The sequence below is a fragment of the Malus sylvestris genome, chromosome 15 (genome assembly GCF_916048215.2).
Source record: "Malus sylvestris chromosome 15, drMalSylv7.2, whole genome shotgun sequence".
NCBI classification, from domain to species: domain Eukaryota; kingdom Viridiplantae; phylum Streptophyta; class Magnoliopsida; order Rosales; family Rosaceae; genus Malus; species Malus sylvestris.
This window is the reverse complement of record NC_062274.1, coordinates 30,751,408-30,823,496: the sequence shown is the minus strand read 5'-3', so window position 1 is coordinate 30,823,496 and position 72,089 is coordinate 30,751,408. Positions and strand designations below refer to the sequence as shown.

Genomic DNA, 72,089 nt, shown 5'->3' with positions numbered 1-72,089 from the left:
ATCACACAAAAAATCTGTTAAATTAACTATTAAGTGATGACATAACAACAATGGGTTCCACAATATATGTGCCACGTGGATAAATAAATAAATAAAAGTCAACATATCCCTTTTTTTTTTTAAAAAAAAAGGTTAAATAATGTTATTTTAAAACTTAAAAAAAAAAACAAAAAAGAAAAACTCATCCGAGAAAAATTTGTGTGGGGCTCAACTTGCCACTAGACTTTGCTGAGTGGTACTACAATCCAGTTAAAACTTGCCATGTAGTAAGTTTTGAATATAATACTATTTTATCAATTCTTTTATTTTATTTTTTTTATAATTATCTTTTCTACTAACTAAGAATAAATTAATTAGGAATCATTTACTACTAATTCATATGCACCATGAAAATCATATCCCACTGGTAAGCCGAGCCCCAGAAGATATTAAAAGTTTAATTAGAGCTCTACATAGTCCTGAAAATCATCCCTGTAGTATATTGCACAAGAAAATCAGAAAAAAATGAAATCAAAATATAAAAAGAGAACTCAAATCCTACTGCAAAAGTTCTTCTCGTGTTCAGCAGCATATGTATAGGTGTGCATGTATGTTTCTTTTCCTTTCTTCATAAGAATATAAAAGGTCAGCAAAAGGTGTTGAAGCAATATTAGAAAATATAAAAAATAACAATATAATTCTAATGATAATAATCATAAAGAAAATCACAACATTAATAGTATACAAAATTCATATAAACAACTAGGGAGAAAGTTAGAAATACTGACAAACTTGGAAATTGAGGCTTGCATAAATGTAATGTCTTAAGGACATAATTTCGCCCATACTCTTGTGCTTGTAGTTCGATAGGCGTCCGTCTCCCAGAATTCAATAATCTATAATCCGAAGTCAAATCACTTCAATCTTCAGACTCTAGCGAACTTTTTATATTTCGTTCTCTCAAGACACGACTCGAAAGACAAACGAAGAATGAGAGAAATCCTATTTCTCAAGAGTAAGAATTAACTTTAATTTTCTATACTTAATGATAATGGTTTCATGAGTTTATATAGAACTCAAGTACTTCTTGTTAAAGAGATGTAACTTTTCATTCATAAATATACATCATTTGACAAGGGAATGCACCTAAATAACATAACCTTTCTAAGAAATATGGTTAACACTATTTTTCATTCAATTATTAAAATTATATATTACAATATTTTATACTATAATATATAATTTCCAACAATCCTCCACATGAATGAAAAATCAGGAAGAATTTGAGAGTATAGGCGGACAAGAGATGCATCGGGAGATGTGTCTTTTGGATTTGAACCTACCCTAGTGAATATTTATCTGATTTACTTGGTGACGCAGTGGATGTGGAAGATCTTGAACTGTTCACCGTAGCAGTAAACCGAGACAATAAGCAACACACATCACTAATTCTAATATATTATGGTTCATACGGTTGTGTTCATTTTGGTCTTGAATAAATCCCGGATTTATGAGAGTTTTAGAGAATTTAGCCATCTCATTCTCATAGAAGCAACTCACTTCTATTCTCACATAGGTGCCTACTGATTAAGAATACTCTGCAATATTCCTCTTATTTATAAGATATCAATGTCATTAAGTATAAATATACACTCTTAAACTTATGCAGACAACACACTTCTTCCATCATAGAAATGAGGTATGTAGTGTGTTTACTTCTTTGAATCATGCCCAACCAGTTTGCCTATTGAATTTAGACCATGGATCTTCACCAACTAAATTAGGTTTCTGCCTGGCTGATTCATTAGTTATGTTGGCTTTTAGCCTCATTCCCCTCGATGATCAACTTACTTTCTAGTCTAACCTTTAATAATTGGATCTACCACTAGATTGACTATCATTAATGGTGTGCACAATCCATCTTATGAAATTATATTTCATACAAGAGTAGTTGTTTGACATTGTTTGAAATGTCAAGTCCTCAAAATTATATTAGGACTTAATTACTAAGTAATTTACTAACACTTGGGTAAACTCCCCCACATTTAAGGTACTTTCTTGTAAGAGATAACCTTTATCTCTTTCTATAAGCAAATTACTTTGTCATTCTTCTTAAGTTGACATAGTTATCCACTCCTCCACAATTTACTCACATTGGGTTCTCTCACTAGCTCTTTTGTAGAATCTTTAAAGTTCTTATGGCTAGTGCCTTACTATATGATGCTTTATCCTTACGAAGTAAGTCTTGACACCCACGATTCAATCGTCAGCGTTTCAAGTCAAACTCTATGATTTGACGAAGAACCACCACTTTTTCTGTTATACAACCCAAGTTAAATTCATTGACTTTCCGATTACAAACGTAGACCATGACTTTTCAGTCTACGGGCATTGCATACTTTATATCAGAAAATATAGATAACTATATTTCCGTCAGTTGAATATGAATGTGCGTAATTGCAATGTTGTGCAATTACTTGCACCATCTCAGAAAGCAATGTACTCGGGATTTATGCAGCCCTTTATTTCTGCAGACTAGTTTCCCTCCAAACAGAGTTGCAATTCTTTGCACTTTCTGGAACAGCTGCCATGTAGTGGCCTGATCACACCACTATCTTCCGAACGGCACCACATTTGTGATGGAAACAAACAAAATCCAAAATTTTATGCGTCTGCTTATGATTTATACGATGCATGGACATGGACACAGATACGGGGATACGACACGATACGACATGGGAATACGTTAAATTTCTAAAAACGAGGACACGATACGTCGGGGGATACGGCAATTAAAAAATATATATAAATAAATAAATATATCTAAAACATTATAAAATAAGCATTCAAACATACATGAGACATTTATGTTAAGAGATAAAAAACACATCATGAAAGCATCTACATAAAATTATTATAAACTAAACATTCATACCACTACACAATAATATATTATAATATGCAAAATACAATAATATTATAATAATACAAAAAGTTAAAAAGAGAAAAGCAACATGCTTCATCAGATTCGAATGGACTATGGGATAGGTAGTGGTATGAGTATTATAATATATTATTGTGGGTACGGGTAGTGGTATACCACTAGTAGAAAAAAGCTCATCTATCACGGTCGATGCCCGTGATAAATTGCAATCCACCACGGACATTGTGCCTGTTAGTAATCTGGATGTGATAGAAAGTCACAGATTCTACCACAGGTTATGCCCGTTGTCAATTGTAATATAACCACAGATTGTGCCCGTTGTAGATTAAGATCTAATACCACGTGCACTATAATCGTTGTGGATTACAAATTGGTCACGGCTAATGCCCGTCATAAAAAAAATTCTATAAATAAAAAAAAATTAATAAATATTGTTTAATAAATGTATTATATAATATTTATAAACAAAATTACACATTTACTATAATATAAAAATTAAATAAAAAAAATCATAGATTCAAATATTACAGTTGTACACTAAGCTAAAGCTAATAACAAAACGATGAGATATACAAAGAAATACCAAACTATCCAAAGACCTCCAACAAACAACGACATTGTCACTTGAAGACTTCACATTTATTTGAACACCTCCAAACAAAGGACCTTGAGAGTGAACTACTACCCCTAATGCTTGAGCCTTAGTAATTGTTGCCTCTCTCTATCTCGATGAACATAAGCATATGGATCAAGAAAAAAATCTTGTACCTGTATAGGTAGAAATATACATTTGATCTCAATCAAGAAAAGTGAATAGAACTCTTGAAAAATTACATGTTCCTTTACCTGCTAGGATGCTCTCATATATACTTTAACAACCACTCTAGGCTCTGTCAAATGTAGCACATTGACAGCTATGTTAATATACAATAAAAGGTCGTACCCAGTGCACAAGGCTCCCGCTTTACGCAGGGTCTGGGAGAGGTGAATGTCGGCTAGCCTTACCCCCATTTATGGAGAGGCTGCTCCCAAGTCTCGAATCCGAGACCTACCGCTCATGGACGAAGGCACTTGCCATCGCACCAAGTGCGACCTCTTATGTTAATATACAATGATTATATTAAATTGCAATCGAAACTCTTAGGAACTTAAATGGAGAAATGAAAATGCGATCAAAATTCATGATATCAGAATTCATCCATACCTCTATGCATTCGTGTAAATCATCACCTTCTGTTCTCACATGACATGAGTCTGCAAAACCATGAGATCGCGTCAATGAGTAATTGAGAGCTGGATGTGTGCAAGACTGAACTCGTTTACGTGTTCGATCGAAAGGAACCACACATTGATTGTCTCCCGAGCGCCATACACTCCTTGGGATGTTCCAGTGTACGCGATTGCATGCTACATAATCAATTAATCACCATTTACTTGGAAATTGAAAATCTGTATTTTTTGTGACATTCTTACACTGAACTGTTTGTTTGTAAATTGACTTTGCTGTAGAAATTTCTATCCTTTTAGGACAAGGGGAAAGGCAAAATTCCCAAGTTTCCAACCTGTACAGTTGCAGCAGTCACTGTATCCAAAAGGATGTTGGCAGTGTAACTATTTGACTGCATTTGAAGAAAAATAAACATACAAATTACTTTTACCTCAATACATAAATTAGAAGTTCCTTAACGAACTTGATGCTAAAGTAAAATGAACTTACATCACATCTTGTAACGGTGTCGAGGTGAAAAACTGGGGATAATGGATAAATAGAAAACGGAGAATCGAAGAAAGCGATGAAAGTTGAAAACCAATGCACGATTACAAATCAGTTTTCTTTGAGAACAAAAAACAAACACCTAGTGTGCAAGTCTGAAAGTTGAAAACCAAGCTCTGATGCTTCACCTGATGATTAAACCTTGATGGTGGTGAGCGCAGATATCAGAGAGGCGCACTGCCGTACCTGTTTTTCTTAGAAGTAGAATCGAAGAAAGCAAGCCAAAGTAATTCATTAAAAATCATCTTATATGACTCCCTAGTCGCGATAGAGTGATGATTTGCAGACAAATATGGGAGGACTTAGCCGTTATTGGACAATTATAACTAAACTGAACCTATCATAATGAAATTGTCTATCCCTCCTAAACACTAAACCTTCTATGCTAACAAACGAATAGACTTTAAATGCAGAATGTCTACATTCCATTTTGGGCACTCAAAATCACCACCTATACGGCTCCACCTTATCACCTTCGTAAGCATAAACACAATCACCATACCTGCATCAGGACCAACATCATACCGCTTCCCATATGGATCCGAACCTAAATCCGATCGGCTTCGGTTGTATCCCCCATACCTATCATCTATATAGGAGCCGCCGGAGCCACCACCGTGATCGAATTTCAGAGAATTCTCGTATGGATTTTCATATACAGAACACATACATGACCATATTGGAACAAGCTTTGGGATTTTTACCTTACAGAAGAAGCCGCGGACTTGGGTGCGCAGTTGACGGAAGGGAGGACGAGTTCGGGAGGAACTCGCCGGGTCTGCAATTAGAGATGGTTTTGTTTCTGACTCCGAAAAGGTTGAATTGGGCTCGAGTATGCAAAGGTGGAGGCGTTTGGAAATTTCTGAAGAGAACAGAGAAGCTGCAAGAGATATGAAAATGAGGAGGGAGAGCTAACGCTCTCTCTTTGAAAATAGGGAGTTAGAGATTTTGGGCGCCATGCCAAAATTTTGGCAGCCCTCCAAATTTTTAATCTCCCGCCTCCTCCAAATGTTTTCAATTATGAAGATAAAAACATCCACCACGGGCCAAAGGCGTGGTGAATTCACAAAAGATGATGTGGTAATTTGAAGTAACCATTACGAGCATATCTCGTGGTAATTATGATATTTCATCACGGATATAAATGTTCGTTATAGATTATTCGCTTTTAACAACGGGTCAAAATTTGACCGTGGTGGTTAATGTTATCTACCACGAGTTAAACTTGACCGTGGTAATTGAATAGTTTTTACCACGAACTATATATGCCCGTGATAGAATTGACGTGGTAGATGAACTGTTTTGTTCTAGTGTACATATAATAATATTAGTTTTTCAACTTTCAGAAAAGCAAAACTGCAAAAGGCTTTATATCAGATTAAGCTTTCAGTTTCAGACTTTCGGTTTCACTGTTTCAGAGATGGGTTTTGTGATGTCCTCGGGGAATCAGAGATGGGTTTCAGTTTCACAGTTTAACTATATACAAAGTGAAACTGAAAATGAAAGCTCACCACTCACTCACCAGGAGTTGCAGACAGAGACGAAAGAGACGACAGAGCAGTTGCAGACGGAGAAGATGGAGACGACGGAGCAGTTGCAGATGGAGACGACAGAGACGACAGAACTGTTGCAGATGACGGTCTGATTCGTGAAAGTCTCCCAAGCAGAGTGATTTCTGATTCTGAGCTTCGAGAGATAAATCCAATTTTTTTTTTCTAATTATCCTCCGATTTTAGAGTGATTTCAGTTACCTAACTTCGATCAATCACGATTATGCGGATTTATTGTGATTATTTTTTATTTTTCTTCTGATTATCCTCCTATTTTAGTATCAAACGTATCCGAAATGTAGGATACTTGTATCTGGACAATACGATACGCGTATCTTATCAGTCTAATCCGTATCTCTTCATTCCGATACGTATATTCCTGCGTATCCTTCGCGTATCCGTATCCTCAAAGTGTCAGATACGGGATACAGAGATTTTCTCCCATGTCCATGCATCGTAGAATAAACTTTTCTGGAAAACTGAAATTTCCAAAAATCGGTGCAGGAATCCCAACAACACTTATGTGGCTGAGATAATTTCAAAGTCTAAAACAATATATCAAACTGATTTCACAAGCCATGTTTGCATGCCTTCCAAGGGGCAGATCTTTCCAAATAAAGAGTTCCAATAATCGTATCCAGTGTCCCACCAACTATCCCATTAGTTTCATGTTGATATTAAATCACATATAATAACAAACTCAAAGATATATACGGATCATTATATTGATCACAAGAGAAATAGATGAAAACTGCATCTCATTGCAGCCAAACATGTTGTATATGATCAATCATCAATCCATTTGATTGGTTCAAAAATTTTGTTTTCTAAACTTGACAATAATGCTTCGCAATAGATATTCTTTCAAATAAAGAGCCACATGTGGTTTCAATCAACCACCAAACTCACCAATCAGAACTGATTGTCTTGGTTAAAGGCACCGAATCCCATTTCATTTTCTTTTCCAGTAAAAATTAAACACCAGCCAAACATTAGCCTGGAATATCAAGCCCATATACGGCTTTGTCAAAATATATGCAGTGTTATGCATCTCCTAATCAAGACATGCCTTTCCTGATCATAAAGCCACTTCATCTTCCATTTTTAAATAAATGGGATATACTAATGAAATACTGCATATCAATTTGATTCTATTAGATAAATCACTTCATAACAACATGGTTAAGAAAAATATATTTTAATAGCCGCAATGGTTAGCGAGATTGGACTACAAGTCATCAAAATCAAACAATCATACAAATTAAATACAATCATTTAAATGCATCAAATTGTTGGCAACATATCAATTAAATGCATCATATTCAAATGAATTTACTTCCTTATAAAGGAACTAATCCCACGGACTAGTACTAGTAGTCTGCACTATGAACTACTATACCATATGGTGCATATTTATGTTCAGTTTGATCATGTTCATCTGTGTCTGGTTTGGTATTGATGTGCTTTGAAAAATGGAGAAGAGAGTGGTGGGGGAGTGACTTTGTGGTTTAGGAGGTGAAGGAGGAGGAGGGGGGAAGATAGATGGATTTTTTTTTGGGGGGGGGGGGTATGGAGGAAGATGCATGGGTTGGTCCACGTTGTTTTTGTAAAAAAGTTTAAATTATTATACTCTTAAAGGAGTTTTGTTTTTTAGTTAGTTTTTTTTTGGGGGGGGGGGAAGGAAAATATATTACCACAAGAAACAGACAAACTTACAAACGAAACAGACAAACTTACAAACTTACAAACAAAGGTCCAAAAACAAAAGTACACATACAAGCAAAAAGGACTAGCCCAGCAAACAAAAGCTATAAGCCCCACCAACAACAAGGGCCCAAAATAGAAAAACCAAACGAAAGCCGGAAGAACCTAGAATTCGGCAACAGCCACCGCTGCAACAGTATTTCGAGATTCACCAGGTTCCATGCCTCCAACCACACACCAACTCGACGATCCGAGCATCCAAGCCCAAGCACCACCTGGTATGCAGCCACCATAGTAGAAATCAAGCAACCAAAAGAAGAATTCCGGCTACCAAAAGAAGGAAGCCCGTGGAGATCCACAAGCAACACTGCCATCAGAGGTAGACATCGAGAAGGTGGTGGTGTTGGGAACACCCGAGCCTGTGCATGCACCAAAGCTCTACACATCTCAGAGAAGCTTGACTGCAAATTGGAGTATGGATGGCCGAGAAGGAGAGATGCCAGTAGGAGAAGAAGAAAATGGCAAAATGAAATAGAAAGCAGGGGAAAACTCTGCCGAAGGAAGGAAGAGGAGACAAAGAAAGGAAGGAGAGATGGGCTAACCAACCCCAGCCGAAGCTAGGGTCAGCGCCCCCCAATTAGCACAGAATTGAGGCCCTCAGACAAACACTGAGAAAACTCTCAAGCAGAAGCATAAGAATATGGTTTAAGTTTGTCATATCACCACTTCACAGTCAAGTTAACGAAATGACTAACGACGGTTGTATAATATTGAAAGGAAATATAAGTAAATATATGAAATTGAAATGTTTTAAGATATTGAATAAGGTTACAATTGACCGAGGAGGTAAAACGTAACTTACTAAAAAAATTTTACTCACTACTAGAGATTCTTTCAGCAACGCCTCCAACCGTTGCTATTTTTGCAGCCATTTGTTCTTTGTCATCTCCCATGTTTGCAACCATTTGTTCTTTGTTCATCACCGACACCCCTCCATGTTCATCTTTCTATCGCTTAGAAACCCGCGCAAATTACAAAGATTGCTACCTTTTTGTTGTTGTAAAACTTAAAATCAAAGTAAAGGTAAGTTTTTCTTTAGTTTGTCTGGGAGTAATCCAAATGGGAACGAAAAGACCACTACAAAAAGAATAGTTACCTATGAACTTGAAGAAGTTGATCTCACCCATTGCATTTGATCCGAAACTAAATTAGAAAGAAATAAAATCAAAAGTGGACTTCTTGCAATTTTTTAGGTCTGTGAAATTGACGAAATCTAACATATTTGGGAGAAGCAGACGGCAGCAAGCGTGCAATTGCCAATTGTAGTGAAAGGTGGAGCTCTGGAGGAAGAACCGAAGAAGAAAAAAAATGAGGAGAGTGTACTACTTGTTGTGATATTAATTATGAATTAATTACATTATCATCCCTGAGATTTGTTTTTACAAAAATTTCTCACGTTTGAAATATTACATTAACAACCCCTAAGGTTCTAATTCATTTTGACATAACCTCTTTAAAGTTGACATCACCTTAAAATATTTTCTTAAAGACAAATTTATTCTCATTATTAATTACTTTAAAAAGTCTTTTAAAAACAAATATAATAAAATAATAAAATTTGATTAGATCAAGAAAAAAATTATATAAAAAAAAAACCTCTATCCTGCCTCCACCTCCGTCTTCGCTCCCTTCCCCCACCACCCAACTGCAAACCATTTTAATATTATAAAAGCTCATCTTTAAAAAAGTTAGGTGCTTCTAATCACAGAACATAAGAACATATCAAGGATATAATCACAAAATGAAATACAATGGCTATTCGTACACAGCGAAAGAAGATGATTTTTTGTAGAACGAGTTTTAGTAGATTCAAGGAAAGGAAATCTTCTGAATTTTGTGTTATGGAACTCTGCAAAAAACCGAAGAGCCGATTTCTGAGAGCACTTGGGGACCTAGAAAACATGTTTGGCACATTGAGTGCAGCATCGACTTAAGTATTCGAATTTCAAGTTCGATATTCATGCTGGTGGTATCGACTTAAGTTATTGGATGCCTAATGGATATGTTAAGTGCATATTATCGATCTCCTCTCAAGTTTTTTATTGATCAACAAAACAAGGACTATTGATGTCCTCTCAATTTCATTTGGGGACAACGTGAAAGAAATAGGGGTTTCAAACTTAGGGCGTTCTGATTACACATTTCGCGGCCGAAAATTCCACGAGATGTTGTTTGTTACATGTATCAAACTTTGCAAGACACAAGGCATTTGACATGTTATTCTAATGGAACCAATCTGCGTCTGTGCTTGACACAACATGTATTCCAAAGCAACAAATAAACAAGAGTTAGCTGCAGAAGATGGCTTCAATCAAGCAGATGATTCCAACTTTATACATCATCAAGTAAACTAATCAAAACCAATGAAACAAACAATGCGATATTTCGATCAGGTTAATTACACTAATACCCCGAAGTTTATCGTGTTTTCACACTGCAAACCATTCTAGGCTTCTAAGCTTCTAGCCTCACATTTATGATCCCAACTCTACCACCATAACCAATTAAACCCACACACAACCAATTGTAACCCTTGATAACAAACCAACTATATGGAAGAAACTTAGAGAAGAAGATATCGAACAGAGAAATAGAGAGAGAAAGTAGAGAGGGAAAAATAATCTTGTTATATTTCCTTATGTTTATGACAAAACTAATCTCTTATAAATACAACACACCTTATGACTAACATTCACAACTCAAACACAATTATGACACATGGCATAGCTATATCCTAACATTCCCCCTCAAGCTTATGCAGGGAAGAACCAAGCATAAGATTGTTACAATGTGAGCTAAACATCGGATAACATAAGCCCTTGGTAAAGATGTCAGCATGCTGCTCTAAGGATGCAATAAATTGCAAGATAATGGAACCTTGTTGAACACGTTCTCGAACAAAATGACAATCGATTTCAATATGTTTAGCTTTAGAATGTAAGACCGGATTTGTTGCTAGTGCCATAGCAAAAATGTTGTCACGGTGTAGAAGAGAAACATCTGAACAGGGAAGATGCAAGTCCTTGATTATTTGTTGTAACCAAACCACCTCAGCAGTTGTTGTCGCCATAGCACGATACTCAGCATCGGTAGATGATCGACTAACCGTGTGCTGCTTCTTAAAACTCCAAGATGCAGGATTAGTGCCTAAAAAAACCACAAAACCTGTGGTGGATCTCCTGTCATTGGGATCCCCAGCCCAATCGGCATCCGTATATGCTTTAATATCCATATTTCCAGGTTGAAAACACAAGCCAAGATGCATGGACCCGCGTAAGTAAGGCAAGATCCGTTTAACAACAATGAAATGATTGTCCAGAGGTGAGTGCATGAATTGACAAACTTGATTGACCGAGTACGCAATATCCGATCTTGTAAATGTCAAATATTGGAGAGCACCAACAAGGTTGCGATAGATACCTGGATCATGGAAATGAGAACTACCATGATTCAACAGCTTCTGATTTGGATGACAAGGAGTTGTACATGGTTTGCAATCCAGCATGTTTGTCTTAGTAAGAAGATCAGTAACATACTTGGTTTGATGCACAAGGAAACCAGTAGGTCGATAATCAATCTGAAGACCAAGGAAATAATGTAAAATCCCTAGATCCTTCATATCAAATTCAGCTGTTAACTGATCTATGACAACTTGAACTTGAGTATCACAATCACCACTGAGGATTATATCATCAACATATAATAACAGGACAACAATAGACTGACCATTCTGCTTCACATATAAAGATGGATCAGCATATGAGGATTTAAAGCCCAAGGTAAGAAGAAACCTGGAAAATGTGTCATTCCAAGCTCGATGAGCTTGTTTAAGTCCATAGAGAGACCGGTCCAACTTACACACAAACTCAGGATGATCGGGATCAATGAAGCCTTGTGGCTGAGACATATACACCTCTTCATCAAGAAAGCCATAAAGAAAAGCGTTCTTGACATCTAATTGTTTTAATTTCCAACACTTTGTAGCAGCTAGGGACAACAGAACCATCATGATTACTTTTGATCTTATAGATCCATTTACAACCAACCAAGTTCTTGTTAGGTGGAAGAGGAACTAATCTCCAAGTTTTCTGTTTCACAAGAGTTGCCATTTCATCTTCCATAGCTTGTCTCCACTCAAATGACTTAACAGCAACCTTGAAAGACTGTGGCTCAGTGATAGAAGAAGATTGTACATGAGCAAGAATAGCCTTTTTTTTTAATATGCCAGATTTCGACCTTGTTTGCATTGGATGTGTATTGAGTTGAGACACTGGAACATGATGCAGTTCTTGAACTTGAGAAGTAGTAACATCATGATGAATATCAACATGCTCCATAAACTGTGCAACTGTGGCCTCAGTAGGCAAGCATTGAGAAAAGACAAGATCACTAGGTATGGAGGAAGAGGACTGAGTAACAGAATGAGAATTATTGGTATGGGAAGAAGAAGAAGGAAATGGAATATAAGGAAAAGGAATGGGAATAAAGGATGAATGCTGAAAGTTATTTGGATGAGGTATAATAGACGGTGCCAATGATGGTGAACTAGAGACAGAATCTGATAAGCTAGGAAATGTATCTTTATCAAACACAACATGCCTAGAGACAATGAGTTTATGGTCTCGGATAGCATAGCAAATATATCCTTTGTACTGAGCTGCATAACCCAGAAAGATGCACTGTGTAGTTTTTGGTTCCAACTTGTTGTGTCTATAGGGTTTTAAAGTAGGGTAACATGCACATCCAAAGACTCTTAAATGATCAAGCCTAGGTGGAGAGTGGTATAACATTTCAAATGGGGATTGCATATGTAAAACAGTTGTAGGCATTCTATTGATAAGAAAGGTGGCTATGGCACAAACATGAAACCAAAACTGTGAAGGAATAGAGGCTTTTTGTAGTAAAGTAAGGGAAGTTTCAACAATGTGATGATTTTTTTCTCTCAACCAACCCATTTTGTTCAGGAGTATAGGGACAAGACTTTTGATGCAATATACCTTTGGTTCTAAGAAACTTTTGAAACACAGATCCAACAAACTCTCCACCACCATCACTTTGTAAGACTTTGATATTGACAGAAAATGAATTTTGAATGAAAACATGAAACTGAATGAAGATTTCACAAACTGCAGCTTTATTCATCATTGGAAAAATCCATGTATATCTTGTACATTCATCGATGAAAAACACATAGTACCTATAACCCTCTATAGACATGATAGGTGCAGGTCCCCATACATCTGTGTGAATGACTTCAAAGGGTACATTGGACTTAGATGCTGCTAATGGGAATGGTAATTTGGTAAACTTGCCTTGTAAGTAAGAGGTGCATGTTTGAGGAACAGAATGACAATGAAAAGAAATATCGACCTTACTAAGAGCAGATGGAACTACAGAATTGGTTGGATGACCCAATCTGCAATGACACAATGTAGCATTGACTTTCTGGCCAAGATAAGCAGCAGGTTTGATCTGTGGTTGTTTGAGCAAAGGAAGTGGGTAAACATTATTGTTACTCAATCCTTGAAAGAGAACCTTGTTGGTGACCTTGTCTTGTATGCACACAGAAAACTCATCAACAATGCATCGACAATTATTGTCCTTACATAATTGATGCTTGGAAAGTAAATGTTGAGATAATTGTGGAACATGAAGCACTGTTTTTAACTGAAGTTTATGAGAAAGAGTAATAAGAGAAGACTGTCCAATATGCGAAATGTGTAAACCTTCACCATTAGCCTCAGTTACAGTTTCAGTGGATGGATATGGGGTAGGAGCTTGTAGACAGGACATATAAGAGGTCATATGATTAGTAGATCCAGAATCAAGCAGCCAATACTCTTGCGGATGTGCAGAAAGTGAGAAGTTGGTTCTTGCAGTAAAAGCAACGGGAGATGTAGCTGGTTGAGACATGTTCTGATGCTGCACATACGGTGGATGCATTTGTTGAACCAGAGCATGAGCTTGAAACTGTGGATATTGATATTGTTGAACATGAGCATGAGCCGGAAACTGTTGAGACTGATACATAGGCTGAGATATAGGCATAGAAGAAGTACCCCTGTCGAAACATGTAGTTGCAGTGTGACCAACCCTATTGCAGATTTGACACCCATGCTGAAAACAATGGAGTGTAAAGTGTCCATTTTTATCACAAATTTGACAGATCAACATAAGATTATAAGGTTGTGTAGTTTGAAAACTAGATTGTGGTTGAGACTGAACATTGGTTTGAACTGACCCCTGATAACCTGAGTGAAATTTCTTCCTTTTTCCTTTGTACTTGAAATTTTCCCCCCTGAAATTATTATAAGTGCCAGATCCTGCTTGGGACACAAATGCATAAGGACCATGCAGAGCTTGAAGAAAGAGTGACTGAAACTATGGAAGTTGAGGTAGTTGATGCACCGAAGCCATGTTAGACATATGACCCATAGGAGGCATTTGAGGAAATGCAGTCATTTGAGGTACATGACATAATGATGAGCCAGTATTGTAGTTGCCTGAACTAGATTTGGTACCAGATGACCCTCCAAACTCATGTATGGAACCAGAACTATTAGCATACATTGCAGCCATTAGAGGTTGTTTGAGACTTTCTTCAAGGGTTTCTTATTCTGCCTTCAACTGAGGCCTAAGCTCCTTTAGGGACACAAGATTTTCTCTTCCTCGAATAATAGCCTTAATAGTGTTGTATTCAGTTGGTAAGCCTCTGAGAGCAACTATGACAATATCTTCATCGAGCATAGCAACACCCACTGCAGCTAACTGGTCTTTACAATCTTTGATGCGTTAAAAATAAAGATCAATAGATTCAGCCCCTTTCTTAATATTTTGCAGATCAATTTTCATCTGAACAATACTTGTTCTAGACATACTCGAGAACCTCTCCTTCAAGTTAATCCACATTTCCTTGGAGCTTTGACACCCAATGACACTCGATAGGGCAGCAGGAGACACGGTAGCAGTGATGAGAGTCGTCAAAACTTTATCATGAATCTTCCAAACTTTATAGGCATCAGTTATGATAGCACAATTAATCACATGGCCATCTTCAATAGCAGTATATTTCTCAGGATAGGGGATATAGCCATCAAGAAATCCCATAATACCATTACCTTCTAACAGTAATTTGAGTTGAAAATTCCATGTGATATAGTTAGAATCATCTAATTTGACTATGACTGTATTTCCAACACTTGGTATTAGGGAAAAAATAGGAGACTGTGTAAGAGCTAATTGGGATGTGGTCACCATGCTTAATCAAGAAACAACACTTTTTACAGCAAATAGAAGTAATCAAGAACTACTTAGTCACGTAATCAAGAATGTCTTAATCACCACACAACAATCTGTGCGTCAATCAGAAGTAATCAAGAACCAACAATTAACAGATATCTCCAACCCAATTCAATTCTGAAGAGCAACAAGAAATTCAACAAAATCACCACACGAATCTGAACAAGAAGATAAGGAATTCGACCAATACCTCCAGCCAAGATGACGAACAACAATAACAACGACTACAAGAAGAACAACCGACTTCGACCAACCCAGGCAAGAAAACTCCAAAATTCTAGGGTTGCAGAAACCAAGAGTCACCAGAAACCACGAAACAACGACCAATAGACTTCCGGCAAACAAGCAAACACCATCGGAGCAAAAACGAAGAGACGCAGAAGCACCGGGATCGTCAGGCGATGGCGTGAGCCATTGCCGGCGATGATACCATGATAACAAACCAACTATATGGAAGAAACTTAGAGAATAAGATATCTAACAGAGAAATAGAGAGAGAAAGTAGAGAGGGAAAAATAATCTTGTTATATTTCCTTATGTTTATGACAAAACTAATCTCTTATAAATACAACACACCTTATGACTAACATTCACAACTCCAATACAATTATGACACATGGCATAGCTATATCCTAACAACCTTTCCCAGATCCGGGACCCAACCCAACTCACTAACTCTATCCTTCCTCCAGCGAACCACCTTTCTGATGTCTTCTCATCACCTTTTACATAGTCGCTATTCTCGCCCCCAACCACCCTAGATTTCCCCATCCCCCGCCCACCCCTCTCCATTCAATTATCATTTTTTGTTTTTTGTTTTGGTTTTCTGAAACAATGAACAAATTACACTAAACAAATTAATAAAAAAAACTAATTTTTTTATTAATCCGGGTTATTATGTTTATTCTTTTTATTAATCCAGATAAATTACACTGAATTTTTAACCAATCAATTTTTATTATATTTATTTTTAAAAGGCTTTTTATTTTTTAAAGTAATTAATAATGAGGGAAAATTTGTCTTTAAGAAAATATTTTAAGATGAGGTCAACGCTAAAGGGGTTACGTGAAAGTAAATTAGAATACGAAGGGATGTTAGTGTAATGCTTGAAACTTGAGGAGTTTTTTGTGAAAACACGATAAACTTCAGGGGGTGTTAGTGAAATTAAACCTATTAATTATGGCACATGTATGATTTATACCTATTAAATATAGCACATGTGTGATTGTGTAAATTACTACTAGATTGTATATACACTAGAGGATCTTATCCCTTTATAATTGTATTACTTGCAAGACAAGAAATCATATCCAGTTTACCATAAATAAATGCATTAGGCATGAAGAATAACACACAGAGATCTTCAAGTCCTTCTTCATCTGTCTCTGTCACACTCTCTGTCTCCTTTCAGTAAAAGAGGCAACAACACGTTATCAAGCTTGTTGCGCCAAGGAACTAAAGATGTTTCTGCTACAAACATGTTCACAAGTTTTATCATCGTAATCTAGGTTCTTCTATAACACCATCTAAATGTCGATATTGTTTCAATCTGATTGCATGAAACATTCACCATTGAGCATGAATCTTAATTGTTAATTATCTAATATCTACTCAAATTATTGTTCGCAATTATATTATACTACTGCTGTTATAATTGTGGTGAATTGAATCTATGTGAATAAGTAAAGAAAAAGTAAAAAATAAACCCTAGCTCGGGCTGGAGTACGTTGAATCGAGCTGCCAAACCGAGCTACTGTTTTTAATAAAAAATATATATATGGTTTGAGCGACGTCTTTTGCATTTTCGTCACTAGACAAAGACGGCATCTGCATTTTCTTCGTAAGTGTTCTCAGCAACATGTGATGTGAAAATGAACTTGACACACAAATTAAAACCCTATAATTATAGTATATGTAAGTAGGGATCGTTCTAGCCGGGGATTAGAAGGGATGCTAATCAACACAAATAAGACTCAAAAACACTAAACTAGACTCTATAGACTCAAAACTAACTTCAACACTCAAAACAGCAAATAACAATAAAAAAGACTCAATTCTAGACCTAACAAGTGATTTGGACGAAAATAGAACTTCAAAGACTCAAAAGACTTAAAAGAAATAAGTTTTGATTCTAAAAACAAGACTAAAAAGTAAGGGGTTTGGTTTTGACGAAATTGGACTTTGAAACATAAACTTTAAAAACAAACTTAATGAAAACGATTTTGGATGAAAAAGAATGGTGAAAGGCTAGTTAGAGGGTTCCTTCTCCACACATGAAACATATGCATACGACTCGATTTCCAGTTACTCTTTCAACAAACCATGAATGACAATGTCCCAAATTAACTAGATTGCACCAATTAATTCTCAGATTTCCCTAGATTCATTGAATTGAATGGAATACGCATTACAACCAAATTGTTCTTATCAAGGACCCTAACTATGGAATACGCATGATAGAGACACATATCAAAGATCATTAAGTTCAATGGGAATCATAAGCATTGACGAGGCATTCATAACTATGGAATACGCATGTTACTCTTGCCAAGGACTTACTTAACACAATCGTGACTAGCGACTTTTACTACTTATGAATATAAGTTAATAACGATTAGGTGAAATTCCCTTATACTCTAGCATCAAATTCTTGCATGCAAACTAAGTGTCGACCCTCAATCAACATACATAAACATGTTATCAATCAAATAGATAAGTAAACCACATTCACGATTTATGAAATCATAACTGGAGGAAATCAAGTCATATAAAACATATGATCATGGCTTTGAATTCCCCTCTAACTATAAAGAAATTAGTTCCTCATGTTCGCAAATAAACAAAGATAAATAAATCTAAACATTGACATAAAGATAGAAAACACCTAGAAACGCTCCAACAATCCAAGCTCCTTGAATGGCATGCACGGCTCCAAGAGTCTCATTCTTCCTCCTTTGCGAACTCACGGCACACAAGGGATGATTGGGTGAATGATGTAGTGAAAATCTGGTAGAGGGTGGTGACTAAATGGTGCAGCAAAGGATGGTATTTATAGGCTGAAATTCACAGCCCCTATGTAGCAAAGGAAAAGGATTTAAAGGCCTAATTTGTATAGGATAATAACACACAATCCTTGAAGGAAAAGGCTAAGGCTTTTAGAAACCAAGGGGGAAAGGAATAATCAGGTTTCTAGAAGTTCTAGAAAGGTTTAGGGCGCCAGATTTTTAGGAGAGGAGATAAGGCCTTCTAGAAAGCTTGTTTTGTGGCTGATTTCCTAGAAGAACAAGGGATAAGGTGTGGCACCTTTGTAGGAAGGGATAAGGCTTCTAGAAATCAGGTTTTAAGTCTCCAAATAGGAAAAGAAATCCCTTTTGTAGCTGAAATATAGGTAGATTAGGATTAGGATAAGATAGGATAGGATAAGGTTATGGATAATGTTTTGGATAAGGTTTCTTCACTTGAGCTGATTCTTTGGCTTTTAACTTTCCTTCTTCAAGTAGGAATCTTTAATCTTCTAGAAATCCAACTTCAACTAGGAATCATTCTTCAACTAGGAATCCATCTTCAACTAGGAATCCATGTTTGACTAGGACTTCATCTTCAATTAAGCACTTTCCCACTTCAATTAGGAAACTTTGCATCTTCAAGTCTTCAACTTTGAAACACATTCCTAGCTCTTCAATCCTTCAAATTCGTCCATTCATTGTGCCCCACATTCATGAGCTCCATTCTAGCTCAATTTTGCTCCAAAATGCTCCAAATTGCACCTTTTTGCTTACTTTGTCCTTAAAACCTGAAAACACATGAAAATAGCTTAAAAGACTAACTTAACTAAGAAAACACAACATAAATGCATAAGAACTAACTAACTAAGGCGCATAAAGATGCTCCTATCAACATGTTTGTCCGCCATCGTCTTTTCCAACTTCGTAGATTTCTCATGCAACTGTCTCTCCAACTGTACTTTGAGCCTATATTCACTCTAGAATGCCACCTCAAGCTTGCGAATCTTCTCGGCCAGTCGGCCTGACTAAGAGTGATATCGTAGTCCACACATGAGCCTATTTTCTCAATTCATGAGAATGAGGCAAGCATACATGGCAAAGAAGGACTTACTACGTATCAACTCTGATAATAGTTCTTGACTGAGTTATCAGAGCATAAGCTTGCTTCTCTAATGTCTGCTGGAGCGCTTGCACGGATCAACACTTGAGCATGCTCCACATTATGGAGACTGCTTGCATTAGCAAGAAGCGCGTGCTAATTTCAAGCAAGCCTGAGGATCATAGGAGGTTGAACTAAATGATAACTCTGCGTCCATGATTGTCTACACGTAGACGGTAGCGGTGTGGTGAGAAAATATAAGTCTTGTAGAGAATATTATACATAGAGAGAAGTCCCGTGATAAATACCTGAGTATTTATAGAGATCTTGAGAGTCCTTGTAGGGAAACTAATCCTAATTAAATTGAGAGACTATCTAGGAGGAAATCTGGGATAAGATACCCAATGCTCCTAGTATCATGATTAAGTTTCCTAATCTCCAAAGTATCCTAATTTGACTTGAATTAGGGTTTCCTTACTTGGGAGCCAAGTCACATCTTTAGTAGGGTTTAAGCCTAGTCTGTCGTACTACGCTCCATGGGCTTCAGGGATTCCGATCATTTCTGCCACGTGTCATAGGCCTCGAAAATTATGGTCCTATAACGAGCTTTGACAACCATTACACCTTTAGCTTCTTTGGTACCATAGATCGCATTCCTATCAAGTTGCATGGTCTCAACTGTTAAGATCAGTATCTTTTGCATTGTTGCAATGAGAGAAGTTCTTCTTTCATCAGGAGGACGCTTCGAAATGACACTTATGCCCACTGCATTTCCAACACATTCAACAAACTTGGCGCAAACAGAAGGATCCATAAGCGTTAGAATTGAGCAATGAACGAATATCATAAAAGTTTTCAAGTGAAGAATCCTTTTACTCCTCATAACTGCCCTCGGAAGCAGTTTTCTCCTTCTTGGTAGGCAGCACATACGCAACATTAGTAGAAGGAGAAAACTTTGACGTCTCTTTAGGAAATGAATCTATTTTCCCACTTCATAGTGGTGAGCCTTTCAGAAACTGATATAGACTTATCCATAAATGGATGCTTCACGAGATAAGCTGGGGTAGCACATAACTCTGATGCTGAGCAATCTTTTCAGTCAGAGTTTTAGCTTCTTTTGGAGTGACAGACTTCGCAGACTCAGTAACTTCATTCTCTTTGAAGAAGAACAAGCTTCTTAGAGCCGCAAAACTTTCACGAGCATCAGAAAAGGTCCTTGGTTTCTTCTCAACTAATGACTCATAAGCAGATGACAAAGTTATCTTGTTTCCACTTTAACTGACAGCAAGTTTCTTAACAACGATCAGGCAAACGGTGCTTCTTCCTTAATATACTCAATCTCCTCTCAATGTTGCAGCCAACCTTTTTCCCTACAAGGAGGACTAAACAGCCATAAGCCACTCATAATACTTGGTTGGAACGCCAATGATGACATGCAACTTCTTCATGTCAGACTTACTCTTTGAAGAAAATCCAAATTCTGATTTTGTCCGTGAAATTGGTACCAGGTGGAATAATCTGTTTATAAAAATTATAATTCGTTAGACTGACTAGTCAAGCTCGGTAGTCAACTAAGATAGATTTGTTAGTCAATAAATCTAAGATTCAAATACCAATTTTAGTTTCCAAAAACTATCTTAGTTAGCAAAGCTGTAGTTCATTGCATGCTATCAATGTGTCAAGTGAGCATAACAATAAATACATACCATTTAGATGTTCAACAGAGATATGTACCATGTATGTGCTTAACTTGAACTCAATAAACGTAACATGAACATAAGATATTTTTGACCGAAAAAACCCACATCTGGGTTAAAAAACTGGGGACTCTCCACTGAGTCTAATCCACTAATGTAAACAAAGGTTCATACAAAGATCACACAAGCTCAATCCCTATATCTCTATCTACGGAGCAACTACCTTTGTGCAACATTGCCTTACACAAGATGGTCTCCTTCAGTCTTCATGAAGTGGCAGCTTCTCATAAACTCATCACCTTGTGGCACTGAGATCAAGACGATCAATGATGTGATATGATTTTATGATATGCACATGAAATATGGATTCAAATGACCAGTCAGATTCTCCAGTCAAACTGTTGAAGGAAGAATCTAACTTGAATCCAAAAACTTGGTCTAAAAACGAACTTAAAGCTTAAAACCAGACCAAAACATAAATGCAAAACTTTAAAAACAATGCAACCGTGATAGACAATGATTTGGTGTATAATGCATAAGGAAGGTTGGGCAGTTAGAGTTCATAAATGAAGAAGATGCAAGCTTCAAGCCGCTAAAGCAACTATCTCTCTAAAACTAAGTTCTAAACCCCCAAGGAACAATCTGAAACCCTAGGGAACAAATATACCCAAGGAAATCAGAATTTCCATCAGCCAACTTTTCACAAGGACACTTATCGACTACAGAAAAGATCTAGCCAGATCAATGGCCAAAAACTAACTACCATCAGAAAGGTGTCAGAAAACCCATGTAGGCTTTCTTAATCTGTGTGCCTAGACAGCTGGATGTTAGCGCCCTAAACTGGCTAGACAATCATACTAGTCAGAATGCAACACAAATAGAGATATGAAATGCTCGGGCATAAACAAACCTTAAAGTTGAAATGTGCCAATTCTCGAACATTTACTCCAGCAACATCAACCCATAATCTATTACAATATTTAACAAGGAAAGCCAAACACTTAAAGCTAGACTTTACAATCTCTCCCTTTGACTTTCCTTGACAAAATATCCCAAGCCTATAACTAATTTCACTCAAAACCCACACTTAACAGAACATCAAGCAATATAAGAAAACCAAGTAACAACTCTTGACAAGAACAAGTGAAATTTATCATGGGTAAAGGCTTGCAAGATATGAAGTACAACGAAATTTTCCTCCACCATTTGTCACGATAAGACAACGAAATGGTAGAAATCACACATAAGAGTCAAATTTGCTACACAAACACATGATAAGAACAACAAGAGCATATCAGATAAGAATATGCAACAGATCATATATGCCCAAGCAAAGTGTAGCAACAATTGAACTATCAACAAGTAAGCATGAAAAGATGCATACGGTGTGAACTAACTTCCCCATAATGGAAACTCCCCCAAAATTGATGCACTTCATGAAAACACTCCCTCATAATTCTAAATTAGAAATTCATTTATTTGATGAGGGATAATGACTCAACAGAAAGAAGAGATGCCCATTGAAACATAAATTTGAGAAAAAAGGCATAGACAAATGTACCCAAACAATCGAAGGCAGCTTATTAAGATGATAGAGATCAAGATAACAGTTGAGTCTTTGCACCAATAGACAACCAACAACATAATGACTACATGAGAATGAACTACAATGTAGCTTCAATATCTATGCTTCCAAGAGATATGAAATTTGAGAAACACAAAAAAGTAGACGTGCAATGCAATTCTCAATGGACAAATTTCAAAGGCATACACAAACATTAATAATGAGAATACACAAGCTCATAGTCCAATAGTACTGTGTCAAGGTATGGGAGAAAGGTTTTTGGATAGCCATCCTAAAATCATAGAACAAAGCATTTAATCTCAAAAGCATTTCAAAGTTAACCAAGCTTTTAATAATCCATTGACCTTAAGAGACAACATTTCCTACATAATATGGACAATGGATAAGACTCGCAAAAAGTAAGGCATAAGCCTTGAAGGAAAAGCCAACTTTGGTGAGGAGCTTTGAGTGGGGCACCAATTTAAGAAGTGCCAAGGTCATTTGAATGAAGGTGAAATTTTGATGAATCACCATTGATATTTGAGAGAATAGCAAACTTGACCTACGAAGGTGATCTTGAGGCACTACTTATGACATTGAATGGAAGGCCAAAATGAAGGGATTTTCCCATTTGAAAATATATACTTTCTTTTGAAGACACCTATTTCATAAAACACTTTCCCATTTGAATTTTTTTATTTGATTTGGGGAGAGGACAAAAAGAAGAGAATTGGCACATAGTCCAGATTATAAAGTAAGTAAAGTCACTACCACTTAATTAGGACCAAAGCAACATTAAATTCAAGAACACCACTAGATTTGGATGATTGGAAAAATGATTTTTCAGAGACCATCAAGACAATAGGGAGAACCTTTGACATTATAGTGAATAATTAACCAAGGATAATCTAAAAAATATCATGAATGTATGACAGTTAAGATAAGCATATAGAGAGACAAAATGTACGTATCTAATGAGCATGTTGATAGGACATGCACAACCTAGAAGCGTAGCTATTCAAACACTTCAGTTTATAGCAAAAAGGCCAATAGACCGTTGAAGATCTTCGAACCTTCGATTATCTAAGGCTTTAGTGAATATGTCAGCTAGTTGTTTTTCAATTGGCACAAAATTTAGTGTAAGAATCTTAGCTTCCACTAGATCTCTAATGAAGTGATGCCTAATGTCAATGTGTTTTGTTCTCGAATGTTGGATAGGGTTCTTAAAGATATCAATTGCACTCATGTTATCACAATAAACAAGAAAAGTGGATTGAGATATACCGTAGTCATTGAGCATTTGTTTCATCCACATCAGTTGAGTGCAACAACTCATGGCAACCGTAAATTCTACCTTGACAATAGATAAAAAGTCACAATTTTGCTTCTTGCTTTGCCAAGCAACCAAATTGTTCCCAACATAGAAAACTCCTTTTGAGGTACTCTTTCGATTATCAATACACCCAACCCAATCGGCATCACTGTACCCAACCAGGTTTGTGTTGGTGTCATGAGTATATTGAAGTCCATAATCAATGGTCCCACTTCCATACTTGATAACCCTCTTGACTACTTGTAAGTGATACTCATTGGGACACTTTGAAACCGAGCACATACCCCAACAACAAATGTGATGTTTGGTCAACTAGTAGTCAGGTAAAGTAAGCTTCCAATCATGCTTCTATACATAGTCTGATCAACATCCTTGCCATTTGAGTCCTTGTGAATTTTGGCACAAGTGCTCATGGGAGATATAACAGCTTTTGACCCCTCTAGACCAAACTTCTTCACCAAGTTCTTGGCATACTTTGTTTGAGAGATGAAGATGTCATCATTTTCTTGTTTCACTTGAAGTCCATGGAAATAGTTTAATTCACCAACCAAACTTATCTCAAATTCACTTGACATCATATCGATAAATTGTTTCACAGGAGAATTAGAAATAAATCAAACAACTATGTCATCTACAAATACTTGAGCAACCACAACATGAGATTTAACCTTCTTAACAAACAAGGTTCTATCAACAGAACCACGAGTATAACCATGAGAAAGAAGATGATACGACAACCTATCATGTAAGGATCCTTAAAGCCCTTTGGTTGTTCCACGTGGACCTCCTCAGTAAGATATCCATTAAGGAATGCGGGTTTGACATCCATTTGAATTTTTTTTAACTTTAAATGGCATGCAATAGCACATAGAAGTCTGATTGATTCAAGACGAGTAACATAAGTAAAGGTTTCATCAAAATCAACACCTTCAAGTTGAGAGTATCCTTGAGCAACAAGCCTGTCCTTATTTCTGATTACATTCCCTGACTCATCAGACTTGTTCTTGTAAATCCATTTTGTCCCAATAACATTAGTGTTCGATGGACAATCAACAAGGGACCAAACTTCAATCTTCTCAAACTGATTCAGCTCTTCCCGCATGGCTAAAATCCATTCATTATCAGTTAAAGCATTTTTGATATTCTTAGGCTCAATCTGGGAGACATAGCAAACATTTGTAACTTCATCAGCTATTTGTCTTCAAGTTCTAATGTCTTTGTTAATCGAACCCACAATTTCATCATCACGATGACCTCTATCCCACTTTGGTTTGTCCTTGAATAGGACATGAGAGTTTTGATTAGTGCTTGATTCACTCTCATTGTCACTTTACGACACCACACTTGACTCACCAAAGCCATTACCATTATCCTTAGAAGAGGGAAATAACACATTATCATTTTCAGTTGCCAAAAAGGGAGGGACATCAGTGTCATCAATCTTAACATTTATGGACTCCATGATGGTCTTTGTCCTCATATTATAAACTCTATAGGCCCGACTTATGTTGGAGTACCCCAAGAAGATTCTTTCATCACTCTTAGTATCAAACTTTGCAAGATGTTCTCGATCATGTAGAATATAACACACACTCCCAAAGACTTTGAAATACTTTACCATTGGCTTCTTACCCCTCTAGAGTTCATAAGAAGTCATATTAGTGCCAGGTCTAAGGACCACACGATTTGAGATGTAGCAGACAGTGTTCATTGCCTCGGCCCAAAAGTGTTTTGTTGTTAAGTAGCACCTAGTTATCTCAATCAAAACACAATTTTTCCTTTCCATTACACCATTTTGTTGAGGGGTGATTGGAGCATAAAACTTATGCTTGATGCCATTGGTTAAATAGAAATAATCAAAGTGAGCATTCTCAAATTCGATTCCATGATCAGTTCTGATTTTAACTAGAGCAAGATGGCTAGAAAGAGATTCATTCAACATTACTTTGTACACAGTGAGAAACTATTGAAAGGTATCAAATTTTCCCCTTAAAAAGCATACCCATGTGAATCTAGAGTAGTCATCCACAATTAACAAGACTTACTTCTTACCGAATTGGTCCAACAAGATCCATATGAATTAATTGAAGAAGCTTAGTTGTTCTGATGTCAGTCACTTTCTTATGTGCCATTCTAGATTGCTTTCCCAATTGACATGATCTGTAAACATATGAGTTAGAAACAGAAAGATGTGGCAACCTTCTCACAACCTCATGTTTGGACAACTTCTTAAGGTCTTTGAAGTTCATAGGCCCAAGTTTTTTATGCCATAGAATACTAGCATCATCAATGACTTTGTGCCACTTGGAGTATTCAGCAACTTTAGAAACATCAAGAATCTAGCAATTATCTCCAGATCTCGAGAGAACAAGCAAGTTCTTTTCGTGTTTATCTACAATCCAACACCCTCTTTTTTAGAAGCACACTTCATCAATCACATCATCACACAACTGGCTAATGCTAATGAGATTTGACTTCAACCCATCAACATAGCTAACATTTTCAAGCTTAGGCAATCCAGGGATTTTGACATCACATTTCCCTATGATCTGAAACTTATCTCCACCACTAAACACAACTCCACCGCCAATAAAAGGGGCAAGAGATGAGAAAGCCTCCTTATCTCTAGTTATGTGACGAAAACACCTATTGTCAAGATACCATATATTTAGTTTAGTATCAAATAAAGCATTTAAAACAACAAAGCACCTATTTAAGTCATTTTGTACCTCCTTCGAACTTTGCTTAAAATTACAAGATGAAGATGAATGAACGAGCTAAGCAATTCTGTTGACTTCAATGACCAGACGATCCACCTTATCCTTTAGCAAATTGATCTTTCCAGAGTACAATTTTCTATATTTTGGACGAATGTGCCCAACTTTACCACGATGATGACACGTAAGAATAGATCTTGTCTTTAGACCTAGTTTGACATTCTGAGATAAAGTCTAGATTCTTTGACAAATTTTGTTTTGGTGGGGATAGAACTTAAGCCACTTTCTACATAACCAAGACCACTTTTGTCACCTAGTTGTTTCCCAATACTCAGCATCTTGTCAATTTTTTCAGCCCTAATACTGAGACGAATAACCTTGTCATTTGCCTCATTCAGTTCAAGTAGTTGTTTCCTATTGGCCTCATGATACATCACATTATTTTCCTTCAATGCATGAATTTGATTCATCAAGTTATCTTGAGATTCTAGCAAGTTTTGAACCTGAGCTTCAAGAGTAGTAATAACACCATCATTTTCAACTTTGTCATTGCATTATAAGTCTTCCCATTTAGCTCCTCAACATGAGCCTCAAGATAAATGATTTTATTTTATCTAGTTCAATGCTGACTATACGAAGAGGCTTGTTTTATTTCTGTAACTCAGTAACCTTCTTAGTTAGCTCAATCTTCTCCACTTTTGTAGTACAAGTCTCATAAAAGAAAGAATTATACTTGATGCACAATTCATCATAAGACATCTCCTCATTGCCATTTAGAACAAAATCATCATCACTCAGAAACACTTCCTCAATTGGAGCAACAAAAGTAATAACATTTTCTTCATTATCTGATGACTCATCAGAATGCATGGAACCTTGTTCATTATTATCATTTCAAGCAACCATCATTTCCTTTTCGTGCTTTTGACCAAGAAGTTTGGTGTTAGCACAATCAGCAACATGGTGTCCACTTCCACCACATGCAAAGCACGGACCAGTTACCTTTAATAAACCTTTATCACTTTTTCTAGTGAACCCTTTATTCTTCACTCGAGAAGATTGTTTCTCCTGATTATTTGTTAACTCACTAAACCATTTTGAATCCTTTCTTCTGTTTATGAGAATCTTTCTGAATTGTTTTACAAATAAGGCAAGATCATCTTCTGAGATATTCTACACACATCACCAACAACCTCATAGTTTTCAACACCTTGAAGGGCTACTTCTTTTCTCTTCTTAGAGTCACTTTCATCCATGTCAAGCTCCATCTCATAGGTAATGAGTTTCCCAACCAATTTTTCAAGCTTGATCTCATTTAGGTCCTTAAATTCTTGAATGGCAGCCTTCTTGGCATGAATCTCTGGGCAAGCATCTCAAAATATTTTGAACCACAGTTGTTTCATCAATAGGCTTCCCCAAACCCAAGGCTTCATTTGTTAACGTTTCAATTTCCTGAAAGAAAATCTCAAACTCGAGCATTCTTAAATCTTCGAATTTTGAAAGGGTCATTTGGAGCTTTAAATCTCTCATTATTTATCACCCTCATGAAGAATTTGGAGTTTGTCCTAAGCTTGCTTAGTCGTTGTGCAATTTCAAACATGAGCAAACTGATTAGACGAAATGGCAAAAACGATAGCATTTTTTGCTTTTTTGTCAGCCACGGTTGAAGCAATTTCTCCTTAAGTTTATTCACCTTTTGGCTTAATCACAGACTCTCCATTGACTAGCCTCGATGGAGCCTTCCAATCAAGAGTGAGATAATCAACAACTATAAGATCTTAAGCGTCAAGGAATATCTAAAACTTCTCGTTTCAAGCAGCATAATTTGTACCATCAAAGAATGGAAGTGTATTGCATGAACTATCGACATGATCACGATCCATGGTGAGATTCCACCCAATACCATTAAATCACATAGATCACTCTATGTATATCTAAAGTAAGGCTTTGATACCAATTGAAATTGGTACCAGGTGGAATAACTTGTTTATAAAAATTATAATCCACTGGATTGACTAGTCAAGCTCGTTAGTCCACTAAGATAGATTTGTTAGTCAATAAATCTAAGATTCAAATACCAGTTTCCAAAAACTATCATAATCAGCAAGGATGTAGTTTGTTGCACGTTATCAATGTGTCAAGTGAGCATAACAGTAAATACATACCATTTAGATGTTCAACATATATATGTACCATGTACGTGTGTGTGGGATGTGTGACACAATAAGCATAACTTGAACTCAATAAACGTAACTTGAAAACAAGATATTTTTGGCCGGAAAAACCCACATTTGGGTTAAAAAACTGAGGACTCTCCACTGAGTCCAATCCATTAATGTAAATAAAGGCTCATACAAAGATTACACAAGCTTAATTCCTAGATCCTTATCTACAAAGCAACTTTACCTTTGTGCAACATTGCCTTACACAGGATGGACTCATTCGGTCTTCACGAAGTGGCAGCTTTTCCTAAGCTCATCACCTTGTGGCACCGAGATCAACACGATCAATGATATGATATGATTTTATGATATGCACATGAAATCTAGATTTAAATGACCAGTCAAATTCTCCAGTCAAACTGTTGAAGGAAGAATCTAACTTGAATAAAAAAACTTGGTCTAAAAACAAATTTAAAACTTAAAACCAGACCAAGACATAAATGCAAAACCTTAAAAACAATGCAACCCTAATAGACAATGATTGGGTGTTTAATACATGAGGAAGGTTTGGCAGTTAGAGTTCATGAATGGAGAAGATGCAAGCTTCAAGCCTTTAAAGAAACTTTCTCTCTAAAACTAAGTTCTAAAAGGAACAATCTAAAACCCTAAGGAACAAATATACCCAAGAAAATCAAAATTTCCATCAGCCAACTTTTCACAAGGACATTTGTCGATTGCAGAAGAGATCTAGCCAGATCAATGGCCAGAAACTGACTACTATCATAAAGGTGTCAGAAAGCCCATGTAGGTTGTCTTAATCTGTGTGCCTAGACAACTGGAAGTCAGCGCCGTAAACTGGCTAGACAATCAAACTAGTTAGAATACAACACAAATAGAGATATGAAATGCACATACAATTTGCTTATCTTCAATAAACTTCATTGGGACACGTAACTCAGCTAAAAAGTTGGACCTTTCATTCACCACTGACCTCCAGAGTCTCATTGGTCCATTTATGGTCACTCTTGCTTGAAGAATCAAAGAGCTTATTGATAGAAGCATATTTATGAGACTGAGTTAGCTTGTTCTCATGCATTTATGTTGTTATTTCTTAGTTAATTATGTATTTTAAGTTATTTTCGTGTGTTTGTAGGTCCATAAGCCTTATAAAGCAATAAGATGCATTTTGGTGCATTTTGGAGCAGTTTTGGGCTTATAATGAATAGCACATGCATGGATCAAGGTGGATGGACGAAATTGAAAACTAAAGAGGCTAGGAATGTGTTAAAGAGAAAGAAGAATTAATGTAAAAAGGACAAAGAGCTCAGCCACAAAGGGGTGTCACTCCACCATTCACTTTTCCATCATTGCCGTGCACCACCATTGCACTCCCTTTGGATTCCTATGCCGTGCATCATCATCCATGTTCCCTCCATTGACTCATTTGTTGCATCATTCCACCTCCCTTTCCTTTCTCTACCATGTGCACAATCATTCATGTTCCCTAGCTGCAACACCACTCCATTTTACCCCCATGCTTTGCATCATCACTTCACTTTCACCTTTGAATCATTTCAAACACCACTTATTGCACTCAATTGCTACACCATTCCTTGTTCCCTTCATCATTTCATATTTTATGCATCATTGTACTCAATTGCTACACCACTACATGTTCCCCTCTATTGCCATGCACTTCCTCTATAAAAGGAAGTGTGTGTAACATAAATGAGTTCATACTTGGTTAGATCATTCACTCCCATTTCAACACAACCTTCATCCAAACACATCCATTCATCTTCACATCCATTCCTCCATACAAACAAACCTTCAAACACTCACCAACACCTTGTGCCGTAGCAAAGGAAGGGAAGGAAAGTGTTTGGACGTGCTTGCTGTCCAACTTGGATCGTAGGAGCGTTTAGGTGTTTTCTTTCTTTTATTTCTAATGTTTAAATTCATTTCCTTTCGTTTTGTTGTAAATATGAGTGGCTAAACCCCTCTTGGCTAGGGGTGATTTCAAAGCCATGATTATGTGTGCAATATAATTTGATAAATTCCAGTTATGAACTCTTGAATCGTGAATGCAATTGGCTTAACTATTTGATTGATAACTTATTTGTATTTGTTAATTAAGGGTCGACACTTAATTGGCATGCATAAAGCCGTTGCTAGAACGTAAGGAAGTTTCACATAATCGTTACAAACTTATATTCACATGTAGTGAAGGTCGCTTATAAACGATCGCATTAAGTTCAATTCCTAGTATGAGTGACATGATGTCATAGTTGCAAGTGCTTTGTCAATGCTTATGATTTTCATTAAACGTAATGATCTTTGATTGTATTTCTATTATGATGTCATGTAGGGAACTTTTGAAGAATGTTTTGGGTTGTCGAATGATGTCATCCAATCCAATAAAAGAAGGAAAATCTGAGAGTTAATTAGTGATGTCACGGTTAATTTGGAGCATTGTCATTCATAGTTCAATGGAGTAGTAACTGAAAATCGAGTTGTTTGCATACATATCATGTGTGGAAAAAAAGCCTCTAGCTATCTCATCCATCATCTTATTTCTCAAATTTGTTTTACAATCTGTCTAGTTTTTCATACTTGTTTGTTTGTTTCAACTTCGTCCAAAACTCACTCCCCCTTTACTTTAGTGTGTCTAATTAGTTAGAATCTGTTTTAATTTGTGTTTTTAAATGTTTTGATTCAAGTAAAAGTCAATTTTCGTCCAAAGTCATTCCTAGTGTCTAGTTTAAGTTTATTTGGTTGTTTTAAGCTGTTTTGAGTATTTTAAGTTTGCTTTGAGTCTTGTGAGTCTTGTTAAGTGTTTTTAAGTTTAATTTTATGTTTTTGAGTCAGTTTATAGGTTATTAGCAAGCCCTCCTAATCCCCGGTCCAGAACGATCCCTACTTATACTTATACTACAATTGTCAAAAGAGGGTTAAATTTGTGTGTTAAGTTAATTTTCGCATCACTTATGGCACAAACCACAACTGCCTTATGCCATCCTTGTGGCCAATTTTGAAGAAGTACCAGAATTTATGGATAGGCAATTCCATATGAAAGAACAAGGTTGGAAAATCCCACCATCGCACAAATTGTATTGGGAGAACACTGCACATGAGCACACTTCACGGAGTAGATCACCTTTTGGTAGAAGCGTGACATAGGAAAATTGAATCCCAACATGAAGTAGTAGGGATGGAACGTGATAGCTCTCTTTCATGTAAAAGCAGCCTCAACACACGACTCTTGACTACATCTATCCTCCACCTGCTTCACATGAGCATTGGACGAAATTGCATGCTTAAATTCTTTAAGGAAGTCCCGGAACAAATCATCGAAGTTAATCTTCACATAAGCAGCTCTAAGTATCATACTTTCCCAAAAGACCACCAAGACGATACTTGGGTAGGGGATATTCATCACACTTACTCTCGGGAGAAGACATTCTGAAACAACTGTGCACTAAATACCGAAAAATATTTAAAAAATTGTTTGAAAAAAAACAAAGAGGAAGAAAGATTGGGCACCATATTGCAGCTCAACACCCCCATGTGCTAGGCCTCAACTCAAGTAACAGCAACAACAGCTGCATTTGCAACCTTAGTGGGCTACAACCTAATGACTCTAGAGAGGCCTCATAAACCCAGCTCAGGTGAGTCTAGCCCGCCTATCCCTCATTCAGCTACCCAGTCCGCGCCAGCCCTCCTGCACCACGACTCCATGTCGCATTTACCTGATCCCCAACTTCTAGCCGATCCGATACTCCTCTTAGCCGCGTCGTTGACTCCTCCTGTAGCTCCAGTCGAGCCACAATTGTAGAATTTTTTTTTCTTTTTCTTACCTTGGAGTCGCTACACATAACGACAAAGATGAAAAACAACTTTTCACGCAGCAAGCAAAGAAGAAAATTGGGGATGGGGGAACAATTTCCTCTAATTTTCTCTCTTTCTTGTTTGGAAAATAATTACTCTAGGTTATTTAAAGTAGAGTAAATTAAATCAAAATGCAATTGGACTCCATCTCTTGAAGACTATTATAAGTTAGAGCTCATAATCTTATATAGTCAATAAATTAACTTTTGGCTGGCCCACTCAAATTAGAATTTCTACACCTTGAGGTGCAACACAACAATTGTGTAAGGCATATGTCCTCTACTCATGGCAATGATATAAGGCAAATTAAAGACTGAATTCATAACTAGTTCATGCCTTTAAGCTTTCCTCATTGACGATAAGTTCTATTACACAAGAAGCCTAATTACATCCTATTAATGATTTTTCAAGATAATCCTTTGCATTAATAATTAATCTTGATGAAGTAGGTTGACACAAGGATTATTAATATTATTAATCAGAAGAGTTTAATAATATCTACAAGGATTATCCTCAATACTGTCAAGTCATAAGTACAACTCCATCCACTAGATTACACAACTTGGCTACATCTCTACACATATGGCTGGGAGTGCTCCCTATTAATACATCATTCAACAGCAAACTCCTAGTAAGCCTTTGCTCGCATTAGGCCCAAATTTGAGATTCGTTGGCCAACCCTTCACGCATTGGGTTGTTTTGAAAGTACAATTTCGTTTTACGGCATTATTTTGATTCTACAGTGAACAACAGTAGTACAGCACACACATTCATCAGATAGCAACTGCAGTAAATGAGATTCGAGGCACCCAAGAAATAGTAAGAAAGATTAGTTATAAAAATAAAAAGAGAAATCGAATCTCAAAGAGAAGTTAGTGCATGATTGAGGGAGGGACGTGCTTGGCCAGGTATGGGGGAAGACCAGTCAACATCGATCACTGATAACTCCGTAAAAAGCTACTAATACCGAAGGCTTAGGGTGCGGCATACAGGTACAAGTCACACCAGTATGGGCACTGCTCTGAGCAGTAAGCCTGTAAGTAAAACCCTGTACCAGTGCGTTCGTTGTCAATCACGCACAAACTACAACGACCCAACTAAAGATAAATAAAGAAGGTATTATGTTCACATTATTCTTTTTGCTACTTCATTAATTTTATTTATTTTTAATTTTTAATCAAGGTACTTGAGTATTAATAATATAATTAATTATATGAATAATAAAATATTTTTATTTTTAAATATATTAGTGTTAAAAATATTATAATTAGTATATTTATATTTATGATTAAAATTTTTATCATATATTTTTATTTTTAGTTTGTACCTATTTTTAATTTGTATCATTTTTTTTTTCATTTTTAATGTGTACCCATATATTAATTTCTTTTTGTGCCCATATTTTTTAAAATTTTATTTGTGTTTGTACTTATATGTATACCATCGCGTGACATTGTATATTTAATCAATGATAGAAAAATTACATATGATATATTTATGTTTTATGCCTAAACTTTGTATCATATATTTATATTTTTAGTTTGTATCCACTTTTAATTTGCAACAATTTTTCAAATTTGTAGTATTTTCTTTTTAGTTTTATTTTGTACCCATGTATTAATTTATTTTAGCATCTATATTTAAAAAAAAAATTCATTTGTACTCATAATTTTTTAATCTTTTTATATGTATCCTAATTTATTTATAATGTACTAATTCTTCTTTATTAATGTACCACTTTGTTATATGTGAAATTTACCAATTTTTTTAACACTATGGATACATTCTTTTGCCATTTATTATTTCTTATTTTTACATAGTTTTTATCCATTTATTCAATCAAAATGTTTGAATTTTTTTATTGTAACCGTTTCTAATAGTATTATAATGAGAAATTTTAAATTTATAGGATTATAAATCTCATAAAATATCAAACAATTAATGTCAAAATTATAAAAATATAAATATTAATTGTAATATAATGAGATGTACAAAGTCAAGGGATTTTGATCAAACTTTAAATACCATTAAGGTTTTAGTCAAAGAATGTTAAGGATTATGAACCACATCTAAAGTATCCCATAAATAAAAGATTCTGTTTTTTTTACCTGATATTTTCCAAATGTGAAAACGCAAGATTTTCAAGTTGCGTTTACTTAATAGTAACGGAGAACATAAAGAATCAAATAACGTAGAAATCCAACAATTTAGGAATCGGTAGCCGTATGGAATCAGACAAAAAGTCTACTTATTTTCCCATTGAAATGGGTTTGTTCCTGGTACACGAGTTTAATTTTTCATTTTCAATAATGAGTTTTGTACAGAAAATGGGAAGATGATGAACGTTGAAGGCAAAATCTTTAGGAAGATGAATGAGACATCTTTGTACAACAAAGGCACAATGCAATCAAAGACGAAAGTTTCATATTACTTTATATTTTTCTGTTTTGATCTCATTTAGTAACATAATTGATCACACATAGTTTATGAGTTGAGATTTTTTTTTGCTAGAATTGCAAGGAAAGAGAAAACATGGTCCATGAGCCTATGAGATGAGTCTAAAGGTGTACGCTAATCTAGTTATGATAACTTTAAATACAATTATGTGGTAACATATTATTCTCAAAACTTAACATATGACAAGCTTTGAGTGGTTGGTAGTGCTACTCAACACAGTTCACTAGCAGGTTAAGCCCTACTCGAATTTTCTCATTAGGGTGATGCTGTAGATAAATTTTTTTATATTATATTTTGTAAATTGCATGACGTGAAATCTAATCATCAATACCTTGTGGTCTACAAAATATAAGTTAAATAAATAATTTCTCTACCATCATTCAAAATAGAATTTAATAATCAATCGCCAAATTATGTGATTTTAAAAAGGGAGTTTTAACAAAATACTTATGGTACTGTTCACTTTTAACGAAAAATCACATTTATACCTTTGCCTCATACTATTTATTATACTTTTTAAAATAATTTTTTATTAAAAAAAATTTATTTTTAAACTTTTCGCTAATTTTCTTTTTAAAAAAAAAATTAGGTAAAAGAGAGTGTTGATAGCATTTCCCCCTCCTTATCTCAAATGCTTCCTGCAGCTCAACATTTGAGTTTCACGCCAACAGCAACTAAACGGTAAAGACGTGGAAACGAGAGAAATAGACATTTGCTTCCCCATAAAAAGCATCTTCTGTTTCCACACTTCCGCATGCATTCCCTCTCATTCGCTCACTCTTTCTCTCTCTCTCCCTCTCCACTTCTCAATGTTCTCATTGGTCTCTTTTCAGTTTTAACCGCTCTGAACTCTATCCACCCATCCAAATACAGCAGCAAAACCAAAACATCTCCCCAAGATTTACTCACACTGGTAAGAACCTTGTAGGCGTCAACAAATCCACTTTCACCTAATCAACAAAACAACCCCTTTACCTCTCTTAAGCTTTATCCTTTCCTTTTCTCCAATTGGTTGGAAGCATTTCGTTCCCTCTGAGACTTGTTGGTCTTGAAACTCTGGATCTGGTTCAGAATCTAAAGATGGAGATGGAGATGGAGATGGATGATGGGTCCGTTTGTCTCTTTTGATCTCTCTCTCTCTCTCTATCTAGTAAACCTACACTTCATTTTTAGGGTTTGCCTTTGCCCCCCACATCCTCCAAAGATTTTTGGCTAAATTTGGCAAAATGCTGCCAGTTCTGGCACTGGACCTGTCCCTCTCCAATTAAGCCCTTCCTTCCTTTGCTTGTAATTTCTTCGCCTTTTCTGGTTAGCTTTTGGCTGATTATATTCTCTGACTCAAACATAAGCCTAAACAAAAAAGCAAAATATTCCATTCCAAAACAAGCTATAATATTCTTCTTTTTATCTTATTTTTTCTTCTTCAGGAGAACCAGAAGAAGAAAAAGGTCGAATTAATTTAACTGAAGATTAAGAGATGGCGAGGGAGAAGATTCAGATCAAGAAGATCGACAACGCGACAGCGAGGCAGGTGACCTTTTCCAAGAGGAGAAGAGGCCTTTTCAAGAAGGCTGAGGAGCTCTCCGTTCTCTGTGATGCCGATATTGCTCTTATCATCTTTTCTTCCACCGGAAAGCTCTTTGAATACGCCAGCTCTAGGTCTCCCTCTCTCACTCTCTCACTTGCATACACAATTTTTTTTTCTTTTTTCTGTAATATTATTTTTAATGGGAAGATGAAGAAGGAGAAGACCCACTTGAATGGGAAGAAGTAAGAAACAGGTTAGGTTAGCTAGTCAAGCTACTAACTAGATGTTCAAATAATATGATTGAAGGTCTTTGTAGCGCAAGTTGGATGTGGATGTTGTTTGTTAGCGTTGGTTCTCATAAAAAAATTATCATATATGCATTAAACAAGTATGGCTTAATCGAACTGCTGTTTCTGATAACTTGAGAAGTGTTGTTTTGATCAATCATCACTGGACTGCTTCATCAAGTTGCAAGTGACTTCCTTCCATGTGCTTTTACTCTCACTTTCTGTAGTGTGATTTCGTCAAGGAAAATTGTTGTATTCTTCTTGGATTTTAATTATCCTTTATAGTATGGTTGTGGCTTAATCTGTTATTTCCTTTTACTTTTGGCTGTGTTTGAACCAAATAGGCCATAGTTTGTAATACAAAAATGATGAAAGAATACAAGTTTGGCAAATCATCACTATATTTGGCGTTGCATATTAAGTTGAATTAGGAGGCTAACGGGGTGACATCACACAACAAAGACACATTTTTTAACCTTTTATGTTTGTTTACAACATTGAAAATTCTCGTTAATAAAATTTGAACCAAGACCTCCTTCAACAACGAAGAGACTAGATGCAATCAGAGCTAGTTAAACTTCATTCATTTTCGAGTAATTTCTGTCTATAGGGTTTTTCTTTTATTAGTATAAATGAACCTTCAATGTTTATAAACTTTGTATACGAGTTCATGTGCATGTAATAGCGATTATCAGTTATTTAACTTATTCTTAATACGCGTTGCAAGATTTTTAAGGAAAAACATATTTATAGCAACTTTAAGTTTAAAAGTGTGTGACAAGTGTTTACTAAAATATGAAAAAAAAATTTAAATGCTAAACCAAATATTGAACTTCCTATTGTCTTTTCCATCTCGCATGTGTTATCTTTTATATAATTATATTGTTTTGAAGATTTCTGGCTATCCTAGCTAGTGACCTGCATTGTTTTTTTCTTCTTCTGCAGTATGAAGGAAATTCTAGAAAGGCACAACTTGCATTCAAAGAATCTCGACAAACTAGAACAACCATCTCTTGAGTTACAGGTTGGTCCTTTATGTATCGTATCGTGGTGATGAGTTTGGTACCCTCGAGTTGTACACAATAATACATAGCCAACTTGGTAACATGAATCTTGTGGACTTGAAGCCATTGCAACATGACAAGTTTTGAAACTTAATGGTATAAGAACGAATTCTTTTAGAATATTATTGCACTCCTAAATTTGTAAATCATGTTATAGTGTAGGCATGCATAGCCTAGAGTAATATAATTTTTGGATCATCCATATTTTCTGTTAGTAAAGCTTCTATGACAATGCATGCATTTGAAGGTGAAAAAAGTAAACTACATGCATGAACTCAATACAAGATTTATTAAGATGCATTATAACGCGCATTCTTTATTAAATTATTTTTCACTATGCCCCCTCAAACTTCAACTCAATTCGTTCCACTTTGACTTGTGGACATTCTTCTTCCTGAAACTTATAGGTTGCCTCTTAAAACACATGGGACCAAACACCTAATAAGGTTATGCCACATGTGCAATATTGATTAAAAATCTTCATTATGCTTAACATTCAACAGTTAGAGAATCTTAAGTTTAAAAGAAATTGAAGAGATGAAAAAAATAAAAAAGAAATTGATTAGTCTGGTGCACCCAAATCAAACCCACATAAGAAATTAGCATATCTAACTTCTAAGGCAATGTGGAGCGAATTTTGAGTTTTATACAAACGACTTTCAAGTTTCAGGGGCAAAAAGGGATCAAAATCGAGTTCCAGGGGGCAAAGTGAAGCAAACTTTGAGTTTTAGGGAGTAAACTGGTGATTTTTGAGTTACAGGCAGCAAAGCCAGATTAAAATCAGATGCTAGGGGGGGGGGGGTGTAGCATAAAATAAGCCTTCTTTACTTGAAGTCCTTCGCTCTCTATTGTTAGCATCCTGACTTAGTATAAGATAAACTTATCACTGTTGAATTGTAAATGGATAAATCTTTGGGTTTTTGTTCTTTTCACGTATTGTTTACAGTAAACAATCAACAGCCTTTGGATTTTTGGCCTTTGCTTAAAAGAATTGTTAATTCTGATGTAGCTAGTGGAGAACAGCAACTACTCCAGGTTGAGCAAGGAAATTGCAGCAAAAAGTCATCAACTTAGGTATATGTAAATCTCTGGTTTTAAAAACAATTACTAGTTTGTGGTCCCTAATTATGACATAAGCTCCTTGAACTACAGGCAGATGAGAGGAGAAGAAATTCAAGGACTAAGTTTGGAAGAACTGCAACAATTGGAGAAGTCCCTTGAAGCTGGCTTGGGTGGCGTAGTAGAGAAAAAGGTCTGTTTTATTCTATAGGTTTGCCTCTATATAATTGTTTAATATCTAATAAGTGGACATTTTTGTTGTCTTTCAACAGAGTGAAAAGATTATGAAAGAGATCAACGATCTTCAAAGAAATGTTAGTTACCTTTTAACTCTTGACCATGCAACTCCCCCAAACTACATCTTCTGACCTAATAAATTAACAGATAATTGACAAACGGTAGATTGGAGGTTTCAATCTAGACCTCGTGCACTCCGAATTTTGATGTCATTTTAGAGAATCACTAAACAAAATTTTTTTTTCTTAAAAGTTAAGGTAACCATGTCTCAAGCTAATAGTTGAAAATTAATGAATATACGAATTATTGCATGTGTGGTTCACATTCTAATTGGGATAATAGTTTCTGTTGTGCTAGTCTTTTGTCCTACAGTGAATTTAACTCTTATGTAATGCCTGAGAACTCAACGGGATTTGAAACGTATCATTAAAAAGTTTACTAAGATTGTAGTGCATTTGTTTGATAGTAGATTCCCAGTGCTTGAGCAGTTCATCGGCAGTAAGGTCCAGACAATGTTGTCCTCCAAATATTTCCTCTATTTGCCTTTTCTTGTCCTAATGTTTTTCTTGACATGATATAGATGAATGTGCAGGCGATGCAATTGACGGAAGAGAATGAACGATTAAGACAGCAAGTATAAGATCTCTCTGCCGACTCTTCATCAAGGTATATGTTTGATTCTTGCTTAATTTGCTAATGGGAGTTCTTGGTATGATTGTTGAAGGTGGTGGAGAAATCTAATGGCCGGAGGCTTGTTCATGTCGATTCAGAGAACCTGATTACGGAGGAGGGTCAGTCATCAGAGTCTGTCACCAATCTCTGTAAATCTAACAGCGGTCCTCAAGACTATGACAACTCAGTTACATCTCTAAAATTGGGGTGCGCTTAAATCATCTGATATGTTTGATGTGCTGCATTAATTTCGATGGATATATTTATTTCAGGAAGCAATATTTCTAGAGCATTTAGGAAGTTGCACTACTCTTTGCATGCATAAGTATTTTGTTGGCTATAAATATAGTATTTTCCGGTTTTAAATTAGCCATGCCTACTTGTAGTTCATCAACGGAAAATGCTACCACCCGCTATTGGAAAAACCTAGTAGTAGCCTAGTATCTCCCACATAATTAATGTAAGCTCCCACATTTACAATTTAGCCATGCACACTTTTTATGGTGAATCAAAATTTATTCTTCTTTTCCACATTGTTACCGTTTAGTTGTCATTAGAAGGTTTAACGATGGCGTGAAACTCAAATGTTGAGCTACTGGGAAGCATGGGTAATTACTACGAAGACTTTGACTTTAATGAGGGGGAAAATGCTAGATGGATCATGTTTTTAGAAGATAATGGTTTCAGACCTTATTTAGTAAATACTATAATGTGACGGTTGATGGTTGGATTCTAGTTTGGGTAATGCTTGAGAAACTATTTACTTATAGTGTGTGTGAAATACTAGGGAGATCACATGTGGATCTTACATTATGTGGTCAGCTAAGTTAGTTAAAACACATTGTAGTTTCTCTAGAACTGTACACATACTGAATATTGACGTTCTTTATACCTAGTTCATTTTTAAGCCGCGTCTAGATGAGGGAATTGCAAGTGCCGAGAATTTTAAATCCTTCATGGGTTTTTGATGATCATGTTGTATTTAAATCTTTTTAACAAGCAGTTCATTTCTAAGTAATTTATCCTAAATGCCCTAGTACCTGCAATTCTCTCGTCCAAACATGGCCGTAGAGGTTTGAATTTGGAAAAAAAAAACTGTTTTAGCATGCTGCCCAAATGATATTTATTTACTTTTCCGTTTTATCAATCTACTTTTTTGTTATTTTCTTTTGCAGGCTGCCTTTCTCTGGTTGACCGAAAGTAGATGTGGTTTGTATTCTCTACAAATTGGGACAATTGACTTTAAATGTTGAATGAGATATGAATGTAACATTCAACACGTTAATATAACCCCACTGTATTTATATGAAAAAATGCGTAATGTATTCGAACCTTGGACGGATCCATGGGGTAACTTCACATATATCATTGTTAAAGTTGCCCTTATTTGAACTCAAAAGATACACTAGTAAACCCAACAAAAAAAATTGTCATTGAACTTTCAATATTATTGTTATTTTCGATAATTAGGTTTAGGGTGGGGTGAACCGGTGAAGTGAAAACAAATCGATGGGGTTACTGAGGGATGTTGGTGGGTGAATTTTTCGTACGGTGGTGTTTAGACACTTTCTGTTTAACTTCTGACGCTGCTCTTTCATTTGGTTTTATAGGTTTTTAGGGTGTGTTTGATGGTTTGTGGTAAAATAGGGTGTGTTAACATCACCATCCTATTTCATGACTAAGTTGGGTGTGGAACGGCTCTCGTGCCCTTCTGAAGCCTTTGACCATCAAGATCGCTTGTTGCGTAGGGGCGTTGGCGTAACTAAAGACATGCGTTTCTCAACCTCGTCTTCCTTATATTGTGTTTTACTGACATGCTTCCAAATTCAATTGATTGCTCCCTGAAATCAACTTTAAGTGAGCATTTTTTATTAGCTTATATGTCATCAGTTGCAACAGGCCTCTTGATTGGCATGGTCGTAGCAATTTTTGAAAACGTAGCATCATCCATAGCGGGTGTTCGTGATCAAGCAGGAGCTGCTAATCAAGAAATCCTTCATGCATGATGTTGATAGCAAGAAAGCACATATGGAAGTAGAAAAAACGTGGATTGCATGTGTGCGAGACATGACGTATGACGTTGAAGACATCATTGATGAGTTCACACGTATCATATGTATGAGCAGCAAAGTGGCGGTTGATTTGCAAGATGGCTCCGCAAAACCATTCGCATTCCAAAGAATATTTGGTATCAGCATCAATAGCTAACAAGTTAAAGAAAATCACAATAACGATTCAAACCACTCTGGAGAGAAATCAGAGGCATGGTGCTGTTGTTGTAGAAGGAAAAAGTACTGGTGATGATATTCGAAAATGGGTGAGGAACCAAGTAGTCTTCCATCTTCCTTGGGAAAATGAACTCATCGGCTGTGAGGCAAGAAGCAAATGTTGATGGAATGGCTAATGAATGAAGAGCAACAACAAACAGTTGAGGATCAGGGAAGACAAATCTAGTCGCCAAGACCTAGACCCATGAAATTGTAAACAGACATTTCGACTGTTATGCATGGGTTACACTTACTGCTTCCCAATCCTATGTTATTGAAGACTTGTTTATAAGATTGATCAAAGAATTCGACCAAGAGTGGACCGCAAGTGTGAAGGTCTACCCTTTGTAGCCTTAAGTAGCTTTATATCTTCTAAAGAAGTCACAGAGTGGAGCAAAATCTACAACAGCTTAAATTGGCATCTAACAAATAGGTATGTCTTCTCTCTCTAAGAACTCTGTTGTACCATACATTGGGCCCTAGTATTTGGACCTCATGACTTAGCCCATAATGTATGTAGGAGGCGAAGGAAACTCTTATTCTATAAAAGAGATCCTTCACCCTCACTTGGAGGGAGGGCAAAGAAGAACAAAGAGAGCAAACCCTAGTCTCTATAGCCTCCACGTACATTGTAACCTTCATTGATATAGTGAAACCGAATCAACACCAGTGTAGATGTAGCCTCAACTTGAGATGAACCACGATATATCTTTGTGTTTGTGTGCGTTTGTGTGATTTACGGTCAGATTTACGTTGGTCCAAGATTGATCCGATTTTGTGTATCAACATTTGGCACTGTGAGAATTGACACGAAAAGCTATGTCGGTTCTCTCTCAATTTTTCATCCCACAATGACTGAATTTAATTAAGACACCACTATTTTCTTGTTATTTTTCTAGTCACAGCCTCTTCAAATAAGAAGTTGTAACTCCCACACACTTAGAGCTGGTTTGGATGCGCTTTTAAAATAACTGAAAGCACTTTTGGTGAAAATATTTTTAGAACCAATCTTTAGTAAAGATGCAAGTAAATCCTGGAAAAGCACTTAAAGTGCTTCCTGGAATAAGCATATAATTGGTGTTTTTTGCAAAAAGTATTTTAAGTGCTTTTGGAACCCAAAAACATTTTCTCTAAAAACGATTTTAGTTATTTTAAAAGCACATCAAAACAAGCCCTTAAATTCACAACTTCTTTGAGATGTTTGTTTTATAATTGAAAGGAATGAGCTCCATGAGACCACTTCAGGTAAGTGATGATTTTTTTTTAAGGTATATAATATCTTTTGTTAAAAAAAAAAGATAACTACATATGGCACATTGTGTTATTATTTTAGACAAATTCAAGCTCAAATAAAGATTACATAGACAACTAATAGTTCAGATATGATTAACAATCTAATAATACAAAATGTTGAATCATATTACAAGAGGAAACATTTTTTTTTCACATGTGTGGATGCAAATTTCCGCCTTCTTCTTCTTGGACAAAATTGCACCTACAAAACAATCAACACCTTTGGTCAAGGCCAAGAACCTCACGCGCCCACGATGAATGAGGGGTTTTGGCCGAAGAACCTCCGATGCCAAAGTTAGAATTTAGAGAGAAAAAGTGTTTAGAGGATTTTTGGGAGTTTTGCAAGAGTATCAACTTAGTTTTTTTAGAAGAAATAGGGTCATATATATAGGGAATGGGGTGTGGTCAGCCTTTAAGTGTGTTTTGGGGTGTTATTTGGTGATCAATTAGCAATTAATATATTAATTAGGTATAAGTATATTAATTGGCTAATTATCATAATAAAAGAAATGTTTTGGGAGGTTTTTGAAGGTTATGGAATGAAGATGGATGAGACAAATTTAAACTTGTTACCTATTTTGGGTACTCCTGATTTGGTTGATGGATGATTCTCCATTACTCACATGTAGGAGACCCGGTATGCCTCAAGAGTAAATTTATCATCTTCATCCGAAAAATCCACGTGTCGCCTTGTGATTATTTTTTGCTCCACAAATGCCCCCACACCTTCTGGGCTGCTCGTAGGAAATGACAGCAGGTGTAGAGATCTTCTTGCTTTAGGAAACGCATGACTGCTTCCTATTTTGATGTAGATTCCCTCTTTAATAAGAAATTAGTTTCTCAAGATACTGCTTCCTATTTTGATGTAGATTCCCTTATTCGGCTTGTTAGCTTCTCAAGATACTGCTTCCACTTCAGGTAGCCATTAGTAGTGTGGTCTGGTCCTTGATGGAATGCGCAATACTTTGTATAATCCAGCCTGGTAAGATCACCTTTCATGGGTGACGACAGTTCGAACCAAGGTTCGTTCTTGAGCTTGCGGAGAATTTGGCTGATTGGAACTGTGAATTTGGTGAATGTTTCAGGCCCTAAGTCTTCTCTGGTTGGGGAACGTTCCATGTGCTTCTTTTCCGACTCATTTTTGTTAGACTGCTTGGCCTCGTCCCATAGTGCATGTTTTTCTGCTAAAGTATAGGAAGCTGCTAGGTTCAGTTCTTCTCCCATGATCAGTTTTCCGAATAAAGGATGTTCGATGGGAAGTCCATTTCTGAATGTTGCCGTTGCTATGTCTTCGTTGCAACCAACAATCTTGGCCTTCTCCGTTTTGAATCTCTTGACATAGTCACGAATTGTCTCCTAATGGTCTTTTACGATGCTGAAGAGATGGTCGGATGTCCTTTTGATTGAGTGGTTAGACGAATACTCCTTAGTGAAAACAAAGGAAAGTTCGTTAAAACTCCAGATCGACTGCGGCGGCAGAGTGTGAAACCAGTCTAGTGCCTCGCCTTGTAGAGTTGTGGCAAAAATTTTGCACATAAGTGCCTCGTTGTTCCTGTAGAGGATCATGGTGCTGCAGTCGTGCTTGAGATGTCAATTTGGATCTTCGTCTCCCTTGTACTGAATGAAGTGAGGCATAATGAACCTACGAGATGGATCTGTCCGCTCGATCTTATTCGTGAATGGTGACATGCTTATGTTGGTCATGTCTTGTCAAAGCGCATCGTCAGCAGCCTCGTCATGTTGGAAATTGTGCAATCGTTCGGTTATGAGTCTCTCAACTTCTTCTTGAATATGTCTCTGCTGGGGTAGTGGAACTTTTGGCTGCCTCCAATCATGACCTATGGGTTTAGGCCGCTCTTCCCTATGCTCGACTCGTCCATGTCGCGGTTGCGGCGCATGTGGCATGTACCTGGCAGGCGAATGGGCCGTTCCCAGGCTGCCAGTTGAACTTGAGTCGGATTGAATGACTGTTTCTCTCCATCTGCCGTGCTGCCTACTCCGATGTGAGGTGGAGAATGCTCATTGTGAGCCTAGTTGTGAATGAACATTTCGCCTGGAAGGTTGTCCATGTTGATAATCGGAGTGTGACCTCAACCGTGAATGTATGCTCGTCTGTGGGCTTGATTGGGAATGCACGCTCCTCCACACGCTAAGACGAGAGTATACACTATCCCAAAAACCTAGGCAGGAGCGTAAACTGCCAGAACGCTTGGAACGTGGCTAGTTAAGGGGTTGTTTGCTGAGACGCTGGTGGAGAGGTTCGTCTACCCTTGTCGTCACCTCATCCGGGGCACGTTGGATCTCGGTGCGTTGCAAGAGTTGATTCACCAAGGTTGTATATTGTGCAAGGGCGCTCATCAACTCTATGACTTGTCGAGACAAGTGTTATTCGCCATTTGGATTGGTGTGCCTCCTTGAGCAGTGGAAGTGTGGTAGACTCCGGGTGCAAGATTTGAATTGGGAAATGTCAAATCTGCGGAGAAATATGGTGAAAATGCCCCCGGCTCGATGGTTACTCCGGATAGTTGAGATATTCTCGGGCCAACTTAAGCTGCTTGGGAAACCATGAGAGGCAGGGTTGCAAGAGCATGCAGGGCTGCAGAAGCAGGCTGGATTACGGGAGTAGACTGGGTCACGGGAGCAGGCAGGGCTGCAAAAGCAGGTTGCTCAGCGGAAGCAGGCTGGGCCATGGGAGTGAGCTGCTCGACGAGAGTAGGTTGCTCAGTGCGTGATGCATGCGAATGCGAGGCTTGGGCTAGGGCTCGTGCAAGCTTGGATGGCACAGCTTGGGCCATGGTGGAACCTCGTAGTGGTGGTACCATTCCGCCTATGACCACATTTAGCCTCGTGGATCGCCGCGGTCCCGTTTCTTGAGTATTAGAATTTTCACTTGTGGAATTTTCTAAATTTCTAGCCATTATATTTTTCTTATACGTTTTATCAAAGAACCTTTGCAAATAAAAAATTCTAATAATAAGAACGTATGAAAAATATTCAAATGGACTAGAAAATAGAGAAAAACCTTTTTATGCAAGAGTTTTCTACGAGTATGGATCTCAACTCTCAATGAAAGCACCAATTTGTAGATGTAAATTTCCGCCTTCTTCTTCTTGGACAAAATTGCACCTACAAAACAATCAACACCTTTGGTCAAGGCCAAGAACCTCATGCGCCCATGATGAATGGGGGGGGCTTTGGCCGAAGAACCTCTGATGCCAAAGTTAGAATTTAGAGAGAAAAAAGTGTTTAGAGGATTTTTGGAAGTTTTGCAAGAGTATCAACTTAGCTTTTTAGAAGAAATAGGGTCATAATATAGGGAATGGGGTGTGGTTGGCCTTTAAGTGTGTTTTGGGGTGTTATTTGGTGATTCAATTAGCAATTAATAAATTAATTAGGTATAAATATATTAATTGGCTAATTATCATAATAAAAGAAATGTTTTGGAAGGTTTTTGGAGGTTATGGAATGAGGATGGATGAGACAAATTTGAACTTGTTACTTATTTTGGGTACTCCTAATTTGGTTGATGGATGATTCTCCATTGCTCGCGTGTAGGAGACCTGGTATGCCTCGAGGGTAAATTTGTCATCTTCACCCAAAAATCCACGTGTCGCCTTATGATTATTTTTGGCTCCACAACGTGCGTATATATATTACATTTCCACACCCTTTAATGTAGATAATATCGTATATATGTCAATAAATGTATATTATCTATACAAACTCTTTTTAGTTAGGCCCCTAGCAAATATTTTGATTGGTGGTGATAAAATTTGATAAGTATAGGCCATGTATGGCATCTAATTAATATGTTAATCGGATTTTAAAACTTAGCTAGGAAAACACTAACAAATAGATCACCAAAAACGTAGCTAGAAAAATATACCATATTTGGATTTTGTGTGTAGAGTCACGGATTCAATAGTAATGCTAGAACATCTCATCTCATGTCATCACGTAGGTTGTAACCTAAAGTGAAAGAGTGGAAAGTCCTTGCAAATCGCCACCTCATCACAAAGTGCGTCGATGCATGTGTAAATGGGTCCCCTGCTGTTTTGTTCTTCGTTTTAGTAAAACGAACCATTTCATTTATTTTATTTTTTTCATTCCAGGCCCAAAACGACGTCTTTTTGGCCTGAATTTCTGAAAAAAGAAGGGTGATTTGCTGCCCATCGCAACCTAGCGCAACGACACAACAGAGCAGAGCAAAGAAGTAGCAGTAAGCAGAGGGGTGGAATCTCGCCTCAAGGCTTTATTTCCGACGAGGGGAAGGGCGGCCGCCACTCCCTGTCCCTCTATAGCTCATATGTGCCCATGATGTATGTAGAGGTGAAGAAAACCCTTATTCTATAAAATGATCCTTCACCCTCACTTGGAGGAAGGGTAAAGAAGAGCAAAGAGAGAAAACCCTAGTCTTTATAGCCTCCATGTACATTGTAACCTTTATTGATATAGTGAAACCAAATCGACATCAGTGTGGATGTAGCGCTAACTTGGGGTGAACTACAATATATATTTGTGTTCTTGTGTGTTTATGTGATTTATAATCGGATTTATGTTGGTCCAAGATCAACCCGATTTTGTGCCTCAACAAACTCTTATTTGTTATCACACACCAGGACAAGTTGCAGATAGTTATCTTATGGAACTCATTTTTCTTAGCATGTTACAAAAAGGGAACTATTATTAGCACTCCAAAAATCTCATTTGGCACTCTTTACAAGTGTATTTTTCTTTATAAATATAGAAAGTTTGGAGTGCCAAATAAGATTTTTGGAGTGCTAATAACAATTCCCTACAAAAAAAAAAGCTTTACAATACGACACCAACATGTAAGATGCATGACCTTATGCGTAAGGTTGCAGTGTTATTGTAATTTGTATACGATGGGAGTGCAATATTTGAAGAACTAGGGATCTTGGTTTTTTTTTTTTTTTTTAGGTGACGAGAAGAGAAGAAAAATCCTAGAACCAACGAGATAAACCTAGAGGAAAGATACCATGTAGAAATATGACTCATTGTATTAATGTGTGTAAAGTATTACAATATATAGGGGTTATATTAATCTCTATTTAGGTACCTACACTAATTACGATTGGAAATTAATTACATGTTGGAATCAAATTTGCGCGCACTAGCGTGGATGGAGGAACTGGGCCAACTCGGCTACTTGTAAAAGAGCAAACAACCATGATTAACCTTGGGTGCCGGTAGACTACCAGCCAAAAGCTCTTCGACGGTCAACTTACTAAGTAATACAAGACTCAAACAGTGGGAAAGAGAGTAAGTATGTGATAATTGCATTACTAGAGATGAACCCTAGATAGGGATATTTATACTAGTAAGGAGAAAGACCTTTTAGGATATGGAATATGTATTAAACCAGGAGAATCCAAAAGAATATCTAGGACTATATATTATGTACTCTTAGAAGTGTGATTACTTGTGGCGCACATCAATCCCTAAATTATAGGAATATCTGAGAATATAAGAAACTCGTCTAATCCCCAATTAGATCATATTTTTGTGTCTTGTGGAACAAAAATAGTCAATCTCAGTGAAATCGAAGAACATATTATTTATGATTCTTTTGACACGTGGCAATCCGGCCTTGTTACCGTTACAAAGTAATTGAGACATTCTGAATTCAGACGCACGATCTCAAAAAATGTGTCTTTGAGACAACAATGATGAGGGGACATTGCTTCGCATGTGCACGAGAACTGTGAGCTACCTTTTACTTTTACCAAACTGCTCCAACGGCCAAAAACACATGGGCAAGATAGTCCAAATTCAACGGTGAGATGATTTCAAAAAAATCTTCTATAAATAGCCTGGATTTCTCCTCCAATTCCCTCATGCATCCAAATTTTTCTAATATGGGAAACCTTAATTTCTTAGTGTTCCAACCTCTCTAAGTCTTCAAATTATCAAATTTTTCTCTCTTTTTCCACAAAAAATGACAGCCTTGAGTGTACAGCTAACTCGTGCCACCAATTACAACACTTTCCTTAAACCTCCAATGATCAGAGTAAGCAATAAAAAAGATTGTAATTCCTTCAACCGCCATTGCCGGGATTTCTGAATGGGATATAGATTCGTTAAAACTTAGTAGGAATGAACCTCTTCTTCCTGTCAAGTTACTCATTCTTAGCCTTCACGCTCTGCTCCACAGCTAAAAAATGTCATTCTCCTCGCAGTTTTTACATACGGATATGGCTGGAGTGGGGCATTGAGATTCTTGAGCGATTCTTCTCCATTGGAGCCCTCTTGGTATCAATCTGAGGCAGACAATGATGTAAACTTTGGAACAATAAATGCCTCCACCGAAAAAGAACTGGACTATTTCCCTTTAAGAATCTAAAGATTTTTTGCTAGGGGTGATGGTTTGTCTCCGCTGGAATTGTACCATTTTGCCCTATTCACGAGACTTCGATTGTTTTACGCAATGAATACTTGCTTACACATGTTTGCTCAGGTTATTTACTCAAGCCATTGATCTTGTTAGAGTAAACCCCTTAGAGCGTTTCATCCCGTGCTTCCTAATTGTGGAATATATTTAATCCAACAATCTAAACTTGGAGTTAATAAGTAATGGAGTCAAACTTGAATAAACTTGTAGGCTTATGTGAGTTTTAGACCCCTTTGATAACATTGCAGGAAAAATGTATCCCTTGAACTTAGTGTTTATAAATATCCCATTGCGATGACCGGAGTACCACCCTACTCCGACACCAGGTTTAAGACACATAAAAAATCTCTTGCTTCCAAACTTGCTTTGATGCATTTATTGGACTAAGGATGAAAAGGTGATCGTCTCCGTTCGGAATGGCCTCTAAATCTTAATGTTAGTTCATCATGTTTCAGTTGCTTTTGTTAGGTCAATAATAATTGCTAACATTTGTAGAAGAGTAATCTAAGTGTTGCGAGATATTTTATGCATGACTTTCAATCCATTTATAGTTCATCTTAACCCATTTCAGGTTTGAGAATTTTAATAATCGCAACATGTAACCAAGAAGAGGCTTCCTCCTCAGTCCGAATCACGTGCCCATACCTAGTGAACCTTAACGAAAAATTCATTAGGGACTTGGTCGCTTGCATGTGGGGATCAGAAACACCTTTGGAATCCTTTTGTTAAGTTACTTCCACGAATCAGAGCTCTGTTGGAATAAAATTCCATATTGAGGATTTTCAAGTCTGAATGCCTTCGTCGAATCTGCTTTGGGCAAGAGATCACCACATAACATACTCGACTTTGTACGCTAATCTGGGATAGAAATAATCGTACTTCGGGGCCGAAGTTCATAGCCACCACCTGGTTGATTTTTGATTCGCCCTTTTCAATTATTCCTTCGAATGGTTAGGGCCCAAGTTTGAGTGTATAACACACAACCCTTCAATTGCATAAACTTTTCGGAAGCCGGATGGTGCATTAGAAGTTTTTGGACAACGGGGCCATGTCAAAACGTATATAGTCCGCCTAACATAACCGCGCTTAATATAGCTCGAGTTTCCCAAGCTACTACCTGGAACATCACAAAATGGGCTTTATCAAAAGAGACTCCTCTAACATTATTAATTTAAAGTTTTAAGCTTGCACTTTTGCAAAGTTTCAAAGCTGTGTGATATTTGAAAAAAAAAAACCAACCATTTCCGATGACTAACCACACTCTTTGGAAAAAACCAACCATTAAAACCATCTGGTCTAAGAGACTTATTAAGGGTGCATAGAGAAGCAAACATACCTATTGCCCTCTGGAGTCGCCCTTAAAACATATTACAAATGCCCTTAAAACTTATGACGTTTTCAAAGTGCCATTAAAACATTTTTAATGATATTTAGGTAACTGTCATTGACTTCCTTTTAGCATTATTGGTAGGAAATTGTTGTTAGCGCTCCAAAAATCTCATTCTACACTCCTCACAAGTGAGATTTTTTTAGTGCCAATAACAATTCCTATTGGTAAATAGAATATTTTTTCCTCCCTTAACATAAACAATTTTTTGTTGGAAAATATTAGTATTTAAGTTTATTTTAATCTTTGGTTTTATGGGCTTAGCCCGTTTAGCATTAGGATTTCAGTTTCTTATCTTTTAGAGTTATGGTTAGTTTATTATAAATATCATGCTTGTTATTTAGTCGAGAAAAAGTCAATCAAGATATAGTTATTCGATTGTAGCCATCTCGACAATCTTGTTTAATCAATAATATTCATAGTTATATTTCGTTTGTTAGTTCAACTTAGTATCAGAGCAAGTTTGATCATTTGGAATTGGAGTAGGATTCTCTCCCCTCTTATTCTCATCCCCTTTCCTTCCCTCCTCTCACATAGGCCTGGCAAACGGGTCGTGTCTGTCGTGTTCGTGTAACACCTGTTATCTTAACGGGTCGTGTCGTGTCACACCCGTTATCTTAACAGGTCCTTAACAGGTCGGGTCACTTTACCCAACGGGTAAAGTGACTTGACCCATTGTGACCCGTTAAGAAAAATATATATTTTTTCTTAAATTTGCACATACCACACATTGCCACATAAATATTACTTCAAAACATTAAAACATATTTGTCGTTTAAGTACTACATCTACACTCGAAAATAAGAGCCTTGTTGATGCACAAAACTGGAGGTCTTGGAACAACGTAAATCCGACCGTGAATCTGCAGAAATGTAAATAACACAAGATGTATCGTGGTTCACCCCAAAGTTTGGGCTACGTCCACATTGATTGTATTTATTTGAGGGAGAGAGAGCTCTGAGAGTGAAAGCTTTGAGAGGGGGTGAAAGGGCCTAGGAATTGGCCTCTGAAATGGCCTCCCTTAATTGTAAGGGTGAGGGGTCTTTTTATAGAATAAGGACTCCTCACTTATTACATATTTGCCCCCTTCCTTTATCACGTAATTACATTTAAGTCCCCCGAGTATTTGTACGAGGTCTAAATACGAGGCCCTAAATATGGTATAAACAGTAGTCCCCCAAGTCTTCAATCAAGAGAGTCTTTTAGCTAGAGACTTGAAATTCAGTCCATGTGTGGGTCGAAGTAACTAGATGTTGTCTTGAACTGATGCTCGATATGAGGTGGTGCTCAATCTGAAATGATGCTCAACTAGAAGTAGCACACGCTGCTCGGCTGCTCGGCTCGTGGTTTATGTTGCCTTGGTTGGCTCGGCTTGTGACGTTTGAAGGTGAGAGAGTCCCTTTTATAGAATAATGGCTCACTTCTCAATACATGGATGATGGGCTAGAGTTGATGCTCTCTAATGATGGTGAGGGAGTCCCTTTTATAGAATAAGGGCTCACTCTTCAATACATAAATATGGGCTAAAGTTGATGCTCGCAGCGAGGCGGTTGCTCAGTAGGCGGCGATGCTCTCTAATGATGGTGAGGGAGTCCCTTTTATAGAATAAGGGCTCGCTCCTCAGTACATAGATAATGAGCTAAGTCCCCTAAGTATTTTCATGAGGCCTAGTTGAGGCCCAATATATGGTACATAATGTAGTCCCCCAAGTCTTCGGTCAATAGAGTCTGTTGGCTGGAAACTTCAAATTGAATCCATGTATGGGCCGAAGTGGTGGTTGTTCGGATATGGTATTTGTATACCCTGCACTGAAGCTTTGTAAGTGAAGCTTTGCAAGTGAAGCTTTGAAGCTGGAGCTTTGTAAATGAAGCTTTTGAAGCTAGAGCTTTTGTAAATGGAGCTTTTGAAGCTATTTGACATGAGTGATGCTCATGAATGTTTATGTTGATTGACATGAGTGATGCTCATGGATGTTGTCATGAGTGATGATCATGAATGTTAACATGAGTGATGCTCATGAATGTTGACATGAATGATAGTCATGAATGTTTATGTATGATTGTCATGAGTGATGCTCATGAATGTTTATGTATGAATGACATGAGTAATGCTCATGTATAATTTGGAGTACTGAGCGTACTTTTGATCACCTAATTGGTGGCATGAAGGAGATTACGGGTTGTACCTTTCATTGCCTAGTTGGTGGCATGAATAGCTAGTTGCCAAATGATATTAGAGTACGGGTTGTACATTTCATCACCTGGTTGGTGGTAATAGCGGCAGGTTGCCGAATGATATTAGAGTACGGGTTGTACATTTCATCACCTGGTTGGTGGCATGAATGGCTAGTTGCCATATGATATTAGAATACGGGTTGTACATTTCATCACCTAGTTGGTGGTAATAGCGGCAGGTTGCCAAATAATTTTGGAGTACTGGGCGTACTTTTGATCACCTAGTTGATGTTATTTTAGGCTTATGGGCCTTCACCCTCCACACAACATTCCAGCCCATTTATTTTGGGCTTGCCTTTTTTTTTTTTTTTTTTTAAATTTTATGATTACCCTCTGATAGGGTTTATACATATTACCTTCTAATGGGGTTTATACAGATGTTTCTGAAAGATAAGGAAAATAAATTACATCATTATGGTGGGGTGTTTATTCCTTGCTTTTGTAGTGTTTTTCTGTGGATGGTCAACAAAAACAAAAGTAGCTTTTGCTTTTCAACAAACACACCCATGTGCTACTCATCATCGAAAACAAGCTTTACATCTTGGGACTTCCTTTTACTCCTTGCTTTTGCAGTGGAATTTGAGGTGTGCAGGACAAGTGGTGGAGTCAAATTGCATTAGTGGCTTCGAATCTGAGGTACCCATCCCCTACCCAAGTGCTTTTACGGTGGAATCTGAAATAGATGGAAGCATAACCAAGCAAAAGCAAATAGCTTGGAAAGTGGAGATCAGATTTATATTCCCTTAGCTTGGCAAGAAAGCACCGCCTTCACGCTTGGAAAGTGGAGATCATATTTAAATCCTAAAGTAAGTTATGTGACTCCGGCAAAGAATGTAACAGTTAACATTAGGCGCATATAGTCATCTGCATCCGTTTTATAATCAACCTCATTCTGCACCAAACTCCCAAGCAACAGAGACACCACGGCCACCGGTCCAATCGCAATGTCCCTTGAGCTACCCATGAACGCATAAATAAGCGGCGGTACGAAACTACTGTATAAGCCATTCTCATGCAGATTGGCAAGCTTTGCATATCCAAGATCCTGGGGAATACAGAGGCTTGCAATGGTAAGTCTAGAGACGACGTCTCCTCTGAGTTTAGAAAGGTTGTACTCCCTCACCCACCCAAATATTAGGAAGAGAGCTTGAAGATCGAGAACCAATCCGCCGCCCTACGGGACCTGCTACCCCAACTCATCGCTGTCTGATGATTTCAATTACGAGCGCCTTAGTTCTTGTAGTACTCTGAGCCCTCCGCCTATGTCGACGAGTCTTTTGAAGACGAGTACACAAAATACGCTTGACCCGCGCATCGACCCAGACCAGCTGTCGGGTTCAATCCTGGCGGGGGACATCCAGATGGAGAGTACGAAGGCAGGCTCCAGCCGGCCTATGGGTTCCAGCCTGGTGGGGAGAAGAGACCCGAGTTCGGATCCGAGAGGCCTGAATCGGGTTATGGTTGAAAACCCGAGTATGGACACCCCGGTTCGAAATACGGGTCTGGGTATCAACAAAGGCCCGAAGCTGATGAGCCCAGCTCCGAATATACTGGGTACGGTCAGAAGCCGGAACATGAGGCGCCCGAATCGGAGTGTGGATCCCATCTCTGAATGATCATCGCCAACAGGACCACCGTGGAAACTGAGTGGATGATGAGACGTTTTCGGGTCTTACGTTTGAAAGCCTGCTCTTCGAACTCGTCGACTTTGCCATCGCCCTTGAAGGACTTGACGGAGTCTATTTCTGATGCTCATTTTTTCTTCTTCTCAGCTTTTCTTGTTTTTTGGGGAGAGAAAGACTGGATTTTTAGACACAGAGAGAGAGGTTTTTTTTGTGACTCCTCTGTAAAAGGATTAGGCGAGTGAGAGATAGAGTATTTGGTTTCTGGGTTTTTTTTTGGGAAAGTTTTGCGTTGTTGGATTTTTTACATATTCACGATGGAGGTGAAAAAATGAAAGAGAACCGACATAGGTTTCTTGTGTCGATTCCCACAGACGGTGTCATATGTTGATGCACAAAATCAGAGGTCTTGGAACAACGTAAATCCAACCGTGAATCTGCAGAAATGTAAATAACACAAGATGTATTGTGGTTCACCCCAAGGTTTGGGCTATGTCCACACTGATTGTATTTATTTGAGGGAGAGAGAACTCTGAGAGTGAGAGCGTTGAGAGGGGGTGAGAGGGCCTAGGAATTGGCCTCTGAAATGGCATCCCCTAATAGTGATGGTGAGGGGTCCTTTTATAGAATAAGGACTCCTCACTTATTACATATTTGCCCCCTTCCTTTATCATGTAATTACATTTAATTCCCCCGAGTATTTGTACGAGGTCTAAATACGAGGCCCTAAATATGGTATAAACAAGCCTAATAAACAAACATCCATACACTACTAGTCTATTACAAAAGATTAAACATGCAAGGATATGCAAAATGAAAGAGTTTTTGTTATAAAGGTTGTGAAGCCTTTCTCAAAAGTTTAAACATTGCCAATGGAACTCAAAACTTGCATGTGATTCCTTATACAAAATCCTCAATTTTCATCGATCATCATGACATAAGATTTTGTGGTATCCACTAGTGTAAATATTTTAAATTGAAGATCGAATTCATTCATTGTATTCATATAGGGTCAAAGAGTGTAGCCGTAAAAAAATCATCAAAATTGGAGTTAAAATAACCATTAAATCGTGATTTTTCGTTGATAACAGTCGAAAAGTTTTGTCCCGTTACTTGATATCTGAATGTTTGTTTTTTGCAATTTTTGGCATATGCGATCTTGAAGCATACACAAACAAGTTTGACAGTTGAATCATTGAAATTAGTTTCATAGAATGCGTATCCCATCAAAACGATAGATTTACTAATACTTAAGAGTTTATTCATACATTCATTAAGTATAACATAAGTAAATATTTTAAATTGAAGATCTAATTCATTCATTGTATTCATATAGGGTCAAGGAGTGTAGTTGTAAAAAATCATCAAAATCAAAGTTACAATAATCGTTAAATCGTAATTTTTTGTTGATAACCGTCGAAAAGTTTTGTCCCGTTACTTGATCTCTGAATATTTGTTTTTTTCAATTTTTGGTGTATGGGATCTCAAAGTATATACAAACATGTTTGACGGTTGGATCGTTGAAACTAGTTTCGTAGAATGCGTATCTCATCAAAACGATAGATTTACTAACACTTAAGAGTTTATTCATACTTTCATTAAGTATAACATAAGATTTTGTGGTATCCACTAGTGTAAATATTTTAAATTAAAGATCTAATTCATTCATTGTATTCATATAGGGTCAAGGAGTGTAATTGTAAAAAATCATCAAAATCAGAGTTAAAATAACCGTTAAATCGTGATTTTTCGTTGATAACTGTCGAAAAGTTTTGTCCCGTTACTTGATCTCTGAATATTTTTTTTTTTTGCAATTTTTGGCGTATACGATCTCAAAGTATATACAAACATGTTTGACGGTTGGATCGTTGAAACTTGTTTCATAAAATGCGTATCACATCAAAACAATAGATTCACTAACACTTATGACGTTATTCATACTTGCTTTAAGTATAACATAAGATTTTGTGGTATCTACTAGTGTAAATATTTTAAATTGAAGATCGAGTTCATTTATTGTATTCATATAAGGTCAAGGAGTGTAGCTATAAAAAATCATCAAAATCAAAGTTAAAATAATCGTTAAATCGTGATTTTTCATTAATAACCGTCGAAACGTTTTGTCCAGGTACCTAATCTCTGAATGTTTGTTTTTTGCGATTTTTAGCGTATGCGATCTCGAATCATATACAAACAAGTTTGACGGTTGGATCGTTGAAATTAGTTTCGTAGAATGCGTATCCCATCAAAACGATAGATTCACTAACATTTAAGAGTTTATTCATACTTTCATTAAGTATGACATAAGATTTTGTGGTATCTACTAGTGTAAATATTTTAAATTGAAGATCAAGTTCATTCATTATATTAATATAGGGTCAAGAAGTGTAGCTGTAAAAATCATCAAAATCGAAGTTAAAATAACCGTTAAATCGTGATTTTTCGTTGATAACCGTCGAAAAGTTTTGTCCAGTTACTTGATCTCTGAATGTTTATTTTTTTGCAATTTTTGGCATATGCGATCTCGAAGTATATATAAACATGTTTGACGGTTGGATCGTTGAAACTAGGGGTGGGCAAATAGGGCATGAACCCGCCCCTACCCGCGGGTCCAAGCGGTTCGAGGCGGGTCTATTTTTTTTTAAATCTGAAACGGGGTGGGGTGGGTCCATGTTATTTGCGAGGCGGGACGGGTCTTAATTACTGAGGAAACGGGTCCCCAACCCAGACCGTTTCCACCTTCCAAAATTTTGAGATTTAACCTGATCCGTTGATTAAATATCTGTATTAAAACACATAGCATAGCCTGTCTCTCAGACCACGATCGCACTCAAGAGTCTCAGACTCTCCCACTCCCCAAATTTCCTCTCCTCTCTCGTCTCAGACCTCGATCTCTCTCATCTTCATCCATCGACTCTCACCACTTTCTCGTTCTTTCTCTCACCCTTACTTGACTCGACTCCCTGAGACTCATAGTGACTGAGTCGACCTCAACTGTGTCGACATCACATCAGCTAGCCACCATCACCATCGCAGCATTGTCTCCTGACTCTCCTTCAATCCTCCCAATCGCGAGTTCCGACCACCACCACATCATCCTCGCCGTTGAGAACACCACCATCATCCTGCAAATCCCTAGGTAATTTATGAATTAGGGTTTATGATTTAGGAATTTAGAATTTTTGCATAAGCTTTTCAATTGATTTAGGAATTATGTGGGTTTCTGATTTGGGAATTTAGGGTTTTTGGGGCTATGATTGCATAAGCTTTTCGATTGATTATGTGGACTGCTGCGATTTGATTACTCGCAGAAACTTTTCTATTGGTTTTGAATTTTATGGATTTGCTTATAGATTGTAGATTTTAAGTTGTTTGGTATTTAAATTTGCAGAAACTTTTCGATTAGTTACAATTTTTGAACTAAAATTGGTAATTGAAGCTGCAATCTTAATGCTTGTAAGTCAAAGCCAATAGTTAAGATTATTTGATATCCATAGTTTATTGGTTTCGATTTTCAACCCCGAATCGGAACTAACTAGATTATTGAGTAAAGCCAATAATGAAAAGTTTGTTGGCTTTCTTTATGTTTATGAAATTTGTAATATATTTCATAAACATAAAGAAAGCCAAAATGTAATATATTTCATGTTTTGTCATTGAATGTTTATAGCCTCATAAGCTAACGGATAAGAGCGATGTTTATGGCCTCAGTGTGGTGTTTTTGGAGCTCTTGACAGGGATGCAGCCAATCTCACATGGCAAAAACATTGTTCGAGAGGTAACTACTCGAACGTAATTACAGATTGTGTTTTGGATAACTATATATATGAACCATCTTCTATGCTTTGCATGTGAGAATATAACTTCTTAGTCAAGTTAACACCCCTTATTGTTAACGCTATTTAATCCCTGTAACCAACTAGATGCACTGGTTTTTGTGTTATTTACAAGTTTTCCTGCACTTCAGGTAAACATTGCATTCCAATGTAATGTTTTGCCAACAGACAAAATGTAATATATTTCATGTAATTACTGATTATGTAATATGCTTCTAATCTTTCATATCTAATGATCTCATATGTTTCTTCCTCAATTGTAATTAGAGAGAGGTCACAAGGAAGGGTGTCGTCCTTCTATCATAAATCATCAGAATATTGGAAGTCATTTCAGATGTTAATTTGGATGTTATTACAGATTTTATGTTATTTTGGATGTTAATTTGATCTTGGGACTTTGGTCTCGGATGCTATTTTGTTGTTTAGGATGTTATTACAGAGCTTATATGTTATTTTGATGTTCGGATCTTGAACTTTCGATGTTATTTAGATTTTTTATGTTATTTGAAATTTTGGATCTTAGTATCTGTAGGCTCTGTACTCGGTTCTAATTTTGGATCTTGGAACTTTGGATTTTTCATGTAATTTGGAATTTTAGATCTAGGAATTTCGAAGATGAAAAAAAAAAAAATTGGATGATGCAGTATACTATGTACTTTGTTCCAATAAAAAAAATGTAATTGGTCCCAACAATAAAAAAAAGTAATTGGACACGGCTCAAACCGGCCTGTTTGAAACGGGTCGGGTTAGGTCCGGTTCCAGATTCAAAATTTTCATTACTCGGCCGACCCGTTGCAATTTAAAGCAGGTTCGGTCCGGTCCCTCCAATTTTGGGCCCGGCCCGGCCCGGCCCGTGCCCACCCCTAGTTGAAATTAGTTTTGTAGAATGCGTATCTCATCAAAACAATAGATTCACTAACACTTAAGAGTTTATTCATACTTTCTTTAAGTATAACATAAGATTTTGTGGTATCCACTAGTGTAAATATTTTAAATTGAAGATCGAGTTCATTCATTGTATTCATATAGGGTCAAGGAGCGTAGCTGTAAAAAATCATCAAAATCGGAGTTAAAATAACCATTGAATCGTGATTTTTCGTTGATAACCGTCAAAAAGGTTTGTCCCGTTACTTAATCTCTGAATGTTTGTTTTTTTTTCAATTTTTGGCGTATGCGATCTTGAAGTATATACAAACAAGTTTAACGGTTGGATCGTTGAAATTAGTTTTGTAGAATGCGTATCCTATCGAAACTATAGAATCACTAACACTTAAGAGTTTATTCCTACTTTCATTAAGTATAACATAAGATTTTGTGGTATCCACTAGTGTAAATATTTTAAATTGAAAATCGAGTTCATTCATTGTATTTGTATAGTGTCAAGGAGTGTAGCTGTAAAAAATCATCAAAATCAAAGTTAAAATAACCGTTAAATCATGATTTTTCATTGATCATTGTTGAAAATTTTGTCCCGTTACTTGATCTCTAAATGTTTGGTTTTTGCAATTTTTGGCGTATGCAATCTTGAAGCATATACAAACAAGTTTGATGGTTGGATCGTTGAAATTAGTTTCGCAGAATGCGTATCCTATCAAAACGATAAATTCACTAACAGTTAAAGTTTATTTATACTTTCATTAAGTATAACATAAGATTTTGTGGTATCTACTAGTGTAAATATTTTAAATTGAAGATTGAATTCATTCATTGTATTCATATAGGGTCAAAGAGTGTAACTGTAAAAAATCATCAAAATCGAAGTGAAAATAACCGTTAAATCGTGATTTTTCGTTTATAATCGTCGAAAAGTTTTGTCCCAATACTTTATCTCTAAATGTTTTTTTTTTCAATTTTTGGCGTATGCGATCTCAAAGTATATACAAACATGTTTGACGGTTGGATTGTTGAAACTAGTTTCGTGGAATACGTATCCCATCAAAACAATAGATTCACTAACACTTACGAGTTTATTCATATTTTTATTAAGTATAACATAAGATTTTGTGGTATTCATTAGTGTAAATATTTTAAATTGAAGATCGAGTTCATTCATTGTATTTATATAGAGTCAAGAAGTGTAGCTATAAAAAAGCATCAAAATCAGAGTTAAAATAACCGTTAAATCGTGATTTTTCGTTGATAACCGTTGAAAAGTTTTTCCCCGTTACTTGATTTCTGAATGTTTGTTTTTTGCTATTTTTTGCTGATGCGATCTCAAAGCATATGCAAACAAGTTTGGCAGTTGGATCGTTGAAATTAGTTTCGTAGAATTCGTATCCCATCAAGTTCAATGATATATATATATATATATATATATTTTTTATTTTTTTTATTTTTATTAAGTAGATTTAAATTTATTTATTTTGAACGTATAATACTTAAGAAATTGAATGATATGTATATTTAAGCCGATCCAATGGTCACCAATTTTTAATATTTAATATATATATATATATAATTATTATAGTTTTTGTTAAATTAATATATATAATTATTATAGTATTTTTTAGGGTTATAAAATTATTAAATTAATATTTTCCTTATCGTGTATCGGATTACCCATGTGAATACCCGAATCAACCCGTTATCTTAACAGGTGCTTATCGGGTTACCCAATAACTACCCGATTGGTTATCGTATCGACCCAAACACCTGTTAATTTCGTGTCGTGTCTTGTCAAGTTATTGGATCGAGTCAAAAATTGTCAGGCCTACTCTCACACACATTGCTTTTTATCTTATTATCTCTATAAAAAAATCAATATAAGATGTTGACGTAGTTTAACCGTGACCGTTTAAATAGGAGGAGAGGGAAGGGAAGAGAGATTAGGAGGAGAGAGAATCCTCCTCCTTTGGAATTTAATATGCTTCTATTCAGTATCAGTTTGTTTGTCTCCTCCGTCTGTTTGTTTTTTTCTGTACTCAGTTGTCGTTGGCAGGTTGTAGAAAAAGTAAAGAAAAGACAGCAGAAAAAGAATTTTTCTGACGACGGTTTTGACAAAGCTCTTACCTGAGAACCACAAACTCAGATCAAGTTCGTCTTTACCTTAGGCCTCCCTATTGAACCTCGTTTGCATGAACCCACCATGCCAGTACCCGCCGCCATATCTGACTGAATCCGAATTGCCCAATCCTTTGGCCAAATCCATCTATTGCTGCTGCTCATGCACCCAGTCGCCAAGCCCATCATTGTTGTCCCATCGCAACCAGAGTCACCGCATCGTACTAGGTCCAGATTGACCACCAACTTGCACCCAGTTCCATCTCCATGGATTACACCGTTGCTGCTTCTATATTATAGAGGAAAAAAACAAAAAAAAAAATAGAAAAAAATATAGCATATTGCTTTAGGCCCACACGGGCAAAGGGAAAAATATGGTAAAGTTTGTTTTAGGCCCACACGAGTTGTTGGTTTGTTTGGAATTGTTTTGTGACCGTCACTCGAGTACTGTACATGTGATCATTCGAGTGATAGTACTTTGTTTTTGTTTGTTCATTACTACAATTAAGATATGGAAATCGCGTCCCTTTAGTGACGGGTTTTTTATTTCCATACTCTCAACATTAGCCAGTCTAAATTTAAATTAGTTTGCAAGTTTGCCTAACAGAGCCAATCCGCATGTGCTTGTTTGCAAACCCATGTCGTATAGCGCCATGAGTTTGACGGGATGCTGGAAAACATTAGTATTTAGGTTTATTTTAATGTTTAGGTTTTTTTTGGGTTTAGCCCATTTAGCATTAGGGTTTTGATTTCTTACCTTTTAGGGTTAGGGTTAATTTATTATAAATATCATGTTTGTTATTTAATTGAAAACAAATCAATCAAGATGTAGTTATTCAATTATAGTCATCTCGGCAATCTCGTTTAATCAATAATATTCATAGTTATATTTGATTTGTTAGTTTAACTTTTTTCTCTAAAACCAAAGTCAATAACACTTGTCAAAAATTTTCCTGATTGCACAAAATATTGATTGACTCAATCTTAATATTGAAAATATATGCAATTTAAAACAAATTACCGGAGAGGCATTCACAAACATATTCTGAAAAAGACATTCTTATTTTAGTACGGGGTCCACGTGCAACGCTACGTAGGGGGCACATAACTGTTTTAACCGAAACTCGAGGGACGCCTGGCTTTGCTAGAGTCAGAGACCTCTTCCTTCTCCCTTCGACATAATTGTAGCCTCACTTGTTCTTCCTCACAAATCATTTTCTTCTTCTTCTTCTTCCCATTAACCAAATCCCCATTTCTCTCACTCAAACACAAAACATCACACACACTCAAATCTTTAGCAGCCATGGATGAAGAATACGACGTCATCGTCCTCGGAACCGGCCTCAAAGAGTGCATTCTCAGCGGCCTTCTCTCAGTTGATGGTCTCAAGGTAATTCAACCTCTGCTTAGTTATGAATTAAAGTATTCTTTCTTTGCAAATTAATTATAAATAATTAATAAGGTCGGGAATCATACTTTCAACCACTCTTCTAAAAATTCTCTCTTGGCACCGAAGATTAATTCTTAGGCGTTTGAAAATTAAGAAAATACCCCTAGACCAGTTTAGGCGTCCCATCTAGGCGTGCCCGCCTAGACTGCCTGGGCACCTGCTAGGTAACGACTCTAACTTAGACAAAAAATATAATTTTTTTTTTTGTGTTCCAATAATTATACTCTATATTTCATTTTACTTTGCAATTTATGTATCCTAATGCAATTATGTATTTTTTTAAGAATAAACAAACACTTATTTATACGATATATCATAATTTACTTAAATCCGCCTAGTCTACCTAAGCCACCGCTTAGGCCCCGCCTAGCTGCCTGGGCGCTAGGCCAAGAACACCGCCCAATTAGCGCCTAACATCTTTTAAAACCTTGCTCTCAACATGATTCATGTAAATGCACTTTGGTCTGGAGTGCTAATAGTTTTGTACTTTTGAGATGCATTTTCATAAAACTGAACGCACTGATGAGTATTTACTATAAAAGTACCATCAGTTATCTCACTCTGATTAGGTTTCATTCATTGCAATTTGTAAGAGAGATCAACATCACCTGGATTTAAGATTGTCGTTGCTGTCACTTGTCGATAAGAATGTTTAGGCTACTAATATGTTATTTAATTACCCGAAATAGGTACTGCATATGGATAGGAACGACTATTATGGAGGAGAGTCTACCTCACTCAATCTCAACCAGGTAAGTATCTTGGTAATCTTTTTGGTTACACAGTTTGGCTTACTTTTTTGTGAGATATTCCTACGCATGTGATTTGTTTTACGGCTTCGGTTTGTTTTCTGGTTTTGGATTTCAGCTCTGGAAGCGATTCAGGGGCGAGGATAAGCCTCCAGAAACTTTGGGCTCAAGTAGAGAGTACAATGTTGATATGATCCCCAAGGTAAAAAGAACGATGCATATGTTTCTTATGGTTGTTCTTTGATTCCTTTTTTTAGTTTTACTTTCCCCCAATCTTCATATATAGGTGATGATCATGATGTACCATTTTCTGTGTTAATTTTTAAGCATGTCAATGATGTGATCTTGATATTCAGTTGCTGTCTTTACCACATTCAATGTTTCTTAACGAAGAAATCTTTTTCAGGAATTTCTTTTTGTTTCATTAGTCTGAACTTTGTTTATTACATGAAGTCTGCTTAAATGCTGATATTTCTGACAAGTGATCGCTTAAAAGTACAAGGTTTATTTTTGGTTTGTTCTACATGTTGTTCTGATAATTTGATTCTTTACAACCTCGGTGCATATTTTGACAGTTCATGATGGCCAACGGAGCTTTGGTTCGTGTCCTGATTCACACTGACGTTACTAAATATCTGAATTTCAAGGCTGTAGATGGTAGTTTCGTGTATAACAAAGGGAAGGTGTGATTACTAATAATTTTCAAGTTCACTGAGTGCTTATTCATGTATCATCTATATGACATATATGGAACTACTAACTTTGGTTCACCCTAATTTTGTTAATGAGGTTTTGCATTATGTTTCCAGGTCCACAAAGTACCAGCTAATGATGTGGAAGCACTGAAATCTCCACTTATGGGATTATTCGAGAAGCGGAGAGCTCGAAAGTTTTTCATTTATGTGCAGGACTATGACGAGAATGATCCAAAATCTCATGAAGGACTGGACCTCAACAAAGTCACAGCACGAGAGCTTATTTCGTACTTCTTTCTCACATCCAAACTTTGTGCAAATATGTTTAATTTCTGCATGATGGAGTTAAGATTTTTGTTTCTGACATAGGAAGTACGGGCTAGATGACAATACTGTCGATTTCATTGGGCATGCACTGGCTCTCCAGCAAGATGATAATTACTTGGCCGAGCCAGCTATGGATTTTGTGAAGAGGATGAAGGTAACGAAGCATGAACTTTTTACTATGAATATGCTGGATATTAATTATTAAACTTCTTGCCCAATCAAGTCCTATACGTGTATTGAATGTGTTCTATGAAAGAACTGAGTTGCTCCCTTTTGCTACACCTTTCTGAACTAACAATGGCAGAGTTTTCAAAAGCACTAATTAGATGTACCCTAGAAATTTTTCTCAATCCAACTCTAAAGTGTTCTATAATATACTCTACTTTCCACCTTTCGGAAAGTTATATGCAGAGTCGCTCGCACGCTTTCAAGGAGGATCTCCTTATATTTATCCCCTGTACGGTCTAGGAGAGCTCCCCCAGGTATGCTTTCAACCATTATTTCTAGTATCTCTTGGATATGCAACTCAGTTCCTCTGACTTTATGTGCTACGAAATTTGCAGGCATTTGCTCGGTTGAGTGCTGTTTATGGCGGCACCTACATGCTCAGCAAGCCAGAATGCAAGGTTATTTTTTCATGCATATCGAAAATTATCTAAATTCTCTATTATAAACCTTTTAATCCATCCTTTCGAACGTGTTATTGATACTTGACTGATTTTGCGAATTGGCAGGTAGAGTTTGAAAACGGGAAGGCCATTGGTGTGACTTCTGAAGGAGAAACTGCAAAATGCAAAAAAGTTGTATGTGATCCTTCATATTTGCCTAACAAGGTAACATTAAGAATTTTTTTAGTATCAGCAGGGTCATCTGGCATGAGAAGTTTTTAAAACTGATTTGAGTTTCAATCTCCGTCTCGTGCAACAGGTGAAAATAGTAGGGAAAGTTGCCCGTGCGATATGTATTATGAGTCATCCAATCCCAAACACCAATGATTCTCACTCAGTCCAGGTTATTCTACCCCAGAAGCAACTTGGACGTAAATCTGATATGTAAGCTGTTACCTCTCATGCCAAGATCACAAATTTAACAAATAATGTCACATTGTAACTAGAACTAACATTGCAACTAGAACTAATATATCACAAGGACCGTAAGACCTTGTAATGATGGTACTCGATCGGATATGCCTCTGTTGCAGGTACTTGTTTTGCTGCTCCTACTCCCACAACGTAGCTGCGAAAGGGAAATACATTGCTTTTGTGTTAACGGAGGCAGAGACCGATAATCCTCAGGTGGAACTGAAGCCTGGAACAGATCTCCTTGGGGCTGTAGATGAAATCTTTTTTGACACTTACGACAGATACGAACCTACTAACCAGGGTGATGGTGACAATTGTTTCATATCCGCGGTGAGAATGAATGAATTCTTACATCTTCATTTGATTATTATCGTAAGCTCGTACATTTATACTTCAATTTGTACTCATGACAACTAATAGTCCTCAAATCACAAACCCCGCTTTCACCTGCTTTCCACACAAAATTCAACATAAGTTGTAATTTCTCTGGTGTTGGAATGCATTGCAGAGTTACGACGCAACGACACACTTTGAGACTACCGTCCAAGATGTGATTGCCATGTACAGCAAGATAACTGGAAAGGTAACTTTTCAAATTTACTCCAATCAGCCCACTTATATAATTGAACATGCTGGAACAATCATGTAGAACTTAATTGGCTGCTGCTTGATATACAAATCTGTGGAGTTCAAATTTGAATTCTTCTCACTGCACCGTGTTTCAGGCCCTTGACCTGAGTGTGGATTTGAGTGCTGCTAGCGCCGCTGAAGAATGAAATTTCGGAACGAGAGCAGCTACAACACTCTGTAGTTCGTTTCATTTCCTCTATTTTTTTTCAAATTTCAAGCTTATTCATCATCTGTTTATGAGATTCGTTGCGTTCGTTAAACATGTTAATTAGCAGCACCTTCTTTGCTTAAAAAGTTATTCCACTCCAAACGGTGTCGATTAATTTGATCATTCTTAAAGAAGGATATAGAATGTTTGTCTTCTGAATCTGACACCAATAAATGGGTCACATATATAATGGCTGAGCAAAATTTAGTTGTTTACTGCTGCAATTTTACGTTTGTTCGAGTTAAAAGATAATTGATGATGTAAGTAGAGTAAGTAGAGCATCACGTGATATGCTAACATGAAATCAGAATTGGCCTTGAGATTTGAGGGCCCAAGGCGAGCCATTGAAAGGGGGCCCTTGAGTTCTCAAACCCTAAATGGCGTCGTGCATTCATATTATTTTTTTGTTCCGATAATCTATTACCATGTTATCAAGTCGACTACACGACGAAAGACTAGCTGGTGCAGAAAATAGAATCATTTAAATAGGAAGACTCGAAATGGGTTGTGCATTCACCTTCCCTCTTTTTTTTCCTTCTTTTTAAAGTTTCCTATTTTTTCTTCATCTTCCCTGAGGGACAAGGTTCCTGCTTCTAACCGCCTAGCAGCAAATCTCTGTAAATACATCAACATATATTCCTGTTTTTTAACTTTATCATGTTAAAATCGAATAATTTTTTAAGAATAAATTCCATCTTAATCACAAAACCAGATGATTAATCATCATGAGAAATACATTAAAACTTTGTTGCCGTCTACTCCCCTTTGGCCTTTGCAAGAGCTTTCTTCCTCTGTCCAAGCATATACCCGTACATGTAAGGAATCCCTGCGACAAATTAATCCACGGGAAAATGAAGAAAAACCGGTTAAATTGTTTAAGTATTGTAAAAAAATATGCCCGTGAAAACGGTGCATGCCTGGGACATAGATTCCTAGGGCAACGATTGCAGCATAGAAGTAATCGAAACAGAAGTTCCACTTGTTTGGCATCCTTATAGAATACTTCTCAGAGTTCTGCAAATCCATCAACATATTTGATGAGCATAGATCCAATAAAGACTACTCTACACGCTCTTTGTAGCTGCGGTGGATAAGCAGAAGATGTTATGCAAAGTTCCCTGTACTAGATGAGTAGTAAACGACACTACCCCACACCCAACTCTCAAAACCCAGGAAACCACCCCATTTACAACACCCTTCTCACAGAAAAAAGGGCAAAAGAAAGATTATTGGTTTCACGAATCATATAGTTTGATACCTTCATGTGTGGCAGGGCAATATATATTAGACCAACTTCACTTGTGATGCCAGTTGGATACAACAAGATGAAGGTGCTATACCTGCATGGCATTAAATACACAATAACGATGAATGAATCGCAGAACTCAACCAGCTCGAGTTCTTTAATGATCTCAAAACTGATGAACTACCTGAGCCACAAGAGCCATGAAGGTGCAAAACCAAGAGCCTCCTTCATGCCAAAGAAAGAGTATCAAATAATCTGCAATTACAATGAATTGAATCTGAATTGGTTTCCTCCTCCTACTACTACAACTAACGAAAAAGTAAAAATGATTACAATCAGCATCAGGATGCATGTATTAATGCAGCCAACATCCGACTGCATGTATTACTTTAAGTGAGGAATTTTAGCAAATTAAACAGAAAAGAAAATGTCCTGGAATTCTTCAATATTCTCCGTAAACAGAACTTGTTATAAAGGCAACTATAACATAATTTTAGATAAGAAACGCCTTAGCATATTAGGTTTCTAAGGTAATTTGGGAGCAGAAAACATACATACTGAGTTGCTCTTAGTACATGTTTTTGAAGCAAAAGTTCAAGCCAAACTGTTTTCGAAAAAAAAAATCTTTCATGGTTAAAGCAACAAACTAGGATTTACAAAAATCATTTCATTAAGCAAACATCCTAGGTATTTAATAGGTTCTTTTATAGACAATCTAAACCAAATTGCTAAGTCTTACAATTCCACAATAAAATTCCTTTTATACACAATCTGATTAGCGACATTACATTCTAAATGAAGCAAGTCAATACAACTTGGTCATGCCATTCCATACTTTTAGATCTTTGGTTTAGAACAATACTTAACCACCGGATTGCATAAGGCACTAAACTTTAAAAACTAAAAGTGCACATACTTTCAATAATAACACTTTGATACAGATGCAAACACAGAAGAGAGCAAAAAGCGCAAGAAATGGAGATCGGATAACACTTGCCTCGGTGATAGACCAGCTGATGACCAAAGAGCACACTAGCATATGACTCCGAGTCTGCCGCAATAAGCTTCATCTCGTCACTTTAATATTTAAAAGAATTGAACTTTCATGTATAATAGAATGCTACTAAAAATTTAAACCCCAAACTTCGTCCTTGCATTCAAACCTCAGGAAAACTCCACAGGATTCCCCATGTCAGATACAATCGTGAACCGATTTGCCGCAGTGTTGCCGTTACTGGAGATCTCACCAAAGCTGCATCAAATGCAATCCCATATAGGAACTAACAATTAACACAACCCATAAAATATAATTTAATCAGCTGAATTTTAACATACAAACAAAAGATAAATAAGGGACCCACCCACTAGCCCATGAACAATCTGTTGCTCCATCCCAACATTTCAAAACCCAATTCAAAGAATAACACAAGAAAAATGAAATGTGAAAACACAGTCTCCAATTTAATTTAAAAAAAAACAAAAAAAAACAGAGAGGGGAATAAATAAACAATTGGAATTGGAGGGAGCAGTAGAAGTAGAACCTCCAAAACGGCGGCGGACTGGGCGAGAAGAAGACGGCGTTCGACGGCATTGTAAACATGTTGGTGGCCGGATTCACTGAGAGTCTTGAGAGCAAGACGCAGTACCTGAAACCTGAAACACAACTCGAATTCAGTTGGAGAGAGAGAGAGAGAGAGAGAGAGAGAGGGAGAGAGATTGTGGGGAGCGGGTACCATCCGAGGAAGACAGTCCAGTTGTAGAGGGAGAGGTAAAGGCGCCTGAGAGCGGATAATAGTCCCGCCATTGATGACTGATGTCTATGGCAGATCTACGAGCCTAGATTGATAGGTCAATGCCACTACTTTCGTCATGTAACCCATTTTGACTCTTTTCAACCCCACTTCCATTTTAGCCTGCAAAATCGGCTCTTTTGGTTTGTGAAATGACTGAAATGCCCTCACGAGCACGTGTTCACTCGTAAGATTATTGGCAAAATCGACTATTAGTTTGGGTCGACTAGTTTCATCGCTAGCGAAGATCTAATGCTACAACAACAATTAGGGGAAAGGTCTCATGCGACCACAGAGAGTTGACTAGAATATCGAATGCATAGTTATAGTTCAATTACTTATAAGTATATATAAGATCTCTTTTCTTATCAATGAAAGATTCAATCCCCAAACGCTTCCTCAAGTGTGACGAATTTTCAAGTTTAACACGGGCACAACTCAACTCAGGTGACGTGGAGCATGTATGGCCGTTGAGCTACACACATGAGACAACCTGCTCTGATACTATGTAGAATTATATTTGTTTGTACCATATTTAGGGTCTCCGTATTTAGACCTTGTATAAATATTTGGGTGACTCAAATATAATTATGTAATAAATGAATGGACAAATATATAATAATTGAGGAGCCCTTATTCTATAAAATGACTCCTCACTCTCCTCATTATGGGAGGTCAAGATTTAGGCCATGGGAAGAAAGAAAATAGGCTAGAGAGCACACTGCCTCTAGCCTTCTTGTATATTCACCATTCAGAGTGAAACAATACCAACATCAGTGTGGACGTAGCCCAAACATTAAGAAAATAGGCTAGAGAACACACTGCCTCTAGCCTTCTTGTATATTCACCATTCAGAGTGAAACAATACCAACATCAGTGTGGACGTAGCTCAAACATTAGGGTGAACCACGATACATTTTGTGTTCTTTACTTTCTTACAGATTCACGGTCGGATTGATGTTGTTCCAAGACCCCTCCGGTTTTGTGCATCAACATTTGGTGCCGTCTATGGGAAACGACACAAAAAGCTATGTTGGTTCTCTTTCATTTTTTCACCTCCGTTGTGAATTTGCAAGAACCCAAAGCTTTCCCAAAGAACCCACAGAGCCACTTCCTTTCTCACTCAGTCTCTTTCTACAACTGCAAGACAAAATCCCATATCCTCTCTCTTTTTTTCTCTCTCTCTCTAGGTCTTCATTTACGCCATGCCCTCTCCGTCTCCGATTCGGATACCGGATATATCCCCAAATCATCTCGCCGTTCTTTGCTGTTTCGGGAATCACAGAGAGAGAAACCGTTACACAGCCCTACACACAAACATCACCAGATAAAACTTTCAGAAGCAAAGTTTGACTTTTTTCGGCCTTTCAGTCGCAACCCTTCTCCAGTAAATTTAATTAAGGTTGAAGGATTTGGGTTAAGTGTTGATGAAAAATGAAGTTCGGCAAGACATACCAGAAGTACGTGCAAGGCCAGATGATGAAGCTGCCCGGAGTTGAATCCAAGAAGCTTAAGAAGAACTTGAAGAAATGTCACAGAGAAGATTTCCATGACGTCCGTATCTCCCATGATCACTACCCAGTTTTAGTTTCGCCATGGACAAGCTGGTGAAGCCAGACGTGAAGGAAGTAGAGCTCAACTTCAAGCGAGACCAAAAGTGCAGCGCAACATTCCTGCTTAGCAACCTCATGCACACTATGTTCGTCGCCCTCTCTCTCTCCACCACCGACCCCAACTCCAAGTGCTTCTTCTTCAACAACGGGTCCACTACTAGTGACTTCA

The 72,089-nt window shown here is 37.0% G+C and overlaps 4 protein-coding genes across 8 annotated transcripts; 2 read left to right on the top strand and 2 right to left on the bottom strand.

Annotated features, from left to right (window-relative positions):
• Positions 1-13,523: 13,523 nt before the first annotated feature.
• LOC126605452 (uncharacterized) lies at positions 13,524-14,059 on the bottom strand. The gene is made up of 2 exons (XM_050272861.1): positions 13,738-14,059; positions 13,524-13,558 (listed from the first exon to the last, which is right to left on the bottom strand). Exons 1-2 carry the CDS (start codon positions 14,057-14,059, stop codon positions 13,524-13,526), a joined length of 357 nt encoding a protein of 118 aa, XP_050128818.1.
• A 21,904-nt stretch (positions 14,060-35,963) lies between these two features.
• LOC126605450 (MADS-box protein JOINTLESS-like) lies at positions 35,964-41,478 on the top strand. 5 transcript variants are annotated; one of them, XM_050272855.1, is made up of 9 exons: positions 35,964-36,145; positions 36,660-36,891; positions 37,993-38,071; positions 39,121-39,185; positions 39,264-39,363; positions 39,443-39,484; positions 39,988-40,041; positions 40,132-40,286; positions 41,255-41,478. In XM_050272855.1, the coding sequence occupies exons 2-9, from the start codon at positions 36,710-36,712 to the stop codon at positions 41,271-41,273; spliced, it is 696 nt and encodes a 231-aa protein (XP_050128812.1). In that variant the 5' UTR covers positions 35,964-36,145; positions 36,660-36,709; the 3' UTR covers positions 41,274-41,478. The 5 variants fall into 5 exon arrangements, with proteins under 5 accessions (XP_050128812.1, XP_050128811.1, XP_050128810.1 ...); XM_050272854.1 differs by having other exon boundaries at positions 35,964-36,540; XM_050272853.1 differs by having other exon boundaries at positions 35,966-36,519.
• Positions 41,479-63,305: 21,827 nt separating this feature from the next.
• Positions 63,306-67,430, top strand: LOC126605446 (guanosine nucleotide diphosphate dissociation inhibitor At5g09550). Its single transcript, XM_050272849.1, has 13 exons — positions 63,306-63,520; positions 64,270-64,332; positions 64,448-64,531; positions 64,905-65,012; positions 65,139-65,311; positions 65,394-65,505; positions 65,753-65,833; positions 65,915-65,977; positions 66,086-66,184; positions 66,279-66,403; positions 66,553-66,763; positions 66,942-67,016; positions 67,159-67,430. The coding sequence occupies exons 1-13, from the start codon at positions 63,434-63,436 to the stop codon at positions 67,207-67,209; spliced, it is 1,332 nt and encodes a 443-aa protein (XP_050128806.1). The 5' UTR covers positions 63,306-63,433; the 3' UTR covers positions 67,210-67,430.
• Positions 67,431-67,734: 304 nt separating this feature from the next.
• On the bottom strand, positions 67,735-70,382 carry LOC126605449 (very-long-chain (3R)-3-hydroxyacyl-CoA dehydratase PASTICCINO 2A-like). The gene is made up of 9 exons (XM_050272852.1): positions 70,251-70,382; positions 70,059-70,170; positions 69,879-69,897; positions 69,681-69,769; positions 69,515-69,568; positions 68,702-68,742; positions 68,530-68,611; positions 68,008-68,285; positions 67,735-67,886 (listed from the first exon to the last, which is right to left on the bottom strand). Exons 1-9 carry the CDS (start codon positions 70,319-70,321, stop codon positions 67,865-67,867), a joined length of 768 nt encoding a protein of 255 aa, XP_050128809.1. The 5' UTR covers positions 70,322-70,382; the 3' UTR covers positions 67,735-67,864.
• Positions 70,383-72,089: the final 1,707 nt, after the last annotated feature.

Excerpts from the sequence above, each read along its gene's own strand:
- LOC126605449 (XM_050272852.1), bottom strand. The coding sequence starts at position 70,321 with ATGGCGGGACTATTATCCGCTCTCAGGCGCCTTTACCTCTCCCTCTAC. Across the intron at positions 68,743-69,514 it reads TCAGCTGGTCTATCACCGAG|GAGGCTCTTGGTTTTGCACC; the intron begins GCAAGTGTTATC and ends TTTGGCATGAAG. Across the intron at positions 68,286-68,529 it reads TTGCCCTGCCACACATGAAG|AACTCTGAGAAGTATTCTAT; the intron begins GTATCAAACTAT and ends ATGGATTTGCAG.
- LOC126605450 (XM_050272855.1), top strand. The coding sequence starts at position 36,710 with ATGGCGAGGGAGAAGATTCAGATCAAGAAGATCGACAACGCGACAGCG. Across the intron at positions 36,892-37,992 it reads TTTGAATACGCCAGCTCTAG|TATGAAGGAAATTCTAGAAA; the intron begins GTCTCCCTCTCT and ends CTTCTTCTGCAG. Across the intron at positions 39,485-39,987 it reads TCAACGATCTTCAAAGAAAT|ATGAATGTGCAGGCGATGCA; the intron begins GTTAGTTACCTT and ends GACATGATATAG.
- LOC126605446 (XM_050272849.1), top strand. The coding sequence starts at position 63,434 with ATGGATGAAGAATACGACGTCATCGTCCTCGGAACCGGCCTCAAAGAG. Across the intron at positions 65,013-65,138 it reads TCGTGTATAACAAAGGGAAG|GTCCACAAAGTACCAGCTAA; the intron begins GTGTGATTACTA and ends TTATGTTTCCAG. Across the intron at positions 66,764-66,941 it reads ACAATTGTTTCATATCCGCG|AGTTACGACGCAACGACACA; the intron begins GTGAGAATGAAT and ends AATGCATTGCAG.
- LOC126605452 (XM_050272861.1), bottom strand. The coding sequence starts at position 14,059 with ATGCCTATATCTCAGCCTATGTATCAGTCTCAACAGTTTCCGGCTCAT. Across the intron at positions 13,559-13,737 it reads AACTGAGGCTAATGGTGAAG|GTCACCAACAAGGTTCTCTT; the intron begins GTTTACACATTT and ends ATACAAGACAAG.